Here is a 72,089-nt window from a genome sequence, read left to right as displayed (position 1 = left end):
AGAGGAGAAGTTATAAATGCTGTACATTAATTAACACTTAAAATGTCCTTGTATCTTCTTATAACTATATTATAATGTGTATATAGTGCTTATAAATGATAAATAAGGGGTTAGGTAACAACATGAACATTTTTTTTTAAAGGATCTGCTTAATTAGCAGATTAAAGAGTGACATAGATATGTACAGAGCGGGATGTTTTAAAGTTGAAAAATAAACAACACTGTTCTGTGTAATAGCAATACTGATTTTACATTATATATAACATATTTGTGGCATTTCTGTACTGCGATTTCTTGATAACAGGTAGATACACTGATACCAGTATATCTATGACAAGCTAAAGTTGGCCAATAATATTAGCCCAGACGATGTTCGCGACGCAATTCATATTTTCTTCCTCTTTTTTTCTTTGCCTTCATCTTTGTCTCCTGCTTCATGTGCTTCTAGGTTTTCTTCTTCGTCCTCTTCTTTGTATTCTTATTCTTATATCACGTGAGTAGTGTAGCAAGCGTTGCTCTTTTAATACACAGTTCAACAATTCTCCTCCAATTTTTTGAGCAGTTCATCAGGACAATAACAGGGCTACAATAACTACACTGTTCACCCAATATGGATGTGAGCACCTTCAATGTGCTGAAAGTTGCAATTTCACCCTCATTTTTATTGTTTCACTTAAAATCCCTTGTGCCAGAGTCCAGAGCCAACACAACAAAAAATGCGTGGATGTGAACACCTACCGACTGCGTTGTAAGTACCACTGACAGCTAATTATTTGGCCATGACTGAAGCACAGTAGTGGTTCTCCACAGTCATTTTGTGGGTTTAGATAAAAGTGAGTACCTGAGGTTTCCATCATACAGACTTACACACACATGAGTCACACACACACACATACACATCCTGACTTTGCCAGCGGCTGCAGGTGAGACTGACTGAGGCAAGTCATCGCCCTTGTCTCATCTCATCACTTGGCCAGACACTGTCTCTTTGACAGCCTCATCAACCACACAATGAAGACACAGAGACAGTCTGGGGGTGAAGGAAGAGGTGAGATCTTCATCAAACTGCTGAGGGGAGAAACAGCGCAGAAATGGAACATAATAACACAACCCTGGATGATGGGAAAATGTACGTCTTGCAGATCATTAAACACCACAGGCGGTGAAATTACATAAATTGACACTTTCTATGAAATGTAAAAATACATACTAATGTGTTGATTGAATCCCAGCTGTGTTAACCCACAAAGAGCCTCAGTTTTTAACACAAAGACGACTGTTGGAGGTCAGCTGCTTGGTGCAGGGAGACAGGGCTCACTTCACGGCTGATGATGATTGCCTTCATAAATAATGTCAGTGTTTGGAGTTGAACTAAATGCAATATTCATGTCCTGAGGCGTCTGGCAGACAACGCAGATTCCTTTAGCATGGCAGAGCAAAAAAAAAAAAGTTGCACAAACTCTCTTTGAGCAAATGTCTCGTGTGACACAGCTGTATCGGTCAGTGGTCAATAGTCTTAACATAAATGACGAGCTCTGACGTAAAGGAATTTAGCTGCAGTTTACCCTCACAATAAACCCTCTGTCTTTGTCCTCAACCCCACATTCATACTCTTGTTTTTCTTTTTAGTCATTCTCATCAAAACAAACTATCTATTTGCCTGCAGCTCTATTCAAATGGTGCTTAGCGATGACAAAGCAGATTCACAAAGACATCAACTCCATTCCCTGCTCAAATCTGCTCTGTCTTTGAGGGATCTGGCAGTTTTGTGTCTGTTTACCCAGTACAGTCTTTATTCGAAACAAACAGCCACTCAGGCTGAATACAGCAGCATAAAATCAATATGCTGCATATTGCAATGGCATTTCATTTCACTAACTCAATTAAATGTGCCGTATTATTTAGATTGCAAGACAGAGATATACAAGTCATTGATCTCACTGCCTTCATTATACTCTCTGTCTCTCTCTCTCTCTCTCCCACGTACATACATACACACTCATATACACACACGTGTCTTTCTCGAATCCATTCTCATCTTTCTTCCCACGGTACCTTTTTTTTGTGAAGAGCTATTCACATTTTATAGTGTGCTGAAGATGAGACTCGAGGGTTGTTCCTGAAAGTTTCTTGAAGTAAAACGAAGCCACCGCACGCTCTCCTCAGCGGTCGTCCTGGCTTTGTTCAATAAAAAATACCCTCTCCACTTTAATGGCCGCCATATTCCACAGCTGGCTGCTTCTACATTTATGTGAAGTGTTTTATGTATCCTTTTTTCATTAGCACACCAAGTGCATCTGAAAGTGCCACTACCTCGTTTTATACACTGTAGATGTTATTTAATTTTTTTACTTCTGTCAGCAGGTCTCTTCAGAGGATTGTGGCCCTTTGTGAAGTAAATAAATCCACAGCCAACTATTATCAACATCTACACAACTTGAGTACTGTGGACCAGAGCTGCTTGTAAGGCTTTTTGGGGAAAGTCCAAGTTGAATCTCAAGTCATGGGAGACAAGTCCAAGTCAAATCTTGAAACACAGCCAAGCCAATCAAATGTTAAATTGTTTGCGACAAGTCCAGTCTAGTCTCATGTTATTCAAGAAAAGTCCAAGTCAAGTCCCATGTCATTTGAGACAAGTTGTCGAGTCATTGCAGACTTACAACACCAGGTCAAGTCATTCAAGACAAGTTCAAGTCAAATCTCAAGTCATTTGAGACAGGCAAGTCTCAAGCCAAATCTCATCTCAAATCAAGTCTCAAGTGTCCCTATTTTTTACATATTTTGGAGTTTAAATGACTAATTGGTACAAACTGTTTTAGAATAGATCCAGTAGCTCTACTCAACTGGCAGCCGTGAAACGGTCCGCAGCGGCTGCAATGTAATCCTTGGGGGCAACTGCGCCCATCAAAGTACGTCTACTAAAAGTGTTTGTTTTTGCCACTGACAAGCAGCAAGACTTCTCATTGAGTCCTCCTTCTGTTTCTGTTTCCTTAAACAAAAACAACTTTAACAAAAGTGTTTATCTCTGTAGGGATCATTTCCATAATGTTGTCAGACACTTCTGAGCCTGTCTGAGTGGACCTACTTTGACAGGCGCAGTTGCCCCAAAGGATTATGTTGCAGCCATTTCAGCCCGTTTCTCAGCTTCCTGCTGAGGCGATCGACTGGACTAATTCCAAAACTTTTTGTACCTATTAGCCATTTAGACCCCAAAATATGTAAAATAAATAAATAAATAAATAAAAATAAAAATATGGCCCAGGATTAAAAATACCAGAATTACCCTTTAAGTCAAGTACTATAGGCCAAGTCCAAGTAAATTCACAAGTCAAGATTGAACATTCAGGTTGATCAGTTAAGTCAGGTCTTAAGTTCTCATTTTTGTGAAGTCTGTCTCGAATCCAAGACTGAAGTCTACAACCCTGCTGAGGCAAAAGAAATTAGCAAAGAAATCACTTCAAAGTAAAAAACAATATTGGCAATCACTGTGGGATGTTTGCAGATGTCCCCAGTGGATTACAGCAGGACGTCAGGTTGGAACAGCCCGAGAGGTGCTGAGAGAAATCATCATTGTGAAAGGTGAGATTTAAAAAGGGCAAAGAGTCTGAAGGGGGGAAAGAGAGAAAGAGGAAAAATGGGGGAGGCAGAGAGGGATTACAGAAAAAGAGACCATAACAAAAGAAAGGCATAATTGTGACAAGCTTTGGCAGTCTTATGGAACCAGCAGCGGCATGGCTCCTGCTCTCAGCACACAGTAGTGGCATTGTCCATCTTTCACATCCTCACAAAGAGCTGGGGTCCTACACGGCCCACCCCCCTTACCAGGGATGGATGTTGCACTAATGCTGCCCACACAAGCTTGGCAGCTTTCTTTTCTCTCTCCCTCCAAGGACGTTGACAAGTTCTTTGTACTTTTGGAAATTGTGTTTCGTCTATTCCCATGTTCTTTTGGGTTAAAAAAGAGTGAGATAAGTATCAGTCCAACAGGACCTATTCACTTCTTCACAGCTTGCAAAAACAACAAAACGGCAACATTTGCTATGAATGATACAACTCTCAATATTTACAAGGGCAGAATCAAAGATGTTCTTCGCCCTTCCTCACAACAAGAAGTCTAGTCCATTTCTACAGCTCATCATGGTAAACAATCATGTTCAGTCAGCCGCTGACCCCATCCTTTCTCTTTCACTCAGACTCTCTCTCTCACTGACACAACAGCACCAAAAATAATTATGTAGAGATGAGGTAGAGAGCCTCTGTAAATGCAGCCAATTTACGTTCTTTCACCAGAAACACAGTGAAAACATGTTTTGGAAAGCCATGCTTCTGTGATGGTGTGTCTTCCTCCTCTTTCCCTGCCTTTACCACTCTCGTTTCTGTATTAAATCGATACAAAGGAGGAGAAAAACGGGATTGGTGGAGAGTCTGTGTCTGAAGAAATGTAGCTTAAATTCCAGAGATTACATTTTACTGGGAAAATGTCAAGGTGGATAACATTACCTGTTATCTATCTGGGGGTTCAGGCCCAGACTTGGCAACCAATGAATCCACTATTAATGGATGGACAAGAAGAGAGGCGGAAAAAAAAGGTTTTCTACTGTAGGGCCATTTTGGTCCTGTGTTTTTTTCCCCAGCTCTTGGAATGTGTTCAGATTCAGGGTACCAACTTGAAAGTGAGCTTTGTGAGACAATAGTAAGTTTGTTCTTAAATACACACTGTTGGGTTTCTTGTACATTTACCAGAAATTTACCGGCTGGAAAATGTATTTTGGTTTCTCTAGAATGAATTATTATATATAGTAATTCACTTTTGTTGTTGTTGTTTGAGTGAATCTGCAAGTTTATAAGGACAGGCTTTCACGGCTGTGAAGGTAAAATATGCCTTTACAAACAGATTTTGTGGGAATTAGTCCCCAAATCCTAATTAGCATTGTTTCAGCATGGGGTTGGAAAAGAAACACAGAACTTATTGATTCATGAAAGTATTATGTGTATTGCGAAATGTATTTTCCTGAGGTAACATTTAAAAAAGAAAGTGCATTGCTCCTAAAACTATTTTATAACATGTTGTATTTTCTTCTTAACTTCAACCTCAATCCATTTTGGCACATCAACAAGATTTTTTGTGGAAGGTGTTATGGCCATTGGTCTTCCTTTGGTTTTACTTTCTTTTCTGTCTCAGAAAATGACTTTTCCTGAAAATCACTGGTGTCAGGCTGGAAAAGGCGTGTAACTGTTGTTGCTGCAATTATGTGCCTTTTCATTGTCAACAGAACTGCTTCAGTAAAAACCATTACAGTAAAAGTTGTGGTCTGTATTACAATATTCACAGAATGACATTTAAAAACAAAAATTTGAAGACAAGATTATTATAATTATCTTGCCTCATTTTTACCATTTGGACTTTATTATTAGCTACTACTGACTCCTCCAAACAAAGCATTAATGGACAGATAAAACAGCTATTTAGTATAGTGGAAGTTTGAGTTTTGTTAGCAATAATTCATGACAAGATATGAAAATAACAAATGAGGAAGAGGCAAAGAACATCGCACAGGGAGTCTGTTACTTTCTGTATCAGGACAGTGTATTATCTGGCTTATGTCAACCAAACCCAAGCTAAAAGGTCACTTGTGTTTAAATTGTCATTCATTTTTCAAAGTTTGTTTATAGTCGGATTAACTGGGGTCTATTGTACCAGTGAGAGTTGACTGGTAATTTAGCATGAAGCAGAAGCTGTCACTATGGTTAGCTGCAGTTTCATGTACTTTTGCGAATTTACTTAGAATGGTGGTTAAACTATTGCCTCAATCTTTGTTTGACGAGTCCTGTTATACAACACTATCGAACACCTGCCAGTATTTTCCATGGCTGTGGTACAGTGTGCAATTTGAAGAAGTGTGCTACTATTGGATAAAGTCCATTTCTAAAAGATCTACTAGTGTCAAGCCTATGCCCACTGGGTGAGAGCCCGAGCTGCCTCTGTGATTGGCTGATCTCTGTTGGAAACCAGGTGTGGAGATAAGCTAATGATTCACTCCGAAAAAAAGGTACAAACAGAGATGGGTGGGAGATACAAAGCCATGTCAGCAGTTGGCAGTCGTCACTATCACTAATTGCAGCATCTGTCATGGTGGAGGGGAGAGAAAGCTGTTCCAGGTACAGCAATCCAAATGCCAAACCTGATTTTATCACAGTCTGTCAGGTTACAGTAGGCTCCACACCAGCAGCCCACCTGCTTTTCCAAACTCACTGTCGGGGACTAGATTTAGAATCCTAACTCACATTTCTATTTTTAGTCTCTGTCAATCTTTTATAGTCAACTTGTGGTCCAATTTTGTGTTTCAGCTTCCCACAAATCAGATCACATTTGCATCTGTAAACCAGCTGTCTGAGCGAGTATTCCCCGGCTTAGACTGATGTACGCTTTGACCATCAGTTATCTCAAAAAAGTAAAAGCTACAAAGCCAATCTAAGTTTGCCGGGGAGCGCCAGCACATTTCATTCCACCCTCTGTCACATAAAATTCTCCATCTGACACCATGCATTGAAAGGAGGAGAGAGAGAGAGCTCCAGCTTCTGTCACCAAGCCACACCAGGGGCATACTAATATCAGCTCAGTCCAGCTGCTCTCCACGCTCGGATGGATAAGCTTGATTATGAAACATTACAGAGCCTCCCTGTCTGCCAAGACAAACCACTGAAGTGTGTGTCAGAAAGGTGACAATGCGGGGAGGTGATTGGTCAATACGCAATAGTGTAGGATTCTGTTTCTTAGGTGTTTGATTGCTTATTACTCTGCCGAGGTCTGAAAGTTGGCTTAAGGTGGTTTGGAGTGATATTTCACCTTGGTTTATTTGGGCAACTTTGACTGCCAGACTGTTCACCACAAACAGCCAATGAACCATATCTAGTGTGTGTAGAGTGAGTATATATGTGTTAGTGTGACAGCTCAGGCTCTGATTGATCTCAAAATGTACTAAGAACTCCAGTTCTTTTTCTTATTTCCCTCCAGACCCCTCTCCCTTTACCTCTTGTCTCTCGTCAAACAGCCTCAGGAAAATGACAGGAAAATCTTTGAACCAAAATTGAAACATTTTCAGCTTGCACGGCTGCATTTTTGCACCAGTTCGTGCCGCCTAGAGCGTCTGTTTCCGTCCACTTGCATCTCTCTATTGACTTTGCAAGCAAACCTCTCAAATTCACTACACATTCAGTCTGAACACACCTTCACACCGAACAAGTCCTATGTCCAATACCTACTACTGTAAACAAAATGGGTAATTTGTCAGTGCTCTCCAAAAACACCCATTTGACATGTGCTACCAAAAATGAATTATATGAACTTCTCTGATCTTGACACTTCTATGGTTAAGTTTAGGCTCAGGGAATTCAAACTATTTGGGTAAAGTAAGGAAAAGATCAATGTCTTAAAAGAAACTAGTATAGTACTTTGTTGACCCAACCAGCTAAAAGAGGCTAAAAAGCTCTCCTTAGTGGGACTGCAGAGTGCTTTAACATTACATGTAGACATTCAGTCAATTGTTTCAATTCAACAATTCATGGAGTTTTAAGTGTTTGAGCAAACAACCAGTGCTGTCACTCTTCTGGGGAGGGCTGTCTCCTACCACCATCACTGCTGGCTATGTCTGCCTCAGCATTACTACTAAAACACGCAGGCACAGATCTGTCATTGTACTGTCAAGGTTTCATGTTTTTGGAGTGACATTTTCATTGAGACTTACATAAGGCCCACGCACATGGAAAGAACCAATCCGAGCGAATACCTCGGTGTGACATCACCCTTTGAATAACTAGAACCCACTGTATGTTTTCCTTTGGTCAGCAGGTCAATGTGTTGCCAGGCAAAGCTTTCACGGCTCTCATTATGTGCACCAGGCGGCCCGATCATAAACACGCAGAATTTATGGATTTCATGAGGTAGTGCGCGAAAATGTCAAGGGTGTGCTTGTTTGGTGCTTCACTGGTAAGCAAACAGGCATTGTGAGGAGCCTGCTGAAAGGCAGGGTTATTGCAGTGTCAACACTTTTAGGAAGATGGATGTATACTTTGAAAATAGAGCGAAGTAGACCTAATCACCCCATTAAATTGCAGTTAACAAAAAGGTCAGTGATTTCAAGCTAGACGTGTTCTAACCAGGAGAAGCATTAAGGGATTCTGACATAGAAAGCCTGGTGGTGGTTTATGTTTAGCACCCCAGTAAGCACTGATTTGGCCAAGACTTTTAAAAAGATTTCGCTTTACAGTCAAATTTGTTGTACTCCCAGTTGTCTTTTGACCAAGTAAATCCTTACTAGAACAATGCAAAAGTCCACCTTAGAGGGTAATTTCTAATGAAAACTGGAGGATTTTTATGAACCCTGAAGAGTCAACATTCTGCATAGTGGGTAATCCGTCCCCAGGCTGCTGCAAAGACAGGCGGATATTGTGTTGTCGTCCTGTAGCATCACCGGGTCTAGTGCTGGGCTGTCAGAGCTGGTGTGCTGATAGCCTCCGGGCCTGGAGCTGTGGTACGGAGAAGTACGAGGCAGAGGAGGCTGCTTTAAATTTTCCCAGTGGAGGGCTTGTGTGCCGCTAACATAACGTGAGGTCTAGTTGTGCAGCATCAGCAGGATTTTGGAGGACACTTAAGGATCAAAGCTCAGCAGAACATCTTTTGAATTCTGGAGCCAGAATGTAAAAGTTAAAAGTCAGAGGAAGCTGTGATGACATGAATTTTTACAAGTGACTGTGTGATTGTATTCATCAGTGTCTCCCTGTGAGGGATTCGATTTTAATACAGGAGGGGAAGAGAGAATAAAAATATGATGTGAATGTGCTCTGGTCTAACAATAACTGGCAACGTCCTCTGTGGTGACAGTCTTCAATTGCAGTCCCACACATTCACTCACATGTATAAGGAATGTCACACACTTTGTCGTGTTTTGACCAACTGGGGAGGAGACTCGGTTGTCATTTCCATGTCAGCTGCTCTTGTAATCATTTTTCAGTGTGTGTGTTCATTCCTACCTACCGTGCATTCAAGAGGGATTGCTTTTGAGAAAATGGCATATAGCTTTTAATTAAAGCATCACTCTCTGGTTGTGCTTGTGTCTGCTGCAGGATGTCACTGCTCATTTTACATCCTACACAGCTAGAAAATAAATAGACTGTACTGGTACCAACATTACAACAGTATTACACCTACTCTGATGGATAAATAGTATAATCAATAATACCATATTAAACTGGTGCAGAAACACATGCAGAAAATTGTCCACTCCTGAAAGAAAGTGATTCTATTATGAGTACAACTCATAATCTACAGTACACTGAAGCAAAATAGAAAACCATATGCTATAAACTCAGCTGCCAGTTTATTACTTAGAACTAATGCAGTCTAATAAATCCTACCTTCACGAAGGTTATAATTTTCAAATTTGGATGAAATTGTTTAATTTCACAGGCTGCAGGTTGTGGTGCAGTTGAATTGTGTTACACTGCGAGGTGCTTCTAATATTCAGTCTCAAGTTTATAAACCTATAATTTGTGATTGTTGTGTCAGAGAGATTTTGATTTCAGGTGTTTCTGATATTTTGCTCCTCCTTTATAGGAAAAGCCTTGCAGTATAATGGAGCCCAGCAGAACAGTCACACAAACAGCTTGTCTCAACAAGAGCTGAGCATTTTAAGTAGCGCAGTGTTCACTGCATAGCTATATAATGACGTTGTAGAGGTTTCACCCCAGTGACCCCACATGGCTGAAATTCATAGAAAGGCCTGTGGTTATGGAAATGATTGTGCAACTGGCCTCAGCTTATTTTCTGTCTCTGACCAAAACACCAGACAGGCCACAGTCATTAATGCCACTCCACTAACAGTAGATGACTGGGTTTAAAAAAAAATTAAATATGACATCTCTCATTAGTAATTAATTAGCTCAGACAGCAAACAGGAACAACATTGGTGATTCATTTCACCTCAGCCTGATGATGAGACGAGAGCCCTTTTCGCCCTTGGGCCAAGGGCAGCCTTTTTTACACAGTGTTGCACCATGCTAGCATTAAACACACTGGCACTGCGCAGTATTGGACCGCTTTAATGCACTCTTGGCTTCCATCGTGAAAGACGTTGACAGAAGCTGTTGAAGTTAAAAAGTGACATTTCATGTTTGCCGAGCGCCGCTGTTCGCAGAGAAGTAGTGCTGCATCAGAACGAGGGCGCCACAGTGATGCTTAGTGTCATGATTTATCCTTTATGACACTGAGAGCTTCTGTGGCAGCTTGCCCAACCCAAGCTTGTAGTCTCCTTGTCACCGCAAGTCTCAGTGTGGTACTTTAGGTTGCCAGTCTTCCTGGGAAGAGTCCTCCTGCCTCTGCTTCCTTACACACAAACACATTTTTCTTTTGATTCACCAGCCCAGTACATCCCATCCCATTGTTGAAGGAACAAGCACCATTATGTACAGGGGCAATTTATCCTTCTCATCTCCCTTTTCTTCCTCTCCTTCCTCCTTTGCTACGTAAACTGCGTCTGAATCCTCTCCCAGGATGTGCAGAGTGACTGCTCCATGTTTTTAGGCCTAAGACTTGAATTCCTGTGGGCACAATTATGGTCCCATTTCCCCTGGTCATTTTTTTCCCTCCAGCAGTGGAAGCTGAGATCCACATCTCTCCCCCTCTTGCCCTCCTCCTCCTTCCTGCTGCCTCCTCCTCTTCCCTAGCCTCAGCCATGAACTCTGTAAACACTGAGGCTTTGTCTGCAGCTGTTGTGGTCAGTCTGTAGCGTAAAGCCAAGCCCTCACGGGGCATCAGTTTGTTTACGGCCTTGACCAAGTTAGTGGACTGCCACTTCGGTTGACCTGAAGAGACAAGAGGGGCGGCAAAAAGGCAAAGCCACGGTGACTGGTGTTGTCTGCGGCTTATGTATCCTCCAAATACCCGTAGGTGTAGTTCACGGCCACAAGTGGTGGTGTATCCTCATTTTACTGCGGTCAGTGTCACGGTTGCCACATGTCTGCCTTGTACCTCGTACTGGAATAGTGGCAGCACTTGTAACTGACTGAAATCAATGGAAATTGAATCCCCAATCACATTAGGGATGGGTTGCACCAACTGGGACTGATATAAACAAATATTGGGATGAATCATAGTTAACCTAAAATACATTTTAAATAATTACATCAAATTTAAATTTGCGATTATGGATTTTTTTTTGGGCCACTGGGGACAGAAGGACTCCTTCACAAACTGACAGACACAGTAACTGACAAAAGCCCAGAGATAGCACTATCACCCCAACAGTTACCTTTTGATTAAAGGAAAACAAAACAAGATTTTGATTAAATGTTTTTTGCACTTGACAAAACTTGGTGGTGCTTTTAGCTAAATGGTAGCGTCAGCATGCTAACATGCTCTCGAGGACAATGCTATTATGTTTAACAGGTATAATGTTTACCATGTTCACCATCTTGGATTAGCATATTAGCATGCTAATATATGCTAATTAGCTAAAAGTTATTTCAACTCATCTTGAGGGCGACATGAATGTTTCTACCCAATATTGTGCCAATTCATCCAGTAGATGTTGCGATATTTCACTGGAGACATGAAAACTTTGACCTGCTGGTGGCGCTAGATGCAAAGTCAGACTGTCAGTCAGTCACTAGGCTTCATCCTCTAGAGAACAGAGGTCTGTGCAAAATGTCAAGGCAATCCATCCAATACTTATTAAGTCGATATTTCAGTCTGGACCAAAGTAGCGGACTGACCAACCATCCCAGAGTGACACCACTAGCATGGCTAAAAATCCTGGTTTAATCCATGTTTAGAGTTAATGATGGCCACTGCAACCCACCCCGAATATGATCACACTCACAGCACCACTGATGGTTTTAAAACGCTGACATTCACTAATTGCAAGTATCTCTCTCGGCATCTCAGCTATATATGCACATCTTTCATTTTCTTTTGGGCATTTTGGAAATGTTGCTGGACCTGGCCCACATGAATTTGAAAATCAGTTGAATGAATCACATTCTGGCAACAGACTCACCGCCCAGGGTCTTGGTTTTAGTCGTCTCTTACCTCTGCTGTGAATCTTTCTTCATTCATTATAGTGAAGCGAAGCTCAACCAGTGGTAGTCCATTGACTCTAATTATGTCGCTCCAATCAAAAACCCAGACAGCAATGTTCCCTGCTGTGGATAATAAAATTAAATGAATTTGTAATCGAGTTTATTTTCTAATGGAAAGTGAAGAGAGGATGCCCAGAGACATGAACAACAGGTAGATGAGTCATCCTCCCCCTGCATATAGTAGAGTAACTGCCAGGCATTTTGCATTCAGGACCACAGGGGCCAGAGATGCACACAGAAATATAATGCATCACATACTCTTCACTGTGATTTATGCAGCTTTCTGCATGATCACTGCTGCGTGATGACACTCAGCTTCATATTGGCCTCTATAATGAAATGTGGATTAGAATTTGTATGGGAACATGTAAATCATCTATAAAAGTACTTATAATTTTATGTAGCTTCACTTGCTGCAATAAATGTATTAAGCAAAAACACTGAAAAAAATCTAAAACCTCACCTGTGTGTTTATTTGTCGTATCCCTGTGGCGCAAAGTACGGTTTGATATATTAAAATGACTATTTGATTGCAGTGAATGCATCTTGTCTGTACCATATGTCAAGTGTTTTTATTCTCTGATTCATATATCTTTGTACTTACTTATTTTTGTTATTCTTTTCTTTCTGTTTGTATTGTATAAATGATTGATTTGCTCTAATATGTGGATTGTTTATATCAATGCTGAATGCAATATCAGCATTTTACACAAATAGATATTAGGGAGGATTTTTTTTGATGGATTTATTATGCATAAATTGTTGGTCATGTGGCCCATTTCTTTGTACGTGGAGATAAGAAATAAATTCTAGAGATTTGGTGTCTTGTGAGACTTGAACTTCTGCAACTGTGACCATGTCGTGTTTGCCTTCTTAAAAGATTCATAAGTTCTGCAGACGTGTCTACAACCCAGACATAAATCAGGTGAGGGTGTGACAACTAAAACGATTGGTCTGAGAGTCACACCAGCAAAGTGTGTCTCAGATCTGCAGGGAGGGACGCGTCCTTCTGAGGACCTTGCTGCGCTTGATCAATATATATATATCCCCTCTGGTGTGAACTGAAAGAGGCACGTGGGGGAAGAGAAAAATGGTCAGTGCACATTACTCTTTAAGGATTATGTGTCATTTGCCCTTTAAGATGCACATGTATTTTATCAGTGCACTCAGATATCATAAACTTAATGCAAAAGGCCCATTAATATGAGCACTGGCAGGCGAGCCCAACGTTTTTCTCTGATTTATCTGTGGTGGTACAGGAAAAAACGAACAGCTTATCCTATTCCAGCACTGCATCAGTCATAATTCTCAAGCTGGCACCTTATTCTCCGCACATTTAATGGATACAGAGCTTTATAATTTATCCTCTTCTTAACTGCAACTTTACCTGAATTAAATTTCAGGCACAGTACTTTGATTACATCCTTGCTAAGTACCACAATCTGATTTCTCCATTATCGAAGGAATGAATACAAATGGGCTGGCTGAGAAAGAGGCAGAGGGGCAGGAAGAAAGAGGGGACACAGGGCGAGATAACAAATTTAAAAGAAAGTCAGTCGGAGAGACAGAAAAAAAAGAGGAAAGACAAAGGGGAGGAGAGGAACAAAGAGCTGAAGGAGTGGAACGAGAGCAGCCATCCAGTCTGGATGAGCCCCTCTTGACCTTCTTGGTCTGAGGAACGGTGGTGGAACACACACCAGTCTTTGAAGCCAGCCTTGCACCACATGCCTGAATGGACCAGGCTGATTGTTGGCACTGAGTGTGTGGCGAGGAAAATCAAGTAGCTTTACAGGGGCATCTTCAGGTTTGGCTGAGGCTGTGAAAGACCCGCCGAAGCCCGGACCTCGGTGTTCACAGAGCCTGTGGTCTGTCACTCGCCTGCCAAAACTGGAGCTCATTTGTGGAATACGGTACACCTTCCTATCGTGGCTGAGTGGGATGCAGGTCTCCGCAGAGTGTAGGATCAAAGCATGCACAGGACGCAAGCACATTGCTGGGTGTCACCCGGCGATAACCCTCATTTCTCCTGCCAGGCTGGATTCCACTCATATTTCACAAGCAAACTCTGGGCATTGCTCATCTCTCTGCTGCGGTTCATATGAAATAATAACCTGTCCTAGATCGTAGGCTGTGTGCACTTTTGCCCTGAAAGGCCTGCTTTGACAGCGTGACTGATAAAACAAAAATCTGATCATTAGGCAGTGGCCTGAAGGTTAGAGCTTATAACAAGTTGTGGAAATTATATTTATTTATTTACATGTTATGTTACTTTAAATTTCTACTTTAGTACAGTTCAGAAGGGGGAAAAAAAACATCTGTATTTGAATGCAATAAAATGAATTCATTGAAAAGAATTCCGCTTTTTCAGGTGCTTTCAATTGTATCTCTCAATGGTGAACTGAAATTCAGTCACATGATAATAGATAAACTCCATCCACTGACCATGAGACGTGGTTGAAAGCTTCAGAAAAAGCTAAGTAACTCATTCAAGCCTTCCCTTGATAAATAAGTCCCCAAAAATGCACTCAATATAAAGCCTATAAAGAGGAGTTGGCCAGGAGCACGCCATTAAGTGCAAAGCATTAAACTAATTAGAGTGGATTTTATTGATCCTTATCAGCATGCAATATGTTTTCTTGTACATCTGTTTCAAAGTGAAATACTGTCTGTCTGTCTCATACTGTACATTTTCTAAACAACTTTCCTGGTTTTAAATGGACGTGGTTGTATTTCTAAATACAAAATTAGTTTATTCTTCAGCTAATGCCATGTGTCAGACCTGTAGTAGTCTCTGCAGTATTAATTCCACTACTGCTGCTGTTTATGTTGTTGCTGTGTAGAGAAATTATAAGTGGATGCAGTCTGTGCAGCAGGATTTGTGCTGCCTGAAGGTCAGCACTCAGGGGAAAGAAAGCCTTCGACTGTCTCAGTCAACTAGCCTGAGGTTGTTGCCACAACATCCAGTTAAAAACAGCTCGTGACCGGTGTCAAATATGTCAAATCTCTGGAGGATTGTCCTGGAGGAACTGTCCTAGAGGAGGACAGGCTGAAAGATGGATCATCCAGATTGTGGCTTATAGGTTTTACAGTTTTATGCTGGGACTATATACCTAGATCTGTTAGTAAGTCTTGAATTGTGTCTGCAGTGAAGCTTTAGTATCTTATCTCCGCATTTCTTCCTCTTAGGTTAAGCTTTTCGTTCAACACCTTCCCAATAAGTGTTTGTATAGCCACCAATCCTTAGTTTCATTTCAGTGAGGGCACAGCACCATCTAGTGTTAGATCTATAACCATTGCCAAATAATGGATTAAATGCACAACTTCAGTATATGCAACATTTGACTGTGACACAGGACATTATCATTATGCTTTGCCCTAAGGGGAAAATAGTGACGTCAAAGCAGACCACAGGTGTGTTTAAACATCCTGTTTTTTTAAAAGGTTGCGGGACCTGCTGCTCGACTTATTTTTGTTTTTTTAGGAGGTAAAATGAATTGCCTGAAAGCTTTCACTGAGTCAAAGCTGAAACCCCTTCAAATATGGACCTGTTGTGGATATTATTTGGGTACCTTTGCATAGTAAAACCCAGATGGATCTTTTTACATCAAAGCTCTGGATTTGAGGGAGTTCCAGGTTTTACTTAACAAAGCTAACTGGATTACTCTGTGAACCCGCTCCCAAAAACAGGCCTCTGGTCGATCAAAGAACTCAATTTCAGGTATTAAAATTCATTGTTCCACACAAACAGCATGACAAGAGATAACACTGCAATAATTTATTTGAAGAACAATGGATTTTGTAACAACTTAAAAGGTAATATTGCCTTTGAAAAGACAATGTTTACATTGTTCTATAACAGATAAAACATTCATCAGAAAGCTCAATGAAACAATGTACAGATACTGTAAATACGTAGAACCACACCAGCCTTAGCTAGTCCTCCCAATTCTCATTCATCCTTACATAGCATATTGCTTGTAGAAATAAAATATACCTAATTATATAGCATAAAGGGCCAGATAGTATTTCTTCCACAGCAACACATATCATAACTTATGTTAAATTAAAATGAAACAGCTACATGTAATATGAGGCCACATTTGTATTGGAAATTTAAAAAAACCTGAATCTTTCTAGACCCGGAATCTGAAAACTTCATATACATTTCAAGGCTTTTTATAGATGTATAAAAACCCTCCTCTTGAGATTAAAATTGCCCAGACTAGCTGGCTTTCTATGTAACAAGACTCTTTTCACATGGTTTGTGTTCACATTAGTTGTAGTCTATTAGAAATGTAAACTACATTTGTTGGTCTTTGTAACTAGATGCTTCACTGGTAAAACCACTTTCCCTTTTTGAAAATTAAAAAAGTTTCATTGAAGACAGCACATCGATTATTTACATCACCTCATAGATGAAATGGATATAAATTTTACTTTCACCTGTGTTGCAGTCTTTCCTGGGGCAACCTAATGGAACCTTTTCCTTTACAGCAGTTTTTCTGTACAAAAGTATCAGTGTAGACTCAGAAGCACACTCCACACTGTCTCTGTATACTGCATCTCTACAGTAATACCCTTCAAAAGAACCCCTATCTTTGAAATACACATAAACATAAAAGCGACGTATCATTGTTTAGAGCAGATTTTTGACTAGCCACACAGAAGCCTTGGCTAATACGAATTATCACTTTGCAGGTTGTCTGTGTGATGTTTAATAGTTGAAAGGTTTGTAGTTTAGAAGGACATGATGGTCCTCTGGATGATATCGACACATTCGTGCAGCTCGTCCTTTTTGATGATGAGGGGAGGGGCCAGACGGATGATGTCACCGTGGGTGGGCTTAGCCAGCAGTCCGTTGTCACGAAGGCGCAAGCACACCTTCCAGGCGTCATAGTCTGTGGGGATTGTTTGAATATAGGTCAGATTAAGTGATTGCACTCTACAATACAATTAATTACATTTGACATCTTAATTTGTTCATTTGAACCAGTGTGTCCTTAAGATGAAAAGCACAAAAAGTTGTGCTTGTTCCAGTCACTAATTCAATGTAAATGAACTAATTCTGCCTCCAAAAATGACCAACTGATATCATAAATTTCAGTCTTGATGCTCTGATTGCCAGTACATAGAGACAGTAATTTATAGATACTGAATTAACTGTGTGAAACATTCAAAGTGGGCAAACTGTTTATTTAAGGGTGGATGTGCTTTTTTAAAATGTGAGCTTGGATGAAGGAATGCAGTTGAGAAGATTGACCAGGTCATACTTCATCCACAAAACGATGATGATTAGAAATAGTTCAGTACTGTACCTTTGGTCTCTTTGATGACGACTGCATTAAGGAGGCCTTTCCCTCTGACTGTTGTCACAATGTCTTTGGGCAGTTTTCTCAGCTCAGTCCGCAGCAGCTCTCCCATCTTTTGGGCATTCTCTGCCAGCTTCTCCTCCTCCATCACCTGCAAATAAGAACAGTAAGATTTATAAAAAAAAATTAAAAAAAGAGAGAAAAGTTATTAAATTGTTGATCAAAAGTTTTCTTTTGATGCTAAATTTGTCTTTGAAGGTAATTGTAGAACGTTTAAAACTATTTTAACTTTATGGTATGTTGCATATCACAGTGGGAAGTTCTCTCCCTTAAATCAATTTAAAAAAAAAGGCAATAACAAGATAAAGTAATGAATTGTTAAAGGGTAGACAGACAAGGAAAAGATAAGTAAAGTGCACTTTCACACTGACCTGAAGTGCAGCAATAGCGACCTGACAGGCCACAGGGTTTCCTCCATATGTGGACCCGTGTTCCCCAGGCTTGATGGTCAGCATTACCTCATCATCACACAGCACAGCAGATACCTGCGACACATGAACAGATCAGTTCAACTGGACTCCAAAAGTCCATAAAGTTTCAGTCTTTGACTCTTGCAAAACAAATCTATAATGTGAAGTGTGACTGCACAACAAAAGAAAATGCTTACAGGGTAAACTCCACCAGAGAGAGCTTTGCCCAGAATCAGCATATCTGGACGGACTTCCTCGTGGTCCACGGCCAGCCGCCGGCCAGTCCTTGCCAAGCCTGTCTGCACCTCATCAGCAATCCACAACACCTGGACAAAACACAGAGGACTTTTGTAGTAATCTCAAAGACCCTGAAACATATTGGTTGTGCGAGAGTAATTACCACAGCCCTAGGTTTTTTGTGGTCTGTAGATTCATACATTTAAAAATAGATAACTGATGTAGCCACATTATTTCCTGTCTTCTATAGCACAATTTAACATTGCTGCTCTTCGCTTTACTTAATTAACTTAAACCCTTTCTCGTGAAGTACAAGTCATCTACAATGCTTTTCTACTCTTTGTACCAGATAAGAAAACTTATAAATGGCTAAAAATGAGCCCAGACTGCAGTTTGCCTTCAATTAATTTGGCGATCAGAAGGAGACAATCTGTTTGAACTAGCCCGCTGTGTGTTTGTGTAATGTTTTTATTAGGCCAAACAGAGCCCTAATAGCCATGCATATGGGAAATACAACGTGCACTTGTATTGCAGGCAGCATGATTAAAAACTACAAAATGTCTAAATTGGTGTGCTGTACATCCACATAGCAGGAAGTAGCTAGATGATTTTAAAACTGTAGAAGTGTCACCACAACACACTTTGGTGTTAAGAGATGGCAGTTTTAAATGCAGTGTAGTCCTGAATGCCTGCTGGCTATTTGATGTCAACATGCATGACCTTACCACCCATAAAACTGCATGGAACAAGCTTTGGACATAATCATTGAAGTGGTCGATTAGAGGAAATGATGCTGAATATACTGTGATACTGTGTTTTTATTACAAACACACCAGACAGTAGTTCAGGTTGAAGATGGCTAATACCAGTCAAAACATTCACACCTAAGCTGAGGAATCACTAATGACATTTCTTTCGTGCTTGTCTGTGTGTGTGTTTTTTTAAACTCACATTGTATTTAGTGCAAAGTTCTCTGACTTTGGTCAAGTAGCCCTGGTCGGGCACCACCACCCCAGCTTCCCCCTGAATGGGCTCCACCATGAAGGCTGCAACATCTGGGTCCTGCAGGGCTTTCTGGAGAATGGAAAAAAAAAAAGACTAGTCAGACATTTTATCTGTGTCCAAGATAACCCTGTGAATAAATACATGCTACTTCAGTCAAACATTGCCAAGATAACCTTATGAGCAGACACATGCAACTTCATTCGGTCCTTATGTTTACATAGATAACGAGGATGTCAAGTCAGCTAGTTTTGGGGGATCTTACGAAATAAACCCATTTTTTGAACTCAACAACGTGACAATGGCTGGGTAAAGCTCAAATCTTTGCCTTAATTAAAGAAAAAAAACATTTCCAAAGCAGTATCCTTCATAACAGTTCATGTGTTTTTTGTTTGTCCTCCAGGTTAGTCTGCCAGGAAAAACCATTGCGAGTGCAATGCAACTTGGCAGCCAATGTGAGGTCCTGCATGTTGGATCCTTCCACCAGCACATTAACACTGAATGTAAGCATGATGAGACTTTTGCTGCCTCTGACGTCAGTTTTTCCTCTACAACCCCTCTAACAAAGTGAATCATGTATCTTGCAAATTAGATAAAAATGTGTGCCTTTACTGCAAGTAGTATAAAAGAGCACAAAGTCTGGTGTGCAGTGACTGAAACATAAACTTTCCCCTATAATTTTGGCATTTTACAAAGCACTTAGCTGTGTTGGACCAAAGGTGAAGAAACGTTTCCATACGTTAACTGCTTGTGACAGTATGTAACTCAAACATGTCACTCCAGGTGTCTCAATGACTGAAACTAAGTAAAACAATCATGGTAGATTTCACTGTATGTCTTGAGGATAGTCAAAACCAGTACCTCCAGTGCAGGAATGTCATTGTATGGGACAAGTCCAAAGCCTGGCATGTAGGGACCGAAACCTTCATAACTACTGGGGTCAGTGGAGCTGGAGATGGCTGCCATGGTGCGGCCCCAGAAGTTTCCATCTAATCAACAAGAGGCAAAGAGATGACATATTTAGCATATCTCAGTTTACATCTTTACATAATATAGGACAATTCTAACCTGTGATCACCTTATCCTATATCTGTCAAGAGGATTGTTATGCATGTTAATGCTAAGTTTCGTAATCTTAGCCAATTGAAGTATTATCCACACTGTAAAGAATCATTGTAGTAATCAAGAGTTGTAGTTGTTTTTGTTTTTTAGTTATTTTCTAACATCTGAACACAAAATCTAAATGTTAATCATGGGTTAAGTACATTACACAAGTACACTAACTTCCTAGTTTCCTGTGTAAACAAAACAAGTTATTGAAATGTATTTAGGAAGAACTACATTCCGACAGCTGGAGCTGGAAGATCCAATAAAGATACACACTACACATGTAAGGTGACAAATGGGACATACTCCAAAACTGTGACGTAGTCTTTTATGACATAAGATGGTTACTTACCTGCAAAAATGATTTTGGCCTTGTTTTTGGGAACCCCCTTTACATTGTAAGCCCACTTGCGGGCAAGCTTGCAGGCAGTCTCACCACCTTCAACACCTAATTTGTAACAAAAGAAATAAATGTCAACAAATAGACTCATGATAACCTCTGAAGATGTTTCATACAATTAGCGTTGGGTGTTTCTCTACATTACCTGTATTCATGGGCAAGACTTTGTCATAGCCAAACATGTTGGTGATGTACTCCTCATAGGTTCCCAGCACATCATTGTAGAATGCTCTGGAAGTCAAGGTGAGTTTGGAGGCCTGTGCGTTGAGTGCAGCTATGATCTTAGGGTGGCAGTGGCCCTGGTTTACTGCACTATAAGCACTCAGGAAGTCAAAATACCGGCTGCCCTCCACATCCCACACATAGATGCCTGGAGTAAAGAAGAAAACCAAGTTCTTGCAAAGTGTCGGCAATGATTCATTAGTGATTTATAATGTTTTGAGGAAAACTGACTCACCCTCCCCCCTCTCTAGGGCCACAGGCAGGGGATGGTAGTTGTGCGCTCCATACTTGTCCTCACGGGCGTAGATTTCCTCTGGGGTGAGCGGACGTTCAACACTCACACACAGTTTGGCGGCGGCGGTGGAGGCCGGACGCGTACCAGAGTGGATGCTGCGACAGAGAACAGGGGCAGCGCGGCTCAGGCTGCGGCTGACCTGGAGAATCATTCCCTTCATGGTGCTATGTCTATATGGTAAATAAAATGTAATTCAGTTGGTATCAGTACCAAATTTATTCCTTGGCCTTTGTAGTTTTTACTGGATGCAGCTGTGAAAGAGTAAAAACAGTACTGGATAAAACACAATAAATTCAATGACAGTGGACTCAAAAGATACGATACAACAAACAAAAGTGTATAGTATCGTATCTAAAACAAAGAAATGCTCCTAAAAAACTCACTGTAGTTACAAAGGTCAAGCCTAATAAGCTAATCACTGCTATGTGAGATTCCATAGAGCACATAGGCTTTACAGGTCTGCTGAACAACACTTCTCTTTCACATTCAACACAATAGAGGAAAAGACCTTCACTGGGTTAACAAAAGCTAATCCCACAGCAGCATGGCAACTCAACTGTGATGATCCAGACTTTTCTATTTGGTCGAAGTAGACTTTTGTAACATTTACTTATTTTCTTACTGCTGACCATTTCCAGAATTCACTGCTACTTTCTAAATGTTTAAATATTAATGACTGAGAAGGTGGCCATCACGTCGTGGCACTGAAACGTGAGATCTTTCACTAGCTTTTGGCATTTAGGTTAGGCACGTTGTCTGGAGATGATTAAGCCACACCCACTGTTACAACTGTTGCAAGAATTTGAATATTACCTAAAGCATTTAAGTTTACAAAACTCCCATGAAATCATTTGCAAAATGTAAACAGAAGAACAACAGTTTTTAATAACGAAAAGATTTACTGAATGGGCAAAAAAAAAATGCGACCATCCAATACTTGGCTGGGGATAATCTGTAACCTTGTAGTGAATGAATAGACAAACAGCAAACAGACAGCACCTGACTGGGCTACATACTTTGACAATGGACCCCTGCCAATGATTCGTGGCACTCAGTTACCATGAAACCTGCTCTTGAGAGATGATAGGTTGTTGCGGAGCTGCCTCCACGACACACCCCCAAACATTACAACCAGGAGCTAAATAAAGACCAAAAGTATGAGTTCCTATCAGATGATAGCCTCTGCGAACTAAGAAGCTCTCCCAAACCATTTTGTATTACATAGCTAACGTTACATCATGGGACAAAGCTTTAAGCTCGTTCAAGTTTAAAACCTTAAAGTTTCAGCAGTGTCAGCGGTTATATATTACACTTGCCGACCAGTCAACATATATAAATGCATGTTTCTTCTTGCCCATAAAGTGCTAATGCGTTTAAGATCAATGCTAACCAGACAGGTGTGTCGCTTCCTTTAGATAGTGCCGACTAGCTAGCTAACATTAGCACATTCCTGCTGTCAGTGTTTAGTTCTTTTTGGCCATCACTAAATTATCAAGCAAGCGTTTTCGAACAGGAGAGAAGACATTAAGGGAAGCCAAACTGTACCAGAGAGAAGTGAAGTTTAAAAGCCCTCTTGAACCGCGAAAGATGCCAGTCCTGTCCGACGGTTGAAGCGGAAGGCTTATAAGACTGTCTAGCTCGTGCTCGTGCAGGCGCGTGCGTTTGTGTCTACGTCAGCGGCATGGTCAGAGTTTAGACACAGAGGACACGCCCCCATGCTGCAACTTTTTCCTAGGATTGCAGCGATCAGCCTCAAAGTCTTCCTAAAAAAACATCATCAGCTATAAATAATCACAATCACCACGAAATAAACGGCCATTAGTTGTCAGTCACACTTTTTATTGTTCTGTCATTTGAAATAATTGAATATGAGTGTTTGAGTATTATAGTAATGAGTATTTGTGGCATTTAAAAAAAAAAGCTATCTTAAAATATAAATGCAGAATTTCAGTGACTCACTGACTGTAAGCATCATAACTACATGCGCATGACGGGCTGCCTCTCATTACGCGCATGCGCTGTGTGGCTTCCATTTCGTCATGGCTGACACGGGCTGGCCAGGCTGCACGAAGAGTTTGAAAGGTGTCATACTGGACATGTGTGGCGTTTTATATGAAAGCGGGGAGGGCGACGGGGTTGCCATTCCAGGTTCGATTGAAGCTGTGAAAAAGTGAGTGAAGAATTAGCGAGTCGATTCAGACATTGTTAGATAGTTGCATGTGCAGCGGCTGACTGTGAAGCATATGGAGCAAAGTGCATGCACTCGGTCATTCACTGCGCTGGTAACTTATGGAAACTAGCAGTTCCTTGCAAGACGCCCTACAGGTCTGTGTGCATGTATGATTGAAGAAGTTACTGTGTATTTGAACAATGTAGGAGCCGTCTGCGTCCCGGTGTCACTGTGTTGCCACAAGCTTGTGTGCTCTATCCTCATTCTGACCTTCTGACCCTCTTACAGGCTCAAGGCATCTGACCTGCAGCTGAGATTCTGCACCAATGAGACCCAGGCCACTAGAGAGACGTTTGTAGCCAAGCTCCAAAGACTGGGCTTTGACATCTCTGTGTCTGAGGTCTTCTCTCCTGCTCCTGCAGCCATGGCTGTCCTTAAAGAGAGGGGCTTACGGCCCCACCTGCTGGTGTATGATGGTAATGCTTTAGATTGTCAAGACTTTTTGACAGTAACCCTATATACATAGTGCATCTGAAAATATTCAGCTGGATGACATTTTTGTTCACTTAAATCAGCGGTTTCAGGGCACTATCACAGTAAAGTCTACAAACCCTTTGTCCAAAATGTGTGATCTCAAATTTCTGACTATCCCATTTCACTCAACCCAAAGCCCATTGCTTCCAGCTAAACGTCTTGGAAAATGGCTTACAGATATGTAGTTTCACTTAAAAAAAGGTCAATGGCACAGAGAAATTAACTATATCAGATTTTGGTGAAACAGACAATACTTTTTTTGTCCTCATGGGGTTTGTTGACAGAGTGAAAAATAAAGAATATCAGCTGACTTACCCTTTAAACTTACTTATTTACTTACAGGACTTCTCCCTGAGTTTGACAGCGTTGACAAGACCAACCCAAACTGCGTGGTGATGGGAGACGCAGCTGAAAATTTTTCCTACCAGAACCTTAACGAGGCGTTCAGGGTCCTTATAGGCCTGGAGAAGCCAGTCCTGTTCTCTATGGGCCAAGGGTAAGATGGTATTACATCACCATATTGCTTATTCCAAGTAATAAGCACAATATGAAATATGAAATGTCTTCACAGCACTAAACAAAACATTTCTGATGTTTTGCTCTTTTCATAGGAGGTACTACAAGGAGACAGATGGTTTGAAACTAGATGTTGGGGTTTACATGAAGGCTCTGGAGGTACATAATTTGCATTGATATATTTATTAAGAATTCTGTACATGTAAACAATGACTACTTATTGTTAACTTTTTGTTCCCTCCAGTATGCCTGTGATTTAAAGGCAGAAGTCATTGGAAAGCCATCCCAAACATTCTTCCAGAGTGTTCTCAATGACATGGGGCTTCAACCACATGAGGTACGTAACAAAGGCTACTGCATGTATCCAGAATACAAGGTAGTCCAGGTACTTGTAATGTTTGTTATGCAATGATAAAGACTTCAGACTTCAGTTCTTTCATCTAGGCTGTGTGGGGATTCTTCTGTGCTTTGACTCTATTTTGACCTTTGACTGGACTGAAAAGTAAGTCAGGGAACTCAGTGATCAGTTTTCACTTTATGTCACCATACTTGGGAGTCGCAGTGGTCACTCCCCTCTGAGTGGCAAACATGCAGCAGTCAGCACCTGCATTTTCATGGAAAAAGCACTAAAATGGTTAAGAACGGTTGTGCAATGGACTGCACAAATAGTTCAATGTATAGGAATTTACAGGCAGCTGAATGCTAAAAAGAAGCAAGATGACGTGACGCCTCCAAGGGAGATGTGAAGTGTTAACTAACCAAGCCCACAGTTTTCACAATTCTCCCCACATACAAACCAGAACGTTTGAAAGGCCGACAAATCCTGCTAGACCAGGTGTCTTTCCTTCAGACTTTGTTCAGTGTCCTGTTACTTTCCTTGTGTAGAGGTTCAAATATACAGTATATACATGTATGCATCAGGAAACTCAATTTCTGGCCATATTTCAACATCCACAGTCTGACTGTCCAGCATGTTGTGCAGATTATATTCAATTCTAATTTGCTGTTTCTGAGTGGAGACATAATAGAGTCTACATGCTGAAACCCATCACAGAGCAAAGCCAAGACGCTTCCTGTTCAGTTGTACACTCTTGCGTTTTCTCTTTACTTCGCAGCAGGTGTCTGAACATTTGTTTAATGTCTATCCCTGGTATCTGCTCATCTCAGTGTATCCCAAGTCTAAAGACTGTGCTCTTTCACCGCAGTCTTTTAAGCTAATCTATTTTTGGACCTGGCAGTTGGCACTCTTAGAAAGCTGGGTTCATCTCAGACTAAGCCTCACTCTTTTCTCTGGATTTCTTTTCTTTTACTGAGACATGGATATATCCACAGCTACATCTGCTGCCCTTTCCAAAGCCTTCGGTTACTCACCCAGACTTTCATGCAGAGTGCAGTGGTGCAAAAGTTTTTTTTTCCCAAAGTAGAAATTCCTTGTTTATTGAGTCACTCACTTAACAATCAAAATGAAACTGCTCCCTTCCTGCAGACCAGTATCATTCCTTTCATTCCTTCACCAAACTCTTGAGAATACTTTCTCTAATCAGAGGTCGTATTCCTCTCTCAGAACAACCTGAAGGATTCAATCTGGCACACTCAACTGATACTGGTTATCTCCAGGTGTGATCAACTCTCTCCTCTCAGCTTATCCAGAATAATGCAGCCTGTTGTGTTCTTAAGCGCCGAGTTTATTTGTAGCATCCCAGTTTGATATAACTCTGATACTGCTTTGTTCTTTTCGTGTACATTATTTGGAATTACAGACCGATGTGTAAAATTATCAGTCAGTATGGATTGTTCTTTTTCCTCTCTTCTCTCTGTCTGTTAACCTTTTTACAGTTTATTTCAGAAATCACATTTTTCACACTAACTGGCGATGGTGCATACTCACGCCTGTGTAACAACAAGCACCTGGTCAGTGGAGAGGATAGCTGAGCAGTTTTAAAAAGAAACTTGAGGAGAAGGGAGGGCAGGCTGAAATGGATCCACCAAGTGCTTATGATGCTTAGGGAGGAAGCAGGAACAACAGGAGGAGATAACGACTGGTACTAGAAACAATGCAACCACATCATATACTGGCGTCACCAGCTGATAGTTGGTAAACTAGTGCTACCAGTGGAAAGGTAGATTGATCAATACAGCCTGACCCTTATGCACATTTACAAGTGATGTTAGCATGTTTTTAGACTGCAGATAAGTCAACATTTTTTAACTCCATCTGCACTGCAATGGAGCATGTAAAAAATGCCTAAACTAAATGATAATGTTCTCTCTTTCTCTTTCTCCTCCCTCCTCACTTGCAGGCACTGATGATCGGGGACGATCTGGTGAATGATGTAGGTGGGGCCCAACACTGTGGAATGAAAGGCGTACAAGTCAGGACTGGCAAATACAGGTCAGTGATGTCCTGAATGCGCAGAGGCTTTCAGAGTCAACTATGGTTTCCTTGACACAATCTACCAAACCTGAACATGACTCCTTACTTAAACCATGTTGGTGTGTGTCCTGCTGAAGTATCCTTGGGTAAGATACAAGCTCTCTGGATTCATTCTTTTAATGCCTGGAGGTAAAAATGATAACATAAAGTATCACATAATGTATATCCATCTAACAGAAGAAAATGTTTCAATGCCTTTTTAAAATGTTCCTACATTTTCTGCACATTTTGAAGCTAGTCTGGCTGTACTGTAAAATAAGAAAATAAAAATCAATCCCACTATTTACCAGGAGGGGGCGCCCTCACACCAGGATTTTGAATCAAAGTTTCCTGCAGAGCACACGGGCTTCCTGTGAGCCCACCATCTCATTCTTCAGCCTTCCAGATTTGTTTATTTGATTGAGAATCCTCCGAAAATAGCTTTATTCTCTCCACATGATGAATGCTAGTCGCCCACAAGGTCATAGTCACCCAGGATTTATGATCCCAAATCTGGAGATTACTGGGGCGCCTCTCATATGCTGTAATTACAGAAACATATGGCTGATTATTTTAGACGATATATGTGGTACTTATGGCTTGAAGAAAAGAGGGGACACTGCTATGGAACTACACATTATATCACATGCATGCTTTACATTATATAGTATGTTCAAAGTCATGCCATTACTGGTGTTTTTAATGCCCTATGTTTTTATATGTGTACTTAAGAAATATTTATGGAAATGGAAGGAGAACATTTACTATTTTACGCTTGTAATGCTGGTCCTGAAAACCTGTTTTTATATATCGCTTTTCTCATTTCAAACACGGCACCAGTCACTGTGAAACAGTAGAGGAACAAGTGTTCAGATCCTTTACTTAAACTTGACTTAGTAAAAGTATCAATACAACAATATGACAATACTCCATTACAACTAAAAGTCTGGCATTGAAAATTCACATTTAAGTAAAAGTCCAAAGTATTAGCAGCAAAATGTACTCGCCTAGAATTTCCTTTTCACAATGAATTATTTATAAATACTGGTGTTACATTAAACGTCTCTTCTGCTACTCTGTACTGATTTGTCATTTTAGGTACAATCATTTATTGCATTGCAATTGTACAAAAACTCAATTGCTAGTAACTTGGTGCAATATTTCCATCTAACATTTTGTGGAGTAGTATAAAGTTGCATAAAATGGAAATACTCATACAAGTACCTCAAAATTGTACTTAACAGAACAGAACAAAATGAATGCACTTTCCACTCCTGCTGTGGAGGACATCAAACCTCTTCCCTGATATTGTTACCATTTTGTTTGGCTATAAAACACAGATTAGTCTGAAGAGCACCATGCTTGACCTGCTCCACTGCTGCGGACTGGCATGCAGGTCTCGGGTCATGTGACCAGAGAACGCTGAGTAATCTGCTTGAGCATCAGTCAGCTCTAATCCTGTACTAACCCTAAGAGCACAGTCACTCACTGTAAAACCTGTCCTGCTGTCTGTGCAGAGTAACACTTGTGTGTATGATGGAAGTATGTGGGTGTGTGTTTCCACTGCCGTGTGCTCTTGTGTACGTTGCCGGCGTGTATGTGCACGCATGTGTAACCTGTACATATCTGTACCGGTATGTGAGTTCAGAAACCAGCAGTATGCAGTGTTTCATTCAGCACAAGTGGAGGAGACTTTTCTAATGCATTTCTCAGCAGACGAATCCATCCGGTTTATGTGACTTGACAATCTTCTCTCAGCAGCTCAGTTCAGCTCCAGTGTGCTGACACTCTGAACACTGTCTGATATACTCAATTAAACACCGGATAAACCAGATTAAATTATATCACTCCAGGGTTTCTTTTTCCTTTTTTGGAGGAGAGCAACCAGTTAAAATAAATGGGATGTTTCCCGCTGAAGAACATATGTGGAATCAGTATTGTGTTACATGATGTGTTGCCTTTCAGCTGTGGTCTAGATTTATGGACTGATTGGAGAATGGAGTTTATATGGTGAAACACATGCATACAATACAGTAAAATGACACTGGAGTTTGACGTTATATTGTCAACTGTCACTTTTTGTCATTTTTGTAGTCTCTTACTTTTAGTAACATTGCAGCACAAGATCCCAAATTTGTACTAATACTAAATAGCCTTTTGGTATTAGATGCTGGTTGAAGAAGTTGTTATGTTTTGAATTTATTGCCGCATTACCTGCTTTGAATAACTGATGCACCGTGTGTGTACAGCCAGTAACAGGAAGTAACATCACATTAGAATTTATAGCTCTAAAGTGAGCTACCATTTACTCATTTAACATAGACACCTCATAATATCCCAGATCCTTGACCAGACTTTACATTATGTACATATACATATGCTATGTACTATATACTTTCCCTGAGAACAAGAAGAGAAACAGTGACTGTAACAGGGGACTGTGAGAGAGAGAGGAGAAGACGTGAGATTTAACATTTTTGAGCCAAACCGGCACAGTGAACCCAGGCTTGCTGGGAGCAGCTATAAACCCTCAGTCAGATCTGTGAAAACACAGCTGTTTCCAAGTCAACCAGATGCTGCGCAGGCCCCAGGCTTGGAGAGAAAGACCGCTTCAAATACCCCAGGCCCAGTGACAAGACAGGAAGGGAAAAAGATACAAATCACAGACAAATCTAATCACATCAGTTTATTTTACAAAGCCCTTGACGTACTGTTACTCAGCAAGGACTGCATAAGACCTGAACTTCTTTAAGCCTAATTTAGATCTGACAGATGCAGGAACTGTATGTATTCACTGTCTGCTTTCTTACTGTCTTCATAGTTAACTTTTATTACAACAATGATTCGAGGTAGATGCTTTACATGCTTTGAAGTGAATTCATCAACCTGTTGGCTGCCTGTCTATGGGTTGCTCTGGGAAAGTCAAAAAATGTGCCTCCTCTGGTGGGACATAGGGTCTTAATTCAGTTAGAAAATGTAAGAATGTACAATATTTAGAATACCAGGTTCAAGTAAATGAATGCATGTTATCCTAATCATGTACAGTCAGAGGGTCTCGCATGCAACTGCTCACTGCGCTTTGTCGTATGATGCACGGCACATGAATGTGCTTGTTATGTTTTTGCGATGGATCCTTCAGATTAAATTCAAGAGCAGGGGCCAAGCTAAGTGATATTACAGTGCCTACCAGTAATGGCTGTTGAGACTATAGGCGTAATATAGGGGTAATTATGATAGAGAAGTGTTCTGCAAGCAGTCAACTTTCCCTAGTTCTTAAATAATGAAAGTTTGCACACTTCCCTCAGGGGAGCCAGAGAACCCTTTGCTCTTTAATGTAGACCAGGTTTGAAAAGAGGGGCCTACACCAAAAAGTGGTTGGAAATTAGACTGGGATTATGGAGATCTAACTGCTGATGTTAATCAGCTGCATGGGAACAATCTGCCGACACAGTCTGCCCACTGCTCAGCCTTCCAGCTCTATAGTTATGTGTTGAATGGTAGTCACAACATTGAAGCTGCAAATCAAATCTGAATACTTTAATAACAAAGTCTGTCCATACCACAGAGAATCGAAAAGCAAACAAATATGTCTTGATTTATAGTGTTGATCATTTTGTTAAAGCTCTACTGTCTTTTGGAAAAGCTCTTGGACTATTCTTACATGGAATTTAACGCTGATGGATGTTAGAATTTTGGATATGTTTATTAAAAATTAAGGGTTTTGTTGGAAAATGTGTCTATAATAAGCAAGAAATGTTGGTTGAAATGTTGATTTGTTGGTTGATGTGTTGAACGTGTTAGCACACTGTTGCCTATTTACACATTTAGCAGTCACGGAGCAACATTAGCATTCATTTTGAGTCGTGTTTCTAGTATCAGACGATGTAGAATGATACCCAGCCCTACACAGAACTCTACTTCTCCATTTTAATGGTCAAACTGTTATGATACTGTTCGATTATGAGTATGCTCATGCTGTCCTGTGGCTCACTCTCGAATGTTGTCTTTTTAAATAGTCATCTCCACCAGTCTGTGGCCTCGACTGGTCCTGTGTTCTTGTTTCTGTTCTCTTATCTTCAAGGAACTGCATCGGCACAGAACTGGGAAGCTTTGAGGCTTCATGAAAGTGGGTTCCCATCACGTTGTTCCTTCATGCACTATTTGTAAACCAGTTTAATTGCTACGGCAAGCCGACACATTAGTTTCTGAACCTTTTGGTCTTGGCATGCTGTCTGTCTCGCTGTGTATCTGTGGTAATCAAAGAAGTTGGATTTCAGGCTTTCAATTTAAACATACGTGCTCAGTATTGGCGTTTGTAATTCTGCAGAGGAGAAAATAGTGATGTGATGTGTCAGATACCAACACAGTATTGATAGGTATTTTGAATGAGGGCCAGTGAGTTCGAGGAAGCCCTTACTAGATTCCCGTTGGAATCTGCACAGCAAACATTTTCACACAGCAGCAACTGTCTTCAAAATGGTTTACATTGTAAACCTCTCCCTGTGGCCAACGCTTGACTGCTAATGGGAGTGTTGGGAAACTGTTTTCCAGGCAGGCCGAGCCAGATTAAACGTCTCCAGAGACACTCAGTCCCTGATGATAGAAACTATGAACTAGTTTGCCGAAACCACACCCTGGTTCGTGTCCTTTCTGTCTGCAGCCGTCACTGAGGGACGCGACAGGAAGCGAGCATTGTGGGGGGGGTTAGTAGCCATGTGATTACCATGCAAATTAGTTTTCCTTCAGTATTTTTTTCTATGCTGTTAGTGGGTTGCACTTGCACTTGCTACTCCATGATCAGACAATTTGGAAAAAATGCTAACGTTAGCATGTTTGTTGGAGAACATTTCAACATGCTATGGTTTGTATGCTGCATTCGTGGTATGTTGGCAGATTGGAAAGAACCGGGAAACCACACATTATGTCAGCTTGGGAGCTTTAACGCATCATTGCAAAATACCTCCATTGCTAGCATTGTAGTTGCACCAGATAAATTTAGGCTAAACCTAAATTAGCTACGTTATATCGTATTAGCTGGTATTCGTTAACAAGTAAACCAAAGACAAACAATAGCTCCTTTTTTAATTACTGAATTGATTGTATTAGTGTTAATATTGGATTGTCTTCAGATGTAACTGCCAGCAATGGTGTATTTACAGCCATTTTGCTACTGGTTTGTTGACATTAAGTTAACTGGGAGATATTGTAGCCGATATTCCTGATATCTCTTGAAATTACAAATCAGCCAGACTGGAAGGTTTTCCCGCTCTGGTTGTTGTAATCATGGTCTGAATGTGGCTGTAGGTAGATGTTAGCCTTCAAATGTTAGCATGATCGTGTTAGCATTCAGCTCAAAGCACAGCTGAGTCTGACAACAAACAGCTTAGACTGATGAAAGCTGAGTCAGCATTGCTGGCGCCATCCTCAGGCCAAACTGTAAACAAACTATGTTTTTTTTTGCCCCACTAGTGCTAAAGACCTAAGAATAGCTAGAAGAAATGTTTTCTCTACATTTGTCATCTAACCAACAATTTCATTTTCTGGGATATAATGAGCATTACAGCCTCATGCTGCCACAAGCTTGTCTATAGATTTTTAGTGTTTTTTTTCCGTTTTGTTACTGCTGTGAACTGTGCAACATGCAGTATAAACTACAGCGGGTAGCACACACCTTATCAAAGAAGCTGTTGTACTCATGCAAAAACACACGCATAACACATAACACATAACACTGAATAACATCAGTTGGAACACACAGTTCTCACCAGATGGTCGGTATGCAAATATTCAGAGCTGTCACTGTAACTGCTACTACTGTAATCAGACTCATTAGATCCAGCCAGTCTAAGACGGATGTGGAATGAGTCAAAAGGATGTGGTTTGATGCCGTAGTGAAGTCCTCTAATGTGACCTGTTAAGTCTTCTTTATAGACATCATATGGTACAGCTCATATCTGTGAGAGGAGGCACTGAGAGCTTTTTAACAGCTTAACTCAGACTTCCCTCTTAACATCTCCGGGCACCAATAAACTGTAAAATTGTTCCCATCGATCCAGTTAGGTCTGGTCCAGAGAAGTCAGTCGCCAGTGTCCAGCATGGGGCCGAGTCCCTCCCAGCAGCCCAGACTGAGCTGACTGGGTGAGTGGCACATAACATGTGATTAGTGGGGCTATCCAGAGCAGATTTCCACTGGTCCCCGTAATGAAGTCATGCAAATAAAGCCATTATCAGTGCAGCGAATAGAAGGAAGGACTGCTCATTAGGAAAGCAAATGGCCCATCAGCCTGAGCAAACAGATTGCAAGAGGGGAGGTACAGCTCTCACAGTGGAAAGATCTTTGATATCAGCTTAATATAATGTAATGGTCAGGATTTGTGTAATACATCTTTAATTGCTAGCACAATATTGCGTTTAAAAAGGATATTTTCACAAGTTTCATTGTATTCTCTCTTCTCATGTGGCCACAAGCTGTAACTTATGCTTCTTGTTTGAAGTTTGAATGCCATTCTAGCAAGATGTTGCTTTAACATGACTTCCACAGTACAGGAAATCAAACTACTACACAAGATCTGAACTTAAGCTTGTTGTGGAGGAGGACATTTTTCATTACTGGTTCCATGTCCGTTTTTATCTTCTATTCCAGTTTCTGCTTTGTATGTTTTAGTGTTCGGTTTCTTATCTTGTTTGCACTGACATTATGTGCAACATCTAATACGTCTGTTTTTATTGTTCTGTGTACACAGGGCGCTTATGCAAAAGAGAGTTAACAACTCTCCACCCTGAATAAATATATATAGGTTGAATGATTGATGGAGTGAAAGGCTTCATGGAAAAGTGTGAACATTTCACTGCGTTATGTGTGTCCACAGAAAGGTGATGCCCCCCCCACCCCACCCCCACCAGCTCTGACATAAACAGCCTATCAGACATTAGATCGAATACGGCACAGCAGTGTTAGGTTCATGGATGGGCATTGTCCTTTGCAGATCTGTGACACTGAACCTTGACAGGGCGACCGTGCATGGCTGTGGTTGCAGCTTAATCTTCTTTTATAAACTGAGCGCTGCCCTTGGGATGGCTCTCAGGTACATACTGTATTTCAGCCAAGCTTATCTTTCAGTCCTCCACCGGTGTCCTATAGCCTCAATGGCTACAATAATGTACATGGTTTCAAGTGTGTGCCCGTCAGACAGGGAGTGATCGTCTGTAACGTATGTGACTTACCATATTTCAAGGCCTTGTTTGTATGTATCACACAGGTGATTGTGAACTGGATTTAATGTGCGGTCGTGTCTGAGCAGGTTATGCTTGAGTTGCACTTTCATCACTCGACCTTTGTGAACAATTTTTCCCTATAGAGGAGAGCGCAGGCATTTTATAGTGTCTAGTACAACAGCACAGTCCCACGCCCTGTCCCGTTAACCTCTGTTAGCACTGTCTGTGTGTGGGGAGGAAGTGAAGTTATCTCATTTCACTCTTCTCTGCTGAGGCTGTCAACTCAACCGCTACAGTATTTCTGAATGTGGCACTGAGGTCCGTTTGCCTCTGCGCCACCGCAGAGACCCTTTACTCCAATCCAGTGAATCATACTATATGTACAATATGGCCTTTGAACTGAAGCAGAATCCGCAGGGGCCCTCTTTTGTGTCCAGGTCCCCCCGGATCATCAGAGGAACTGAAATCAAGAGCATTGTGACCCGTTGGGTTTTGTTTGTTCTGTGGCAAACAGGCAGACTGAGTCAACAGTGTTTGGTTTGTTGCTGTCTCGAAGTTAAAATGCTGTAGGCCCAGAGCAACAGAGACAATATATCACCCATCATCCATGTACATAAATCCATGTATTATGTTTTACAAAACTATATTTGACAATATACTCTAAGTGTATATATAGTGTCAAAACAGTGTATAATGGCAAATTCAAAAATTCTGATACCATTATATACATATAATATATAAGTAGCATATAATAAATTGCAGCCTAAAGTGCACTCATCTTGGTTTCCATCCACTGGTTCACCCTCATTTCAGTCCTGTCCACTGATCTCTGACCAGTCTCTTCTCTGCATCTCCTTTGTCAGTCAGCAGCAGGGACTTTGGCAGGATATTTGTATGATAGAATAGGAAAATACGTGTTGCATAAGGTTTCTATTTCCACTGCTGAATTTCCCTCCTTTTTAACAGATAACACATGAAAGCTGGGTTTTGTTGGCTGGGTCTCTTTCCTGGATGCTCCCACCTTATCCTTTCTTGTCCAGAGGTGGGTGGGTTGTTCTTTTCAACACCTTCTGCAGTGCCTCAGGATTGCAGTTATTACCATTTTCACAAATTAATAAAGTTTTTAAATGCATATGAGTGTTAAAAGGAAGAAATTATGTTTTCTTAAATTCTCTCTTCCATAATCATGCAGGCTTGATTACATCCGTTTTGTGTTTAAGGGCAGCGTTTACCACAATTCCATATAGTCCTGCTAAGTAACTTAGAGTCTAAACTCTGTTTTCATCCCATTCCCATGGATTGGAATTGGCAACTTTGTGGGGAATGTAAACACAATCAATTCTGGGAATGATTTCCTTATCCAAGCCAGCACTCTTATGTTGGCTCTAGACCCAGCACAGCTTTTTCCCCTCGTCTCTCTGTTCCTAACGTTTACATTCATATTTTCTATTTCAATAGAATATTCGGCTGAAAAGGTTTGAGTATCTAACTTTTACTGCCTGTAGGCTTGCTTGCTTGCTCTGGCTCACAGAGGACGGCAGCTGTAATCAACTTGGATTGAAACAGTTGCAATGGATTCCAACGGTGACCAAGACTCATGGCAAAAGAGTCGCAAATGTCCATAGAAACTCCTCAAATCACTGCTGCTGCATAATCCACTTCTCCACTGTCCATCTATATGCTCAGTATATTCCAAACACTCGTATGGCTAAACACAGCCATATGGCTAAACACAGCCATGTTTAGCCACTTTTAGCCAAATATGGCTAAATACAGCTGCCAAAGTACTCACAGCCATATTTAGCCGTTCGATTTGTCATCTGCATGGTTAGCCGTTAACTTACATTGCAAGCAATAAACATTAGCAAACATACGTGCAAAGATAAACAGTGATAGACAATTGTGATATCAACGGAGACTTTGTACAATATTTTGGCAAAAGTAATGGAAAATACCTAGTATACAAATGGACATGGAGAAGCTGTAGTAAGATGCAGTAGTAGATTGAGAAATTTAACTTTTCAAAACATGATTTCATAACTGGGTCACTGTTGAAATCCATTGCAACTAATGTGAACCCAGGTTGATCAAGACCGCTGTCATTTGCAATGGAGCAAGCTACAAGACCTTTCAAGCCCATAGGAGGTTAGTATTTAATACTCAAAACAAAAGTTTTCAGTGGAGTACTCCTTTAACTCGTGTCTTGTCCATTGTAACAGATAAGAGGTCATTTTATGATCACACGTTACCTCGAGATAAATCTGAGCAAAGTACAACAATGAGAGTATAAAGGGTAAAGTTAGACTCATCATCACTTAAATCAACAACATCTTGTACTATATGTTTTGAACCTTCTGTTTCCATCAGATAGACCTGAGAACATAACAGGGCACCACAGATTGAGTACAGATTCTAGATGGATGTGGCAGTCGCTGCACAAAGAGGTTAAAGAGCTTGATGACACTCCACTGGGTGCCTGAGCCTGGCCTACCATCCCTCACCACCCCGGAGTGACAGCTTCCTCTGCCTGCAGGCTCCTCTAAAGCCTGCCGTGCGTTATAAGTCAATGAGATATTAATAATTAACCGGAGCTTTTTTTCGCAGTGAGACTAGACTCCCACGGCGAGACAAAGGAGCTGGCCGGGCCTTGGCCACTGAGCCCCTCGATGGTACTTTTCCACCCCTGAGAAAGACAGAGAGAGAGAGAGAGAGCGAGAGAGAGAAAGAAAGAAAAGGAGTGAGAGTGGGAGAGAATCGGAGAGCTAAAGCCCACAGATGGCAGGCTGAAACATAGCACTGCCTCTTAAATACATGAACACAGGCCCTTAGTCGTTTCAATGGGGATCCAATCCCTCTTGCAATTACCAATAGACAGGCTGCTTGGCTGGGGGGACTTGGGTCCTTGCCTGGTTTCGACTGGAGCCATTTTTTCTCCTAATGGTTTGTGTGTATGTGTTTTGTGTGGTTTCACATGTGTGTTTTGCATTTTCTGTACCAGAAGCAGGTGACTCAGCAGTCCCTTACCGCTAACAAAACACTCCTACACATGAGATATAGCCATATACACACACACACAAACGAAGGCTCAGCAAGCCATCAGCGGCACTGCTAATAATAACATGCTGATGAAAAGAGTGTGGTTAGATCTGGGTCACACGGAGCTTTGCATATTGAGCACAACACTGACAAGACAGCTGTGAAATGATGAAGGGAGTTTACTTTTGTGAGAATTTGGCCGAATAAACAAGAAGTATTATTATCAGGTGAAACTGTTTAAAGCTCTGTGTTGACTTTTTAATAGTGAAATATTAACTTTAGATTATTTACCGTTGGTGTGTGTGATCAAAATCAATGCAGCAGAACCAGAAATATTGTCTTTTTTTATTCCACGTATTCTTCTACCTTGTCAAAATCTGGTGCCTGCATTACCCACAATGCAACTTGATCACTGACAGTTCAGTCGGAGATTCAGGCGTGCTATGCTAGTAGTGGCTAATTTAGACTTTGAAGTGTACAGAAGAAGCATAGTGAGACATTACAGTGAACATTAAAAAATCTTGCTTGTGTTACCAGCTAGTGGTAACTAGCTGTGAAGTAACATCCAGTCTATAAGATACCCATTCATAGGAACATATTTGGAATATGACGAGTGTTACAGGTGAAAGGGTACTTCTACTGCTCATCTGATAAGGCTGTGGGGGTCCCTCTGACAAAAAAGGTTGGGAACCTCCTGATCCAGAGGATGTCTCAAGAGCCTGGTACTTAATTTTCATATGTGGAAATAAATGGAAATCAATGGCTGCTTGAAAAGCAAAACAAAAAAATCGAATACTATACAGCAGGCATGTGAAATTGTGATCTGTAATATATACAAGGTTTGTAGTGAATGAGATAAAACCTGCAAAAACACTAGCATAGTCCTTTTAGTGTCTCTGAAGGACAGAAAGTGAAGGTTTATGGTTCCGTCCTGTTTGTTTAGCCTCAAATGCGTTTGTGGTTGGGAAAGACAGAAAGTTTCCAGTGGGTGGTTTTGACAGTTCAGGATACTCTGTCTCTCTCTCTCTCTCACTCAAACACACATCACTTGTACTCACAGGAGGGCTTTCAGAGAGCTACAGGATGGAAAAATCAAGTGGCTCTTCATGCTGCAACCAGGGAATCCCCTTTGTGTCCTGCTCGATTGGAAAGAACCGTTGATCTGTGTAAAGTGTGAAAACCATACCGCAGCTGTTTGCTGATCATGACTCAACATTATACAGCCTTTTGCACAGTGAAGTGATAACGGCTGCCGCATGGCCACAAACTCACCAGAGGATGTGCAGGCTCCAGCTTTGCATCTGTCATTTCTGTTGCCATAACATGCACGTAACATGGTGGTTTCCCCAGTTCAGTTGGGCTGTTTTTCGAAAGAGGTTGCAGCTGTATTAGTTCAGGGGAGTTATCAGCGTCTTGTTGTGGTTCTGTAAATATCATGTAAAAGTGGAAAGAGAGGGGAAAAGTGAAGCTCAAGAGGATAATGATAAATCCAGGCTAGCAGCAGTCGTCTTCGTTTTCTCCTCCACTCTTTTTGAGGATCCTGATACGCCATCAATCTCTCCCATGACCTTTTATTTATAAGAGAGGCAGTCAAACTGTGATCACATTCACACCCCCGAGGCCAAGACCACTGCAACATCACAGAGCAGCAGAAAACACACATGCAGTTACAAACCTTCTCCGCCCCTCAGGGTGAGGGGAGAAAGCTTTGTCTTGTGTTAGTATCTTATGTCACCCACAAGGCTTGGCTGAACATAAAGACTATAGTCATCGTCACGCCGTGTTCTCCTTCGGGTTATGGTTATATAGTTTGCTTTAGTGTGAGAAAAGGCAGTGTTTTGGCTGATGGTGCCTTCACTAGTCTATGGAAAACGCACTTCTACACAATGAACTGGTCTGAGTGTTTTTCCATCTCTCGCTGGCAGGCTGACTCTTATCCTCTCAGCGTTGTCGTAGCTCTCATAAATGTGATTCCTTGCCGCAAAGCCAGGTGACAGCACACATTACAAAATACTTAGGGTGTTACCATTTTTATATATTTGGGATTTTACACAGAGGAAATATCATGAAAACCTGAAACCTAAAAAAAAATCATAGATTAATAGAATTTCAACTTTAAAATAAATGTTAGGTTGTATTAAGTTGCATGTTATGTTAGCTTCCACTATCACTGTTCCTCTTTTTTGATGCAGTTTGTCAGTGTCACAGTATACTTTTGCTTTCATTTTTTTACCAATGCACCTGCTATTTGGGGTGATTTGGCCTTGTTTGAGCTTTGCTACTTGTCACTTTTTACTTTAAAACCTCACACCACTAATTGCCAGACCTCTTTTAACAAATGCTAATTTTAGTCTAATAGGGACCATCTTTGTAGCAGTCTTTGTGATTTTTAGTTACTTTAGACTTCAAATAATTCTCCATGAGTTTACAGTGTTTTTTACAATTTATTTACAATGTCAACAACATTGTTTGTTTGATGATCTGAAACATTTAAACGTGACAAATACGCAAAAAAATAAGAAATCAGGAAGGGGGCAAATACTTTTTCACAGCACTGTATGTGAGTGAGTGTCATTTACTGTCATCTCTGCCCTCATGTGTGCCCTATCTGCTTCATCTGCACTGTGTCAAGCGAAAGGCATACTCAGCAAAGGCGAAGAGGTTAAGAGAGGAGTGTAAATCGAAATCGGGCATATGCGACAGTTTTGCTTCCTTCTATGCACACGTGTGTGTGCCTTTGTGTATGTGCTAGTGTGTTAAGCATTAACTGATGGGAAGGTTGTCGTGCCTTTCACCCCACGGTCAGCTACCTTGACAGCCCCCCTTTTTCTTTATTTCTGTATCATACCTCATCTCTCTCTCTCTCTCTTTGACGCACAGCTGATTTTCACACACACACTGTATGAGTCACTCGTATCCACTTTCATTTCATGGAGGAACGGCCTGTCCTTATAAAATTGTATCTCCGTGTTTTATAGAGCCAAGTATCATGTTATATTTCTATCCATGACACTCTAAGCCACTATAATCTTATATTGCTTGAGCAGCATATACACGATACCCATGTTCTCGTGTCCAGCTTGCACAACTGTTTAATCCACTGTCATGTTGTACTGTTGTAGGGGATTAGAGATGTACAGTATGTATATGTTTTTAATGTACATGCAATAATGATTTAGCTTACATGTTGACTGATATGATAGGTGATTTGTTGCGAGAAGGTTTTAGTTTTAGAGTCCCATGAAAACCTACAAGAAACAACCAGTCATTTAAAATACACATTCAACATTCATAACTAACCAAGTTTAGGGCTCAAACCTCATTTTCATTTGCATTTTTTCAACTAATCGATTTAATTTAGTGTATAAAATGTGAAAGATGCCCATTGCCAGTTCCCAGATCCCAAGGTGATGTCCAACCAGCAGTCTAAAACCCGAAGATATCACATTTTCAATGTTTTCAAACAGAAAAAAACAGTAAATCCTCACATTTGAGAAGCTAGAACCAGCAGATGTTTTGGTATTTTGTTTGATAAATTACTTGAATGATTAACCGATTATCAAAAGCATTGTAGATTAATTTCTGTAAAGCAAATCCATGATTCACTACGACCCAAATCCATCCAAGATTCAGCTTCTCTAGTTCTTTGCCCATACGCCCTAAACCTTGTGATCATGCAGTAAATTTCTGGTGAAGTTTTTTGGTCTTTCAGCTTGGTGGCAGCTGTGTTGAACTAAATCCTTGGCCACTTCCCACCTCCTACCTCATAGCTGACCTCATCCCTACGTGAAGGCTGTGCAGTATTTGTCAGGCTCGGGGACCAAACCTATCTCTTCACGTGTATTGATATTGCACTGACCTGAAGGACACACAGTGAGCCGCACATTACCTCATCGGTAACACTAGCTGCGTTGTGCTGAATTTTGCATGGTCACATTGACCTGGTTACTCCTTCATTATTCATGGCAATGGGAGAAAAGCAGCAAAATGAATACACGCACACACACGTGCATGCATGCATATCTAAAAGGTTGAGGCCATGGGAGATTTGGAGGAGCATCAGGTTGGAGAGACGGTGTGGTCGATGCTGTTGGCTTCACTGCTTGAAACATAAGAGCCATGTGACTAACTTGGTTGTGTGTTCATTCCTGTATGTGCGTGTGTGAACTCAATCAGTCCTCGGGCAGAAAAGGGTGTGGGAGTAATCCAGCACAGGAGACATAACACCCGGACCATTAGCGAACCAGCTCGCATAACCCAAGTACTGGTGGCTGACAGACATGCGTAAACACATGGCACCGCTTCTACGTATTCACCGCAGCTTCAGTATTCAACACCTCTCTTCAAACCCCCCCACCAGCTTCTTCTTTCTGCCGCTACACTTGGGCGGCTCACAAATATTTGCCATGGTCCTCTGCAAGCTCTCAGAGGGCAGGATTAATGGTGGTGTGTATCGCACACCCAGGGCCAAACAAAGCCTCCCCATCTGGAGCTCCAACCCGTGACTGGGGAACAGAGGCAGCACACAGAGCCTGGTCAAGGCAGCCCGTGGAGGGGGGGGATCTATAGGCACCACTTCATAAATGAGCAGGAGTCCAGGGCAGTCCTACAGATGAACAGATGAATAAAGGGGGGCGTCTCTGTCTTTTGATGTGATGGGGAGGAAAAGGGTCCTGCATGCCGGCCTGGGCCTGGTGCCACGCCAAATGGATCACATTTCCCCTACCAGCTGATTAAACAGCCATATCTGCACCCTTGACTGGGCCCTGAGCCAAACAATGGCAGCAGCCAGGGGGAGATAGGCAAGGCTGGCCCATGCCTCCTACAGATATTACACTATTTAGGAAACCAGGTTGAGACAAAATTAGGATGACAGTCTTGGTCAGTGGTTTCTGACTTTTTTTGGACTGTGACCTTTTGTCTTTTTTTTTTTTTCCATGAATACAGTGTTCACGTGTAGAAGCACAAAAGTTCACTTGATATTATGTACTGTATACATTATCTGTATACATCATAAACATAAATCAATTACGTAACCTGTTCTCAATAAATAGATATAATAATAGTACAGATGATGGCTTGTGACCCTTTTAAAAAGAAGCAATGTCTTACCTTAAAAAGAGGTAAAGCTATACATATTTGACAATGAACAAAACGAAGAGCGTACAGCCAAGCTCGCGGCTCTGTGAGGATAGAATAATGTAACATGCGCACAATGGCAAGGCTAACATGCTGATGTTTAGCCAGTATAATGTTTACCGTCTTCACCATCTTAGTTTAGCATGCTAGCATTTCTTAAATAGAGGTTGATGGTATTTGGCCATAAACCAAAATATAAGACAAATTAAAATTTTGACCTGATCACCAAAGTTACTACAATTCATCTCGAGGGGGACATGAATGTCTGCACCAAATGTCATTGCAATATATCCAAAAGTTTACGAGACATTTCACTCAAAAAGTAATTAGGATCATCATCTGAGGCCCATGAATGTCAATCCATCCAGGAGTTATTTGAGTCTGGGCCAAAGTGGTGGACCGACATTGCCATCCCTCAAGCCATGCAGCAAGTTTTGAGAAACGGCATTAAAAATAAACGTATTTTTGTGTAGAAGAAATATGTTTTTCTTTTCTTACTGTTACAACCTTTTAGATCAACAGTATCTTGCAACTGCATTCTTTCTGGGTCCCACACCCAGCTGTGAAACCGCTGGCTTAAGTCACCAAATGATTTTCTTGGTTTTATTTTAAGACATTGGGTATTTCAGGAATCAGCAGTTCTCATTAAAGACCCCAGTTGGTCTGTTTTAGTTGCCTTCAGATATATTAGAGAGGTCTGGAACACTGTGTGACAGCTGGTGATAGAGACAGAAAACATGCCCTCCCCTGCAGGGGCTTTTGGCAAGCAGCTGCACAGACACCTTAAGTGTGAAGATATCAACACAGCAAAAATTCACTGGAAAACCTTAATTTTTAGTACATTGCTGTTGACCATAAGCGAGCTCTTATGACCATTCTGACAAGACACAGACCCCATTTATTACCAAAACCTTCCCCTCAAGCTTAAACAAGACAGCCGGTAGAGTAATTCTGCTTGTTCAAGCTTTGCCTTTCCTGGATCCTCTTAGACAATCATGTCCTGCACTGTTCCAGTTTATACATGCAGTATTGTTAACGTGGCTGATAGCATCAAACTGCTAGTCCTACTTGTTTACCGACCCTTGTGTGGTGGCCGTTTGTTCCTGTTTCTTCCTGGGCTGCGTGTCCTTAAGCGTGTGTTTTTGCTTCCCCTCCCTCAGGCCCAGTGATGAGAGGCACCCAATGGTGACGGCCAACGGCACGGTGGACAACCTGGCCCAGGCTGTGGACATGATCCTCGATCAGAGGCAGTGAGAACAAGGCGGTGGGCCCTGGAAACTCCCCACTTACTGTGACCCTAGGTGATACAGGCTGGTAACCAGTAGTATTTTCATATAGCTAACAACAAGTGTTGTTTCCAGTGGGAAGGGTGTGCTGCAATGAGCTAATTAAAGTAACACGTCAACGCAGTGCAAAACTAAAATACCCTCCAAATACTGTGTATCCTGTAACTGTCAAATATGGGAAACCCACCCCACCCATCTGGTGCTCCACATAGTGTAAAACAAACTAGAATGAAATTTGCAGAGCTATTACCCAGGTCTACAAGAGAGAGTCTTGAGAACTTTAGAGTTGCACTGTGCATGTGTCAGTACATGATTGGCATAGATAAGATACCTCAAGTTGACATGAATGTGCCTGTAACCAGCTGCTGACTGACAGTTAGAAGGGAAAAGTAGTGTTGTGTGTTCAGACTCCCTGCTAGTGTTGCACTGTCAAATTCTTTGCCGAGATACTGCACATGAAGACAGTTTGTAGTCAAAGTGGAAATGCACAATTGGAGTGTAGCTGGAGTGCTTTTTAACATACATTCACTCATGTGAGTAGCCTATTATATGTACACTAGGTAATATTGTTGTCGCTCACTCCCTGTACACAAAACATGCACAATCTTATTAAAACAGCGTGGAGTTGTTAGTAATGCAAGTATGATATAAATAAAGCTATTTTACTGTTCTGTGAGCTGTTGAAAAGATTTGTCTCCCTGAATTTTCCCATTTTCTCTCAGCCATTGTCATAAAAAAAAATATTTCTTTAAAAACAAAAAAGAGCTCAAGGTCTCAAAGCACTGGGGAAAATGTTGCCTTGGCTCTGGTTTAAACTGGAATTTATATCGGAGCAGCTTTTGTTTTACAAAAACAAATCGCTGGAAATGGGAAGTGAGCTGGTATCGGAGATGATAAATGCAGAACCCAGCCGAGTGTGATGAATTACGCTGGTGCTTGAGCTCATGTTTCCCCCCTCTGTAAACAAAAATGAAATGAGCCCTCCATCATCAGAGTGAAGAATCACAAATCCACAGCTCCTTATCTTTATTTACTCGGCTGTGAGCCGCTTCTGCTGGGGATTGCCCCAGCATTGTTGCATTGTTAATTGCCACTCATTAGACGCAGTGCATTCACTTCAGTATCTACAGTGAGGTTAAATAAAATGATGAGGAGGGGGAAAAATTGGTTATTGGGCTTCAGTGTGCCAGCTGGATCGTTGAGGCCTCTGGAAGTGGGGCGTAAAAACAAACGATCTTCCATCGCTGCCCTCGAGGTTTCAGTGCACCAAATAGATTCAACAAGAACAAAAGCCCGTTGCCAAGTGATTCATTGAGGTCTTTCTGGTTCACTTCACCATTAGCTGACACAAGCTCGAATGTTATTGGGCAATTAAAGATAATGAAATGCTACGAAGTATTATGAAACTGTGTCTGAGCTGGTTGTACCACTCCTATTTCTGATTGGGAAATAAATATTAATGTACACGGCAAAGTACTAGCAGCTGGTACCCAGTTTCCCAACAGCTTACACATTGTTTCACTCAGTGTTTTGTCCATTATGTTACTGCCTTGTATGGAGCTATTAAACATGTATTTGACTACTCTCGAATGAATTCACTTGGCTTTCTAGGTTAGTCTTTCTCCAGTTCATGGAAATGCAGTAATTCTGAGGGATGTGGGCCACAGTTTTCAGCAAATACCTCTTGGTGGATTCATCATCATCACAAGGTGTTAAACAGAAACGCACACATGCCCCATAAGTGACAACCACACCTCTCCAGCTGGCCTGAAGTCATCCACCCGTTTCACACAAGTTACAAATTAGCAGTAGTTTACCTCCGCAGGCTGCCATGATAGGTAAACAGTGATATTCCTGCTGGAGTGCAGCACATTGATTCCCTCACTGTGACCACAGACTGAAGCAAGATTACCTTTCAAATAATAGAGATGACCTCATTTCAGGAGACATGTCTGGGCATGTATGGCCTCACTGACCCAGGACAGTATCGACAGACTTAATGCACTGTCAAATCCTTGACTGACTGAAGCTGCTGTTGTGGTGATTTTCCAGTTGGAGTTCGTCACAAAAGTTTGTCATCTTTGGACTTTCTTACATCTGAATTGTGTTGTTTACTCTCTGTATTAAATGACCGCAGTTAACCCCACTGTTGACATGCATTAAGAGTACTTACTCTCAAGTAAACACATTTAGTGCTGAAGCGATTAGGATTAAGTGCTTATTTGCTTCAATCAATAAACAGAAAATTATTCTTTTAATTATATTAAACAATTTGAATTACTGATTAATTGTTTGAAGTAGTTTTTCTAATGTGAAAAGTTGCAGCCTTTACATTTAAGCGAAACACTAAAAAGTCTCAATCTTCCGGCCCTGCCCCAGAGCCATGCTAGAGGTCGGTCCACCACTTTGGTCCAGATTGAAATATCTCAACAACAATTAGATGGATTACAGTGAATTTTATACAGACATTCAGACCTAGAGACTTTGGTGATCCTCTGACTTTTCTTCTAGCGCCAACTAGACATATGTGTTTTTGAGTGAAATGTCTCAACAACTATGAGATGGATTGCCATGTTCCCCTCAGGATGAATTGTAATAACTTTGAGAATCCTTTGAAAAAATTCAGTTTGTTAAATACTTTGGTTTATGACCATATAGATGCAAAACTAATGACATTCCCATTAGCCTCAACTGTACTTTGTGTTTTGTATTAATTTGCAAATGTTAGCATGCTAATATGCTAAACTAAGATGGTGGACAAGGTAAACATTGTACCTGCTAAACAGCAACATGTTAGCATTGTTAATGTGAGCATGTTAGCAATGCTAACTTTTGCATTTAGCTCAAAGCACTACTGTGCCTACGTTCAGCCTCACAACTGTTCTTAGTAACCGTTTTTCAGAGAAAATAAGCAACTGGAAGACAACACTGGGTTTTGGAAACTTGAAACTTTCATTCATCCTTATTTTCTGACATTTTGACAAGTTTAATCAATTAATTACAGTCAACAAATCCAGAAAAATTGTTCAAGTCTACGTAGCATGCTAGATGTTTATCAAATATCTGCTTCTGCCGTCATACCAGAACTTGATTATGACTGTCTGCGAGAGTATCTCCACCCTTACCTCCCTCCTCTCCGTCTAGAACCTCAGGTCATTAAGCTCATGATCTCATTTTCCTCTTATGTTGACTGACACCTCAGGGACACAAAGCCCTGTAGAATGTGTGAGGACATGGACACATGCTACATGAAGAGCAGAAAGTGTCTCTCTGTTAAATCTCTAGCATCCAGTCCCAACTGTCTCCTGGGGACCTCATTTGAACAAAGTCTGCATTTGTAACCAAATCAAATCATAAAGTTGAGATTTTAAATGTTTCTTTTAAATGTGTCATTGACATTAGATCCATTGACTCTTTTTTCTAATATATGAAAATTGAAACAAATTCATTTTTTAGTCTTACTTGTTGGAATGATTATGAAATTAAATCTAAAACAAAGAAATGAGGCCCCTTGAGATCGTTCTACATCTTTGCAGAGTACACACACTGTTGCAGTGTGTCTCTGAGCCAACATTCACATACGTTTTTATGTCATCTGTTTGGGTTAGGCTCCTCTTACACTGCAGGCACACTGCTGCTCTTGTAGCACACCTGCATTTAGCCACCTTAACAACTGCCAGCTGTGTGTTACCTTGAACTTTCATCTCCATTTGGCTCTTCCTGTTTGACAGGAAACGGCGGGTCAGCTGACCAGACAACGCCGCACACCTGCAGCCCCAAAAACACCGTTATCCTTGGAAACATGCACTTGTTTTGACAGCAGTCAGTTATGTGTCCCCTCCCTGTGTGTGGAGCACTGATCCATGTAGAGGCCTCTTGCTCTTACTAGCCAAGCCACATGGTTTCCCCACATTTCATCACTCTCCTTCCCTTGTGGGCAGCCGTGCCAACAGCACTCGATGGCGTGGGAGGGCTCTGAAACTTCAGATGTCGTCTGGTTTGGAGCGGAGGCCTGAATTTCCTCCCTCTCCTGGCTGCCCCCGACCCCACCCCATTCCTCCCTCAGTCTTTGCAAGCAATCTGAGAAGTGTCTCAGTTCATACACAGAGCAGTCTGTACTCTGCTGACATGGTCGCAGCCGTCACAGGCCTCTCCAGGGACACAGCCCCTGCTCAACTGCCCACAAAAGCCTCAGAGGCCTGGCTCCCCAGACACTAAGCATGACCCTGTGATGTCACACCCAAGTGTGTGCGTATGTATAATCCAGGCGAAAGGGTGGTCGTATGTCACCATGCAGTGTAAACTAACTGTCCCGGTCTGCGAAAGGTCTGAAGGCTTACAGCTGAATTTTAAAGCGGTCTGTCTGCCGGGCCTCTCTCCTGTGAAGGTGTCCAGTTACCTTTTGTAAAAGCCAAAGCTTTCAGTTTGAGTGCTCACACCTTAGATCCTACAACCCTCTTGCTGAAGCTCTTGGTTTAAACTCAACAACTATTTTTACTTGAGAAGACTTCTATGACCTTGATACATTTCTTGTATGTGGGTGCAGACTATTGCTGCTGGTTTTAGGTTTGGTCTTGCATGAATCCAACCAAGTGTGTGGGAGAGTCATCACAACAACTACCTCCAAGTGTAATAATGTAATGATTGAGTGTTTATGTACAAAAAAAAGTTTTCAGGATGTCATTTAGAGCTCAAGGTAAAGTTTGTGCTCCTGGTATTCAGCTCCTGTTTTTTTAGAAAAGCTTCACAACACTTGCTCAACTGGAAATGTTTTATGGCTGGGTGCTACTGCTAAATTGTTTTTCACCCTGACCACATTTGAGCTGCCAAGCGGGGGTGGGTGCCACCAAACCCAAGCACTAGCGCCAACATTCAGTTTCATGTCACATAGTTTTGAAAAGAAAAGTTTCACTACTGAAAAAAAAAGTACTCAATTTGCAGTTTTTTGTGAAATGGAAAATCTCTCACAAACGTTTTGCAGGAATTTTAAAATAAAATGATGGTGCTTTGTAAAGACCAATAACTTTTTAATTGTGAAGGTAAAGAAAACATTATAGGAACCTTGTCTTTACAGGAAAGCAGACAAATGTACCTTTTTAATTTACCTGAAACATCTGACACAAAACTCCCATAAGTACTGTGGGACATCTGCCTAAAAACTGAATGAGGTGTGATGTGAGTCATCATTAGCGCAGATAAGACTGTGCATAACCCCACTGCCCTGTTGTGTCAGTGCTGGTGGGGGTTGTGGACGAGTGTAGTGCAGAACATCGGCACGGCACACCCCTCCAGTTGTACTCCTATCTTCTCTCAGAACACAGCCTCCTTTCACTTCTGTCACTGCACTGATTAAAGGCCGGGGGCCCTCAGTGTGTCAGTCTGCCACACAGCACGTTTACAAGGGCTCTGTTTACCCATTTCCTTCTCGACTCATTACCCGAAAAGGGCTTAACCAGGGAAAAGCAGCGGCTTGCATGTACCACAGTGTAAATATGACCTCACTATGCAAGCATACAGATTCTCATGCAACAGCATAATAATCAAGTCCATTACAAGAGTATGCATTGGCCCTGTAGGCAAGTTTAATCCCACAGTTATGCTTTATGTGGTATATGAGTTTGGAGTATAGCATGTCAAGCAATCTTCAAATTACTCAGCCGGTCTGTAATGAGGTGACTTTCTTCCCTCAGTGGCACCTTACACTTTCAAAGAATGACAAACATGCAGAAGTGATATGCGTGCTGGAGCAGTGAATCAAAAAGTTAATGACAGTATAATTCTGGGGGTTTGCACAGGCACCAGAGTTGGGGAGGGGAAGCAGACAAATGGAGCAGCAGCAGCCCTGACACATGGCCCACATTCACAGCCGCCTCCCACGTCACCGTGCTCCTCGGAGAAAAAGCCCCTTTTGTTTCCAAGTGCAGGGAGGGAGGGAGGTCTCTGGGGTGAACCGCCGCTCAGCTCCACCACTCCACCCGCCTTCAAAAAAAAGAAAAAAGAAACAAGGACCGGACTTCCCACCCCTGCCCGGCATCCTCCCTACTCACTCCCCGCTTCAGCACACAAACACAGGCTCATCAGTAGTACCACTACTACGATTGTGATTGTCTTTTCCTGCTACTTAATTGGGTCAGTCTGCATTGTTGCATTAAAGACGTCTCCAACAATGACCTTGCTGTGCATGTGCTCTGCTAATAGCAGCAGTGGAAGAATTCTCTCTTTCTGATTCTTTACTTAAAATAAAAGTAGCAATATCACAGTGTAACCCTACCATAGTGAAGTCCTGCATTAAAAATGTACTCAAGTAAAAGCACACAAGATGTACTTAAAAGTATCAAAAAGTACTTGTGCAGAATTTCCCCTGTCAGTGTTATATTATCAGTTATTAGATTATATTAGATTTTTAGATTATTGTTACAGATGTGTTAACATGTAAGCATATGTTTGGTAGTTTAATCTACTAAAGTACACACCATCAGCTAATTTTAGATTTGGGAGTAAAACAATATTTGCATCTGAAATCTAGTTCAAGTAGCATAAAACTGAAGTTCTCAAGTAAAGTAGAAATACCTAAAAAGTTAACAAAAATGTAAGTACAGTTCTTGATTAACTACATATAATCAGTACATTAAATCATATTCAACCACTAGCTAATACAGGCAAATCCCTACCCTGTGCATCTGAAGAAGTGTGTTCAGACAGAATTCATCTGCGTTTGACTTTATCCAACATACGTTTCATGTTCTGTCTGAACACGTTAAGACATAGTCCGGAGTTAAGACGCAGAAATAATGTAATTACAAATGACACATTTAAAACTGTGTTTATTTGTATAGAAATATGCTCAAGTTTTTACATAACTTTGTAGTTACAAATCGTAAAAAGAAAGAATATTAACGCTATTAGCATCACAAAGTTTCTCTCAAACACACGGGAGCAGAGATCTCAGAGAGAAGCCTGATGTTACTGTGTGAAATGTTAAGCTCTTCAATATACTTTACAGGTTGTGTGTGTGCGTGCAGCCTGTTGCTCAGTAAGAGTGAAAGGGGCTTTACTAACAGTAGCTCTCGAAGTAGTCTCCATTTCTGTCCATCATGTACCCATGTACAATTGAAGAAGGTCAGAGGAACGGACACTTGTTCTAGTGCAGAGAATTTATACAAACCTGCTGTGAATTCTCTCCAAATATAGTACAATTAAGGTAATCAGGGTTACAGAGAAATGTTAAAGACCCCAGTCTCTGAGCCACCATTAATATATCATTTTTATATTTATCAGTTCTATTATCTCCACCCGAATCCGCCCTCCCCGACTTCCTTGTTCTCCTGAGACACAGTTGAGATACCGCACAGTGGGGGAGTAGCTACTGACTACAAAAAGTCCCCAAAAATGGGCGTTTAACCCAGAAAGCTCCTGCTCAATCTCTCCTTGAGAAAAAAAAAAAAAAACAAGTGCTGGAACGCTCACTGCATTCGCTTTCCACTTGATTTGTCTTTAAGACTATCAGTACTGTTTACTGTACCACCTGGTGATAAGTTCTCAGTCCCCTAAATTAGCTTCCCCCCAGCGGAAGACAGAAGTGCAGCTCAGTTCCTCTCAATTTGCTCAATGTCGAGCTCGCCTCCAAGCTGATACACGTCCTTCCTCATGCTACATAGCCCCGCCCACAGAGGCTCATTGTCCTTCCCATTGGTTGTCCCTGGCGTCAGGTCTCCGCAGTCTGTGGAGTTCCAGTCCGCCTCCTCGATGGTCTGGTCCGACGACTCCTTCCTGGTGATCTCGCCCTCTTTGGTCTGAGGCTGAACGTCCTCCAAGCCGTGTTTGTTTGCAGATGAGTTGACAGTATCGCACCGAGCGGTGCTCCTGAGAGTAGGGAGGGCCTGGCTCGACTCGCAGCTGTCCTCGCCTGCGATTCCAGGGCAGCTGATGCTGTGGAAATTTCGAAGTTTCTGTGGAAGGACAGCATAAAATTGATGTTTTCAAGGAAACAAGCATACACTTGAACAAACATGTCCATAGTCTCCATGGTGATGGCACATTTGGTGAGAAAAAAACAAAAACATTCCCTGCATCTTGGACTATGACCCATGTCCTAACTAGGGCGCAAACAAAACTAAAGGCATACAGCCATCTTATGAAAACAATCCCTCTACTGTATTTATACAGTATGTGGGTGAGTCAGTGAGGTCAGAGCTAGACACTGGGCAACAAACACTAAAATATAAAAAAAGTAACAAGATTTGAAGGGTATAAATTTAGCCTGTATTACATACTGGAGCAACTGGTAGTTGGATGAGTGAGGCTATGCAATCTGAGGTCCAACGGGAACCCATGCAGCAAGTGGCCAGATACCCAGAGGGCAGACATCACTCATGTCTGCCTTTTGACTCTGCTAGCCTTTCACTGGCACTGTACAATGAACACATACATCTGGGAAACCTTCCTTCCTTAGGCAACTCCACATGTGCCAGCGCTGCTGCAGGCAAGTCCTGTGACAGCTGTGCGCGCTGGAGTGGGATGTTTTATGACAGAGGCTTATCCAATCTGTATAGCTAATGTGGAGAAGGCAGGACAGCTGCCTCATGCCTGAACACTGCGGCGTTAGGCCAGAAGGACACAGGAGAATAGGGCCTCTGTGAAACCTCCTGTCACTTGTGTGCTTATGTAATACCTAACAAGTATGGGACTGTTGGGGATGCAGCTCACAGCCAAGTGTACAAACTACAGCTGCAACTAATAGATTAAAGATTAATCTATACTTTTTATGATTCAATAAGTTGTTCCATTTATAAAATGTCAGAAAATAAGGACAAATGACCATCTCAAGTTCCAAGAGCACAAAGTGTCCTCTTCAACCTGCTTATTTTGTCTAACGAGTTAAAAAGCCCAAAAAGATTCAGTTTATAATGATATGAGATTTAAAAAAAAGGCTTTTCACATTAGAGAAGCTGGAACCTACAAACAACCCAAATAACACAACACAAAAATGTTCTACAAATGTACTGATAGTGATAACCTTTTCCTTTTCGTTTCAACGGCTTGGATTGCATCAACAAAAGTTTTAGTTTAGTGTGTTTGTAAAGTATAGCTGGAGCTCATGAGAACGTTATTACTTTTGCATGTATATTGTCATAAACTAAAGTATTGTTAAAATTTTAATTTTGAGATGATGATGGCCCAAGAGGAAAAGTCAGGGGATCAAGTGATTAGGGTCTATCATCTGGGAAAATGTAGTGCCAATCTATCCTCTAGTTGTTGAGATATTTCAGTCTGGACCAACAGTGGTATTTCAGTGATGGACTAACTAACCATAATTGCCATTCATAGAACTTCTATTACTTAAAATGCTAAACAGTTTATCTGTCGTCAAAATAATATTCACATATTTCGGATTCCTCACCCATCAAAGGCTCAGATCTGCGAATATGGATCTGCCCCGGGCAGCAATAGATCAAACGGGGCCCTGCTGTTTTTCTTGCCACTGGTCAAACGGGTGCATTTGTCAGCACCAGGCCAGTGTCACATTGCTGCCTTCTACATTAGCACTTCAGTCTCAACCATCAAGACTTCAGGCCCAGACCACGAGACTAAACTGATAAGGCTATGAGCAGTCTGGACTATAGCAAAACAGTGCCACTGACATTAACTTAAGTATAGCTCTAAGTTCAAACAGAGGAGGTGGGGCAGGGGAAGAGTTTCTTAAACAGTGCCCCCCCCCCCACCACCACACTAAATGAAATGGAGAAGAGAGTAGAAAGTCTCCTCATCCATACTGACCTTGACTCTCCGTCAATAAAAGCTGATCAATAGCTCATGAGGCCCAGTTGTGGCAGCGACCCACCCACTGAGCTGAATTTACAGAAATCAATATCTCTTTACCCAACACGCATCTCCCCTGTGCAACGATCTATAATCTCTGCCACAGCTGCTCTACTTCCTGACATTCATGGAGCCGCAGTGAGCCACGCAGAGGGTAGCAGTTTCTCCCTGGGTAAACTACACCGCTGTGGCGTGTGGATGAGAGGACACTTTAGAGACACACTCAGCACTGTGACCAATCTTTGAATAGTAAGGTGACTTTGAATACTGATAGGGTGATGCATGTGAAGCACGAGAAAGCCCCTGAGTGCCAAGCAAGTTTAGTCATCAAGTGAACATCCTTTCCACTGTGATTTCCTGAATCTTCACAGCTACACATTTCAGACTTCTAGGTTTAAACAATTTGTCCATTTTGAAATTAATCAAATTATCGTTTAATCTATAAAATGTCAGAGTGAAAACAGTGAAAATTGCCTGTCACAAGTTCCCTGAGCCCAAGGTGACATATTCAAACAGCTCGCTTTGACTAATCAACAGTCCCAAACTCACAGATATTCAATTTACAATCATAAAACAAAGAAGCTGGAACTGTGATTTTCAAAATTGTTGTCATTGTTATGTCGTTTGACTTGACAACATAGTTTAGTTGCATAACTGGGCCAAAATGCCTAGAGGTCATTTTTCTCCACGCCTTCACTCTAAACCAGAGTCCCTTGAGTGAAATTTAAAAAGTTTCTTGTGGTTTCAAAGGCTTCGTTCCTTCCACCTGAGCTGAAGACCAAAGTCCCTTTTAATAGAGGAGCAGAGAACACAAGGCACGGAACAGCGGGACAGACCCAATGCTAACAATCTCAGCACCCTGACGTTTCTCTGTGAAAATATTGTTAGTTGCCTCGCCTAAGGCTCTTTTCTCCATGCTGACCTCGTCCCTGTTTGGAGCGTGTGTGGCGTCTGCTTGTCGAGTCACAGCAGCGCTGTTGTTAAGACACTGCTGAACTCTGTGTGACTTTCTCAGAGAGGCCAAGTCCAGCTCTGTGTTTATGATCCAGTCGGTGTACGTGTGAAACTTCACTATGTGTGTCTGTGTGCTTGTGGGGCCCAAAGATAAACAGATGAAACAGATGGCCAGTGGTCTGCTTTGATCAAATCATCTTTATCCAGTAACGCGTTAAAAAAGGGCATTCTTTGCTTCGTGCTCTCCATTTCTGCAAGTGCAAGTACACACCCACATAATGGAATGTGACCCAGAACAGGCCCGATTGCCTTCATTTAATGACAATGCCTGCAGAAACACTTTGAGGTGTGCTGAGGGAGAACAGACACAATGGCGTGACCTTCGTTGGAAGTGTTTGTTTATCCAACATGGAAGGAGCAAATTGCCACAACAGCGGAGTATAACTACCTAATGTTAGTGAGACTGATGGACCAAGCAGAGATTCCAGCTGGCATGACTATTTCCTGTGGGTCTTGTCTCATGCTCTGGACAGTGATGATTTGGAGCAGGGCTCATAACAGGGCTGTGGCGAGTTCAACCAATAAATAAATGCCACATAAAATGCGGCTGGAAATTGCTTCGCATAAATTATATGACATGCTCTGGTGCAACATTAAATATGCTGTTTAACAGTTTGTATACTAGGCCTCAAGTGATGTTAAACAGGACACGTACTCCGTTGATTAAATATTGTAATCTCTGCCAGTTTGTTTTCACATCTGAGTATGTTGTCCTGATTAATTATGACACAAAGCAGTTTCTTTCTGTGTGATCCGTTTTAAAAACATTTTAAAATACCAACCTGGGTCATCTTGGCCAGGTCCAAAGAAGGCCTCTGTTTGTGTGTGTCAGCTGGTCTTCTGCGCTTCACACCAATCTTCTTGTCATTGAGAACACATGGCTGTGAGCGACTACGGGCGAGACCCCCCTGTCCACCACGGCGCTCCAGCTCTGGAGTGGAGTCGGGGGAGCTGGGTGTCGAGGGTCCACGAGGCTCAGGGAGGCAGATCTGTTCATGAGAGAGGTAGAGGGGATGCGCTGAGGGCTCGGAGGACAGGGGCATGGAGGAGGAGGGCGTCAGGCCGGTGAAGGCAGAGGGGCAGGGGAGACGCTGGGTGAAGCAGGGCAGCTCCAGGGTGTTGGAGCGAGCGGGAAGGCTGAAGCTGGAGCTGCGCTGCATGGCTGGGAAGCCGAGCTGCGAGTTCCCAACACCTCCGCGCTGGACGCTGCCCCCACTGTGGCACCTCCTCTTCTCCACCGTTGTCCACACACGAGAGCCCTGGGGGCGCCAGGTAGAGCGGCATCCACCGAGCTCGTCTGAGCACGACAGGGACCGGCACTGCCGCTTGCTGGGGGGCGCAGTGGAGTGTGAGGACGCAGCCTCAGTCAAGCTGAGGTCTTGCAACAAGCTGGTGATTGTGCTTGAAGTGGAGCCAACATCCCAATCCCAGTGGGAAGAACTTTTATGCACCTCAGGCAGGACGTCCCAAAGGCTCTCCAGGCTGGTCCCAACTGGCCTCTGCTGTATGGCACAGCTGTGACCGAGCTCACGCCACCGGCTTGTCTCTGCAACAAAAGACCAGATTCATTTAACCTTTAAAAACTGAGATGCCAGACAAGATGGTCACCTAAAATATAGGACATTTATGGGTGTATTTGCAACCCAAGACCCTTAATGTTGTCTGAAAACGTTTAGAAAAAAAAATACAACCTCATTTAGTCTATTATGTTTACATGTCAATTCTATTGATGAATGAACTTTACTTTTATTGTATGGGAAAGAACTTTTTTGTAAGATGTTTCCCTGAGGCAACGTGCAGTGTAGTCGCGTGTGTGTCACATATCATACTGCCAGCTTGTGTTCAGGATGAACTCAATCATAATTGGCCAAAAACATTTTGTTTAAGTGCCACAATTCTCTGATCATGAGAGGTTAAATTTAGCAACTTCAGCATGGATAACATCTATGACACTGCTCCAGTCAGGGTCAGCACGTTGGTCCCAGCATGTGTACTTTGTATTGACACTACTCCCTGCTTTGTGTAATTGGCACTAAAAATAAACCCTGTCCTCAAGGCACTGCTTTAGTGCCACAGTCTGTAAGCACAGCTAATTGGGACAGAGAACGGAGCTTAAAGCCTAACTGACTCGATATCAAACCCTCGTCTCTGGTGGAGCATGGCTTGATAAAATGTCAATAACCCATCATAAACATTCTGACTTATCCCTTTTTGTTGAGTTGTATCTCCCTATCTGCCACTGCTGATCGACTCTGCCCCAGCACCATAGCTACCATGCCAAAGCACCTGTTATTGCCACAACAGAAACTCTCTTGAATCGCTGAATGGGTCAGCCAACTGAACTGGTCAGTCAACTCTGAGTCAGATACTAAACGTCGAAGCCACTGCCCACTCCTGGTATGCAAAAGGTCTATTCTTCTCCAGAGATAAAATCCCCAAAATACCATCTACAGTACACGGGCAGGACGAAGAACAAAGGACAGTGTTAACAACACCTACTGGTACCGCTGTGTTCTCTGACAGGACTCTGCCAGTCTTACACACTCAATGCCAAGTTACTGCAAGGACAGAATAGCATTTAATCTTACAACACAAAGACTGTAAAGGCTGTTACTCATACTGCTGGGTGAACTAAGGACATGGGCCTTTGTTGTCATAACCAAACTTTCAACTTGGGCACAACATGTCCACAGCTTTAAAGCATGCAGGAGTGCCATGAGATCCCTACTAATGATAAGCCGCTAGCACGCAGCCATTAACGCACAGTCATCTCAGCAGAAACACCTGTCAGACGTATTTCACGTAATGCCGTGTGACAATGGACCAGATGCAGGAGACGCTGGCCCTTCCAAACCACTGCTGTCATTAAACACCTGACATTTTTTGCCCTTACAAGCTGCTGCGGACCGTAGTATGTACATAATTACTTGTCCTGTTCAGTTTGTGATGGGAAGTGACTGACAGGAGTGGCCCAAAAAAAGAAATAAGGTGTTGGATAGAAATGTTTTAACCCTCAGAGATGTTGCTATGCTGTATGATTCATACCAAAGTAGCAATAGCTCTGGTCCTGTTAGGCATTAATGGACAATGTTATGGCAATATTGAATTCACAGGAATTTGCATCAAAGAGGTAAAGTACCTTGTTTTGTTAGGTATCTAAAACAAACATTCCCCTGTTTTATCTAATAACAGTTTCTCAACTTCACTTTCCAGATTCCCTATCAGCCTTACAGATGTGACTGTGTATACTGATGAGAAAGATGTCAGATTCTTACCCATGAGTCCGCAAGAGAAAAGCGCAGTCCCCTGGCTCATGGTCTGTGCCTGGAACTACAGAAACACGAGAGAGATTCACTGTCAGCTCGCCAGAAAAACCAGATAGGTTTGCATAAAATGTACAGGAGGTTCTAGCAATAACAAGTCAATAAATCAACAAATAAAAAGTAAAACCCAAGACCTACTGGAAGGTCAAATTTTGTGGATGTATAATTAGCCCAGATAGTGTACGTTGTAACACATTTTTATGCTGCTGAGAGATGAAGACTAAGTGTGACCCATCAATGGAGAGAGAGTTCCACCATAAATGCCTCTGATTGACGCTCAGCCTCAGAGCATGATGACTTCATTTCACGTGGCTGAGAGGGCAAACTCAGGCCACATTAGTGGGGGAAGTTTCTCGCTCCGTGCTGGCAGATAGGTCTCGACTGCATAGATGCTGATTAGAAAATTAGCCAGAGCTGCTCAGCCTAGTGGAACTAAAATACTCCATTGTCATTTTGAGTGAAATAAATGGAACACAGAGAATTCAAAACCAGATGACAAACACCCTGGTGATAGCAGTTGGCAGCTATTATGATGCGATTATCAGTAATTGGAACATAAACATCCCTTATTCGCAATCTTCCACATCCAAATACTTCTTTTGACAGCACTTCCTGACATTCAATGAGGCAACATTTATGAATTTTCCAACAAATTTGACAAAAGTCAAATTTTAAGCTCCGATTAAAGTTGACAAAATAGGAAAATATAATGTAGCGCCATAAAACTGGCTGTGGAGTGACGAGTGGCCGGCAACAATTTCCTGATTCAGAGCAGCACCTTGTCGTCTTCCCCTTGACATGTGCAGTTGAGGCCTGTTGGCAAGGCTACATATAAACATAAAATGACACATTTCACACAGGAAAAATGCTTACACAAGTAGAAAATAACCTCTCACCGGGCCCAAATCTGTACTTTTGGATGTTACATCGTCGGCACCCTTCTTTTCCAGTGTTTTCTTGTATATGATCACCATGGCAACATACATCTTTGTCCCAAGCCGTTCCAGTGAGGGCAAGAAAAGCTGGTGGCCATCTTGACGGGCATGGTGTGAGCGGGCTGGTTTCTCATAAGCTTAAGACAGCAGCCCTCGACTCCTTCAGGAATGTGTTTCACTACTCGGCCCGATCCTGAGTGGACACACAAAGATGAGCACAGGATTAGAATTCAGTACATTTCTGACATTCTGTCGACCATATAAGCAGAGAACAATCCAGCTGGATTGGGGGGAACAGATCCCCTGGGTCGAGGCTCTGAAGCCCACTGACAATGGCGAGCAAACCCAACACTCTCTTCATGGAATACTCAACTGAAAATGTATTTTTTGACTATCAAATAATCATGTTCTGAAAAGCGAGTAGCTTCCTTCTTCATGAAGGACGTCGGCTGGATTCACAGAACTTATAATGGATTCCAATTGTGACACAGCGTCACAGAAAAAAACCAAGTATCAAGCCATCCATGAAAATTTTTCAAACCACTTCTGAAGCGTAATCCATCTCTCTGCTTCAGTATGCTTCAAACTATTATTTGCTTTGCTAAATATGCTAATTCTGACAAGACTTTTGAAGCTTTGAGGAGGCGATAGCGCAACCATGTACATGTAAGTAGTGTGTTTAGCTATGCTGTGGAGAAACTGTTTAGACTGTGGAGAAGTGGATTATGCTGCAGTTTAATCCACTAACTGTTTGGAATCTGTAAATGACTGTAATTCACCACATCGGCACTCCTACAAACCTGTTCAACATATATAAAAGACAAAGATGGAAAGTGGAAATTCAAGAGAGGTCGGTGGTTTGACAAGCTCCTTTAACTCTCAAGTGAGCAAGCAGAGATTACCAGCAAACACTCGCCTGACACCCATGTCGCCATATGGTCTGTAAATTGAAATTACACTTCACTTTCACTTTCACATGGTCTTTCCACCGTGTCACCAAAACTGGACCTCTATATCTTGTTTTGTTCTTGCCTGTCCATGTGGAGGATTATCAGTCATCTGAGAGAGCGAGTTTCCTCAAAGTGTTCCACAATGGAGCACACAGAGAGGAATAGAGCAAAGTCAAAGTTGTGTAATTGAATACTCAGGGGCTGGCTGGGAATAGCTGACCTTGCGGTTATCAAAACAACGCTCTTCGCATTAGTGCTGCACCACGGTAACAGTGAAACAGCTGATTAGCCACAGATGTAAACCTTTATAATCATCGCAGAGGGTTTTTTACTACCACCAGATCAGTTCCACGTGAGGCTACGTCAGGTAAGGAATCTAAACAAAGTCCAGTGGACACAAGACGGTCCTAGGATGCCTGCAAGGTCAGAAAGTGTCTGTTTGAATGACAGAACAACTGCAAGCACAAAGAAAGGGGGGAAACAGAAAGAGACGGTGTACGTTAAACAAAAGAGAGCTCTGTGCAGAAGATGAGACACCGTGGGAAACAAAAGGGGCGACATCAGAGGTTGTGGGTGGTGGTGGGGAGGAGTGTGTGCGTGTGTGTGTGTGTGTGTGTGTGTGTGTATGCAAGGGGGGTTAGCATCACAAGACCCTGAGGGAGCTGACATGCTGGAGGTGGTGCTTGCATTCAGCATATGATTTCCATTACTAACACTTATCACATCAGGAAAACAACTTAAACACAAGGATGTTTTAAGCAGAGTACTACAAGGACATCAATGCGGTTCAGGGACATCTGGCAGCTTTACCTTGTGGCCTGTGAATAGAAAAGAACTGATCACAGCTTTGAGCTGGACCAGGTCAGGCCAGTTTATACTGTGCGTGACCATTAACCACACAGATCTGTGTTTCACAGCAGAGATAACTAGGGACGTGCTGGGGTGGAGGAAACAGTTGTTTATATATTACCCTTAATGGCTCGGTGATGGATGCAGATGGCATTGACACAGAAAGAAAAAAACCTCGCCCAAAGAAATGAAATTGGCAAAGACTAGAAAAGCTCTTTAACGTGATGTTTACCCAAACAAAAATGGCACTAAATTATGTTTTCCTTCCCTAGAAAAATGGAAAAACTCTAACTGTAGCCCGACACTCTGGACTCTAAAGTGTAAACAACAGCCATTACTTTAGTTACAGAGAATCGCAACAATTTATCATCTTTCGCATGCATTACGTTTTTATCCCATAAATCTGAGCTGAGTGCTTTAAATGGGCGAGGTTTATAACATAATTATAAACATTCCTCAGCTCCATGACATACGTTGAACACACAATTATAAAAGCCTAACCATGCCCCACAGCCTATGAAAACCATTCAAACTTGTGACAGTTTGTGTGAATAGAAAACATGTTGAGAAGCGCTGGCAAAGGGCAGTCTGCTTTTTCTTGTACAGACAAAGATGTAAAGCCAATGTAGGTGCCATACCAAGGCATGACTTCCAATACTTAATGGATAAACCCAATGCACTCATCTCATACTGAATGCACTGTTGTGTTCAAAGATGCACATGAAGCTATAATCTGTCAAATTGGGTATCTAGAATTTCTGCCCAAGGAGTGCCACTCCCCTTCTGACGGCAAAGCCCGAATCACCTCCATAACGATGCTGCCATTATCTGGAATCAGTGGGAGCCTCTATGCTTCTGCAGCCCGATAGCTCTTTATCTGGGCTGGGGCAGCAAGCACCGTGACAACTAGGAAGTCTAATCTCTGAGAAGGGGAAGAACGTTGCAGGACGTCTCTCTCAGACGTGGCTTTCCATCACATGCAAACAGGCTGCTGACTGACTGCAACAAAGTCTGCTGTGACAGCGGTCTTCCTAAAAGACAACAATAATGCTGCCTTGGACGAACTGATGGGACTCCACACTTCCTTTGTGGTCACCAAAAGCCTTTCAACCATCGCTGCTTTGGGGTGTCAGAAACAGCAAGCTATCACTCGGCCTAAATGAGCGCTAGATAGGACGAGAGAGGAAACCACAGCGTCGATTGGTTTAAGTATAAAGCGAAGGCCCGCTTTAGAGTCATCTCAACTTTCAAAAGCCAGAACAGAGATCAGACACAAGAGTACTATATTGCAAATGGCACTTTTCTAAGATTCACAAATTGCAATCAAGTCCAGAAAGACTACAGACTGTCAGCTTAGCCGTTACAATAAGCATCGAAACCGTGGTCACCCATGGAAGCTCTGTTTCTCCAATTAGAGCAGCTTCTCCATACATTGCTCAGACTGTAATCCCACTGGTTAGGACAACATTACATAAGGATTTGGCAGCTTTGTGTCTGACTGACAATTAGAGCTAATACTAATCCATTTTATAGCACTTGGGCAGCTGGCAGAAAACAACACTGTTTGATATCATTGTTGCACCTTGTACAGGCTACTACACATTTGTGAACTACTTATAAAACTTTATTTTGTATACATGTTTAGAGTTACCACACAGGCTTAAATTTTGTATTAAAGCTTTCATCTGTGTAAACTGATACAAAACTTAACATAAAAGCTTAAATGGTAAGTTGAACATCCTCCTCTGACATTCCTGCATGCATGGCAGTCGGATCTGTGTCCTGCTTTCAACAATCCTAAGATTGTGGCCGTCTCAGTAATCCAAGCATCTGCTGAGCACCTGAGACAGCCCGACAACATAACTGAGAGATTTGTGCTGCTCTTCATCACCATACCACTTGTGACAGGAATGCTGGGTAAAACTTCGTCTGTCCCTTTCTACAGAAAGATTCCCTTGGAGAAAATATACATGTTCCTAAAACCTTGTTTTCCTGAGCTATTGGCTCTGGTGGCCTACTTCTTTGAGTTGCATGGCTTGTACAAGATCCATATTTGGACTTTGGCAGTTTCTCATGTCATAATGGTGGGTGTGTTGACAGAGCACGTCATAAAAGGCAGACAGACATTCAGCGCTCATGAAGACTGGATAATTGAACAACAAATTGGCAAACCAGTTTTGCTTTTTTTTTTTCTGCAGCACTGTGCATCATTTTCACTGTGAAAATTGAAGGTTTTTGAAACCCGAAACTGTCTTTATTGGTGCTGTCATTAATTAGATGCCACAAAGGGCAGGTGCCACCAAGTTTTGCCATGGCTGACAGACTGAAAAGAAATTTATGAAACTCATTGTAGGCTGCAGGCTAGCCCACAGCTGTCCGCATGTTCACAGAAATTAGGCTATGTCAAACGGTAGGCAGAATCTACATTTAAAGCAGTGAGTGAATAGTCAGAAATGAGCATGGCTGGGAGGCTTCAATAGTAGTTATCAGGCTCAGTTGAGGGCCTGGGGTACAGCCAAGGTCTCACAAGCATGCAGCTGCCCACTTACCATAAACACAAAGGCTCAGCATGGCTATGCATGGCAGCCAAGGAGGCCTACGTTTTAAAGCAGGCCTGCTGTTTAATTATCTCATACATAATCACTTGCACTGTATACATTTGTCCAGGACAAGAGCTTTGTTGAGCTCTGTAATCGAGGCTTTCAACACACCTGTCCAAGCTGGAGAGAAATGTTGTCCACTTGAATGCTAAATCTAACAAAGTCTCTTAATTACAAAGGCTTGGAGACACAACATCCTTCTACCTCCACAGCAGAATAACAGTGCATGTTAATAGACCCAAATGAGAGTAAGTCAGATCCAGTGGATACAGCCCCATTAACTTTTAATCAAAATTAAGAAGAGGGGAAAGAGCACTCTTGAGTTTTACATGCAGGAATTTTATCCATCCCCCACGCTGCATTTCCACTAGCCATATATACATGAAACAACGTGAGAAAGCCAGGGAATCACATCTTTTCCAGATAGGGTTTGAACAATGTCATAACAGTGGCACTATCATACACAGGCTCTTAGAGAGCCTTACATTTTTGTCTAAATATATTCAGTGATATGGAAAGGAAAGAGGAATCATCTGCAAGCTCTGATAGGCAGCCTCTTTTGTACTCATCAGTTTTTCAGATGAGCTTGCCAGCCCTCCAGGTGGATGCCTCTCAGTTTCAGAGGAAAGGGCCCTGAAAACTGAGCCTGTCCAAGTAACCAGCACAAACAGTCCCTTAAACCCCTTTTCCAAAATCCCTCATGAAAGGGAAATGAGTTTGGCAAAGAAACTGGTGTGACGGGAGCTCACAGAATGTTACACGCAGGCTACAGAGCAAACAGGATTTTGAACTCAACAGAAAGGCCACAAGCAACCGATAAAATATGAAATGTACATGCTCAAAAAGTAAATTCAAAAATCTGTACTTTAACAGTAAGTCTCCTATTTTCTCTTTTTAACTGTTAACTGATGCACATTCAAGCCACTTGTTAACTTCAGCACTCAAAAATCATGGCCATGGGACACTGAGGAGTTCAGGTTTAACAAGCTCTTGTGTTTATGATCCCACTGAGCACTTAAATTGCAGAATCTGTTGGATTGTATGTCAGCCAGCCCCGTCTTCATACCTGAGGGGAAGGTTGGCTAGATAAAGATAAGACAACAATATTCCACTGCAACGGCACAAACTCTAACAAACAAGAAAGAGGGTCTGAGAAAGACCCAAATGACATGGCCACCAAGTAATGTGTTGTCATTTATAAAAAGGCATGCACCCAGTGTCTGTTAAAATGTATTAACAAGTTCTTACATGTTTGCCACCAAACAACACTGACCTATCTTGCCATGTGTGCCTTGCATGAATGAAAACCCAGTTTGAGATCAGAGTGTACTTGCACTTCAAAGCTAGCCAAATCACATAAAATGCTTTTGATCCAAAGAAGGTAGTAATCTCTTTGCAAACTTCATGGAAAACTTGGGTCATTTTGTCAACTAATCTGATTGAGTTTACACTTATTGTCAGACGTCAAACAAGCCAAGCATACTTTCTGGGCTCACATTGAGAAGATTGAATGGATGATACTGACATGAGAACTGGTGGTTCCCAGGGATTACTTTAAGAGTCTGCATATGCATGATACATAGTACATATGTTAAAGCTTTACAGAACTTACACAACATTTATTGGTACTTGTTTTATTAACCTTCCCTACAACAATGTCATCACATTATGGCTTTATTAATCTATTGAATGGCAATAGAGACATAATAAAAAAGTAGAAATCAGTTCAAGCAGCATTTATGTATGCAATACCCCAGACAAGACAGAAGGGACAAGGCAGTTCACATGAGGAAAAGTTGCTAAGCTAACTAATTGGAGCTATGTTTAGTTTCCACAAAGAAGCCTACTTTACTTTTCACCTCTAATTAAACTTGTCAGCTTTAAAATCACCATTCATGCGAATCACACACTTTCAAAACACAAGGGAGTAACGTTACCACACTTCGTGAACTAGCTACAGTTCCTCACTTAGCTAGCACAGCAACTTATTACTTGACCAAAAACTACCACTCACGAGCATCACGGTGAGCGCCTCGGATCTCCAACAACACCGGGCACCGGGTTAGTTAGTTTAGCTGGACCATGTTGACTTTTGTTTCAGCAGAAAGACAGAACAAGGCGTCAGACAGGAAGCACAGCGAGCAGGTCACCTCACGTCCTGCTCCAGGCAGCTTCTGCAAACTACAACATTGCCCCAGTGCACTACTGTCCAAGATTGCACGCTAATGAGCCTGTGACAACATTCACGAGCAATACCACTTTTGATAGGGGATAGGGGTGTCCGAAAAGTTATTCGTACCACTAAATCTTTCAGTTTACGCTAGTTATTTGGGTTATGTGGCTTATTTAGCCCATGTATGCAATTCAGCTGAAGCTTGTGGTTGTAGGAGGTAAAATACTCATCTCTGTTAGACTTTTTGTAACACAACCACCCCCGCTCTTGTAACTTGTGGTCTGATCCACCCTGCAGTAATGAAAAGTAATCACAGTTTTTGAGCTGTGCATATAGACAGGCACTTTCACAATATACAGTGGTGTAACATGATAACTTGCCAACTGAGTTTCTCTTAAAGAGCCAGATAGAGGGAGAAAGAAAGAGATGTGATATATATACATATTGATAGTTCCCCTTCACAAGGTTAGCTCCAGTATGATGAGGGTAAATAAATACATTTATTGTAAACAGATGTTCTCCTTCCAGGAAGTAAATTCTGGCTTTATCACAATGTACATCGGCATGCTATTATTTAACCTCGGGTTTATTGGTCTTTATATACACACACATATTGTGCAATGAATATACATATGATCACCTGCACATAATATTAATATCACTTAGGCCAGTGGTTCCAATCCTTTTTTCCTTGTGATGACATAAAATATATCCACCAAAGAGAGATTTGTCCTTTTAATCTTCTGATTTGTTTTTTATTTTAATACTTTTAGCCTGAAGAGGTACTTCACATGAAAAAAAGCATCAACATTATAGACATGTTTTTGTCTTATTTTCTATCCTGTGAATCATCTTGCAACCTCTCTACTTTCTAAGGTCAGGAACCACTTCCAGTACAGCTTGTTCACATATAATTGCTGTGTGTTTGTTTACCTTTCTATATGTTTAGACACTGTGTGCACATGGTGAGCCACTGACAGCCAGAGTCGAAATCCTTGAACGTATCATATTCATGATATGTACTGCATAAAAGTAAAGAAACTGGCTATTATTGTAATGTCGCCAAAAGCTGCAGCAGTAAAAAGATAAATGAACATATTTTATCATTCCTATCCTATCACATCATATGCAGCAAGTTCATCTATTTTGTGGGGCTGAAGTTAACACACTGGGCCTCAGCAGGGTGGGGAGCTGAATCTCACCCCTGGCAGACACTATTGTTAATCAAGGAGTAACATCTGTTGTGTGCCACTAATCTCCCCCAGACTGTCAGACTGTCCTCCTCGGTTTTAGACTGTCTGCTTTTTGTGTTAAAGGGCACCCCGGATTTGTCTCCTCCACTATGTAGGCTACAGTGCGGGGGTGACAAGTTGTTTTTTACCAAAAACCTCTTCAGCAGTCTGGAAAGTCAGCGATTTAGCAAACACATGCAGAATATACGACATAGCAAACTTTGCATGTTGTGTTTTGTAGTCCTAAAAGGCACAGATGACTCTTTAGGAAACAGGTGATCAAAAAACAACTCCTAGTACAGAAGTAGTTGCAATTCAACAAGTCTGTGTTGTGTGCAGTGTGTGTTGTGACTGTCAAAACCATAGGGGGCAGTATCCACCAATCATAGTGGAACAGGATTGAACTTGAAGTGTGATAGCTTCTATATGTTTGACAAAAAAAATAAGCCTTGAATTTGGTGTTTTAGTCATTTCTCTTTGACTTTGTTAATGTAACTGTATCTAGCATATGGTTAACAGTAAATAGGAAGTGAGCTTCCAACTCCCAGTACTGAGACCCCATGCAGAATGCTGCATGCCATCTGTGGTTCACACGGGCTGCAGACAGATGGCTAAAGGACTCCTGTTACAGGAGCGATCCCTTCTCAACTTTAATGAACAGTTAATCCTCTCCATCCCTCCCAAAATTCCCTATTTATGATTTAGGATTCATCCATTTGTTTTCATTCATAACTTTAGACAAATGCAGTTAAAACTCTGTTCATACTGTACCAAAAAATAGCTGAATAAAGAGTACACTACTCTATATGCAGTTTTTGAGTTTGTTTGTTATTCTCAGAGTTCATAAGCTTTGAGCACAATACCCAAATACAGTCAACTCTTAAAAAGTTTAGTTTAGGCCAAGAGGGTGACACTTGAGTAAAAGAAAAACACTGACACCATTTGTCAAAATGCAGAAGTACATGTATTTATCATCAACTTTTTGCAGCTTGTTGTTGAGACTATTCTCTGATGTTGCTCAATGGGGATACTGTAACTACAGTCAGAACGCAAAAAGAGCATGTGGCTTTCATGGAACTCCATCTAAATTTCACTGCCTCTCATCTATCCCGCTAATCCTCGCCTGTAATGTTTATAGCCAAGTTAATTGAACTGGCACATCTCTGTGGGTTTGGAGATCCCTTCTAAGAGGCTCTAAAGCAGTATTTCTGCCAAAGCATGCACATTGCTAAAACCTCCGCAGCATCTGAAAGAGGTGCAGCTGTTCCTCCAGTAACGGTTCATGAGTGACTGTGCGAGTGAGGTATTTAGAAAAAGAGCCGCTGAGCTCAGAACAGTTTTATTTTCAGTCAGTATGATGCTTATATGATAAAGTAAATTAACTAATAATCCTAGATCAGTCTACCTTTTCCAAATTAAATACAGTAGTAAATACAGTACAGTATTTAAGGTAAAAGTACTAAATAAGTAGAATTGCCCCTCTCAGGGTATTATATTTTTATATATCATAGTATTGGATTATTACTACAGTAGAAGCAGCCTTTTAATATTGTAGCAGGTCAAGCTGGAGCCAGTTTAACCTACTTCATATACTGTTTAATAGTTAAATCTATAGCAAGGATAAAGGCAGTGATAGAAGAGGTATTCTGATCCTTAACTTAAACTCAATCAAAAGTAGCAATACAACTGTGTAAAAATACTCCAATACAAGTAAAAGTTCTGCATTCAAAATCTTACTTATGTAACTTATTATCCAAAGGGACTTAACATGCCAAAAGTAAGAATAGTGATTATGCAGAAAAAATGCCCCAGTGAGAGGTATATTATTACATATTATATTTATGGATTATTATTACTGATGCATGAATGAGTAAGTAGAGGAGCAAAAAGTACAAAATGGAAATGGGAAATATAGTTGAGTATAAGTGTAAAGTAGCATAAAATGGACATAATAAAGTAAAGTAGAATTATTTTACATTGCTAAATGTACTTTCCATCTCTGGCCACTGGTGACGTCTACCTAAGATGACCTAAGAGATTTCAAGAGCTCTTATTCTGAAGTTTGGCCCACCCACATTCTTAGAAACACAGAACACATTATTTTGGGGACAGTAATTGGTCTTCACGGTCAACTGTGAGTAACAGATTTATTAAGGAACAGTTGCTCTGGAGTCAGTCAGTTGCTTTGCTTTGACACAGCGGAAACAAAGACATTCTTTTACTGCTACAGCAAGTGAATTTTTGTTGTAACATTTCAAATGTAGTATGCAACATCTGTTTTTGTACCACTTTGTTCACAGTGCAGTTTTATGTCTTTTAATCTGTTCAGTCATGTTCAAAGCTAGATATTAATACAACATATAATTTGTACTTTGTTTGCAGTGCAAGTTGTAACTTGAGATTCACCACCAAATCCACTTCTGAAATAGAGAGCACTTGTGGAAAACTCTTCCATAAATATATTACATGTTTTTTTTTTACATTTTACATATTTTCCCTAATAAAAAACAACATGAAATAAAATAACCTCAGTTAAAAATGTTTGGAGTGACTAATACTGAGCAGTGTGCACAGTTTTTTGGGATCCCTCTGCTTGAGAATCCCCCCTCTCATTCTCCATGTGCGCCTGCACCGACCTCCACAGCGCCCTGATGTTCCCCTCACCAAAACCTGTCGCCCCTCTTCGCTCAATCAGCTCGAGGAAGAAGGTGTCCTCTGCAAAGATGGGCTTGGTGAACACCTGGAGAAGGTATCTGGAAACAGACGATAACAGGACACTTGGTTGGTCTCAAGCGACACTGAGAAACATATGATGCGATGCCTAAACTACAAATGATTCGACAGGAGATGTATTACAACTTGTGGTTTAGTTGACATGCAGCCCCACTTTGGGGTTAGCCTTTGTTCTCCTTGTCTTTTCTTTGTCATTTTTTCTGAAAAACTAAAACATGTCCAGGGGTTTTCTGTACATATTCCAGGTTAAATAGGTATCTGCTACTGTACTGGACAGAAACATTTTAACTTAGATAAAAGAATTGTTTTGCTAGTACTTACAGAATAAGTGGTTGTTGAAGTAGGAGAAAGTTGTATCTTTTTAGAGAGACAGACAAAAGAAACCCGCTATAAGAAAATATTTCAGCTCTCACCTTCTGTTTTCACTGGATACCGCCTGGGATGAGGGATCCTGGTGCAGGTCTGTGTCCAGGAGGATGCCATGCTGCGCCAGCATCTGGGGGTTGTGTCCTGCCTCCTCTATCTCCTGCCGTTTTCCCACCTGTCACAGCACACAGGATAGGTAAGGGAGCTGATAACCACGGTAGAAGAGGACACATTTGCAAATATAACCAGTATATGTTATATCCCATTATCTAATGTAATAATCAGCTACAGAAACGGCTTTGTTAAAAGAGTGAGTGTCAAGTGAGAAATTCATACAGAAAATCACACAGAAAGTCATAGAAAAATTATGTTTAATTACTATTATAACAACTTAGAGATTGTAAGGTTTTCTGTTGGACTTTGAGAAAGTGAAGCTGAGAGCTGTTAAAGATCAACAAATCCCCAAACAGCTGATATCTTCTGGTAAAAAGTAAGGTGCTGGACGGGTCCTCTCTTACGGACTGGTCGTTGGTTGCTGGTGATTCAGTATAAATTGGACTGTGTGTGTAAATTTTACATGGTGGAGCTGCAAACAAACCAGTCACAAGCCAGTGCTGTCTGCAATTTCACAATTTAAAAGACAATCCTGATCTGTCTTAGATGTCTGTAATTAGCATTTTATCACACATAGTACAATATCTTTTCCGACTTGTTGAATAAAATGTGGGCCATTTCTTGCATTTATCAAGTCAGTATTAGTTTATTTGTTCATGGCAAATTGGTTGTTGTGCAGTTCTGTAAGAGTCACACCTCAGTGTAGTAAGCAGGAGGAGGGGAGAAAAACTGGACACCAGCTTCAGCCATCGCATGTGCAGTAGAAACAATGTTTTTTGTGTACAGCCCAATGTGCTGGATCCCTGGGGCCCTGTGCTTCTCCAAGAAGGTGTCAACCTGATTCCTGCCTGAAATAAGTGCAAGCACACAGTGACGCAGGAGTTGTAATCTCGTCAATTATGGCAGAAATTAAATACATTAAAACATGGGAGTTACCTTGTTCAGGCAGTGATTCTGCAATGACAAACTTGCAGTCAGGCTCTTTTTTGTCCACAGAGGGGAGAGTGATGCCGGCTTCGCTGCATTTCCAGTACTCCATGGCGGTAAGACGTAGTCCAATGCCCTCCTGGTTTACGACAAAACCTTCATCCACATCTTCATTACTACTCAGAAGAACAAACAGTCGTTTTTAATTCTGACATCAAAATAGAGAATACAACTGTGAATGTCTTCAAATGCCAATACTTCCTCACCTATCAATGAAAAACCTCTTAAAACCAAAGAGCTTCTCATACCACCTCATGACCTGGTGGGTTGTTTTCCTGGGACAGGCATAAGTTATATGATCAAAATGTGTGATTGGACAAGACATGTGCTCTTCTTCCAAGCTGCAGTCTTTTTCAATGACATCAAACCCAGGCAAGAAGCTCCCCTCATATTTTGTCCTGTCAATTAGCGTGTGGCACACGTTTCCCACAATGGACTTAACCACGGAGTAGGTGACAAGACCACTCTCGTCCTGAACTGTCGTGGGAGGCACCAGGAAATTGCAGCCCAGGTGGCGAAGAACCCTGAATGACCTTTCCACATCCTCCACCTCGAAACACACGTTGCTCACAGTATCCACCGAGTAGTGTGGGCTGACATCGTAAAGACATTTCGTGGAATTATCCTGGTTGTATTTCCCCACGTGGACCCGATGTGGACCAGGTGAATATTTCTCTGTGATGCCCTGAAGTTCTTCATTCAATCTCACGCTACCCTGTTCTGGTCTCTCATTCACGACGAAAACCGCCCCTCCTTTCCTGAAAGCCAGCTGTCTGGACCTGTCGGTTAGTCTGGTAGCAAACAAATTAAACTTGAATTTAGAGACAAGGTCGTTTGCTATTTTCTCCGCGTTAGAAACGTGGAGCGAGATGTGGTGTAACCGGCTCAAGTAAGCTGCCATGTTTGGATGTGACGTTTTGACAGGAGGCGTGTCCAAAAATAGTGAACCCTGCCTTCTTTATCATTGTGACATCCGTGTGATATTCATTTAGGATCTATAATTATGTATATATGCATAATTTTTGTGCGTATTAGAATATCGAATCCATATTGCGCCAATATTTTTAGATAACCAATGACCTAGAACCTATAGGCCAATAAAAAGTGATTCATAACCGACCAACAAATATTTTGTAATGTTAGAACAGCATGCATTTGTGTTTTTCTATACATGAAACCCTTTTTCTCTCTCTTATATAATATATAATATAATCATTATCAATTTTAGTGTGTACAAAATACATTCATAAATTACAAATGTCCTTTCTACAAATAAAATGGTGCGTAAGACTAGTTGAGATTAATTGGCTGTCTACAACATCTAGATTATATTCTATTTTTAAAATCAAATGACATAGTTTTATCCCACAACCACCTTGGGTAGCGACACTTCATATGTCTCCAATAAGCTCAGATATTTCTGAATTGTTTTGGTCAAACGTCCCACATCCAAGTATTTAACATGATATAATATAAAAATATTATACCTCAGAGTACCGACTAAACAT

The 72,089-nt window shown here is 41.6% G+C and overlaps 4 protein-coding genes across 4 annotated transcripts; 1 reads left to right on the top strand and 3 right to left on the bottom strand.

The window, feature by feature from the left end:
- Nucleotides 1-15,895: 15,895 nt before the first annotated feature.
- oat (ornithine aminotransferase) lies at nt 15,896-22,814 on the bottom strand. Its single transcript, XM_070926810.1, has 10 exons — nt 22,723-22,814; nt 21,118-21,347; nt 20,806-21,030; nt 20,613-20,708; nt 20,015-20,142; nt 19,103-19,225; nt 18,112-18,240; nt 17,876-17,989; nt 17,451-17,595; nt 15,896-17,033 (listed from the first exon to the last, which is right to left on the bottom strand). The coding sequence occupies exons 2-10, from the start codon at nt 21,335-21,337 to the stop codon at nt 16,873-16,875; spliced, it is 1,341 nt and encodes a 446-aa protein (XP_070782911.1). The 5' UTR covers nt 21,338-21,347; nt 22,723-22,814; the 3' UTR covers nt 15,896-16,872.
- Nucleotides 22,815-23,164: 350 nt separating this feature from the next.
- Nucleotides 23,165-44,173, top strand: lhpp (phospholysine phosphohistidine inorganic pyrophosphate phosphatase). Its single transcript, XM_070927289.1, is given in 8 exon segments — nt 23,165-23,206; nt 23,208-23,347; nt 23,636-23,823; nt 24,224-24,377; nt 24,493-24,556; nt 24,642-24,734; nt 26,698-26,789; nt 43,361-44,173. Coding segments are annotated over 8 exon segments (867 nt in total). The 3' UTR covers nt 43,455-44,173.
- A 6,120-nt stretch (nt 44,174-50,293) lies between these two features.
- Nucleotides 50,294-65,145, bottom strand: fam53b (family with sequence similarity 53 member B). The gene is made up of 5 exons (XM_070926879.1): nt 64,991-65,145; nt 58,539-58,770; nt 57,595-57,649; nt 55,102-55,865; nt 50,294-51,435 (listed from the first exon to the last, which is right to left on the bottom strand). The coding sequence occupies exons 2-5, from the start codon at nt 58,626-58,628 to the stop codon at nt 51,073-51,075; spliced, it is 1,272 nt and encodes a 423-aa protein (XP_070782980.1). The 5' UTR covers nt 58,629-58,770; nt 64,991-65,145; the 3' UTR covers nt 50,294-51,072.
- Nucleotides 65,146-68,932: 3,787 nt separating this feature from the next.
- Nucleotides 68,933-71,482, bottom strand: hpdl (4-hydroxyphenylpyruvate dioxygenase-like). The gene is made up of 5 exons (XM_070927644.1): nt 70,788-71,482; nt 70,531-70,697; nt 70,291-70,442; nt 69,528-69,655; nt 68,933-69,134 (listed from the first exon to the last, which is right to left on the bottom strand). Exons 1-5 carry the CDS (start codon nt 71,480-71,482, stop codon nt 68,933-68,935), a joined length of 1,344 nt encoding a protein of 447 aa, XP_070783745.1.
- Between the last annotated feature and the right edge of the window lie 607 nt (nt 71,483-72,089).

Source organism: Enoplosus armatus, chromosome 20 (assembly GCF_043641665.1).
Source record: "Enoplosus armatus isolate fEnoArm2 chromosome 20, fEnoArm2.hap1, whole genome shotgun sequence".
In the NCBI taxonomy this organism is placed as follows: domain Eukaryota; kingdom Metazoa; phylum Chordata; class Actinopteri; order Centrarchiformes; family Enoplosidae; genus Enoplosus; species Enoplosus armatus.
This window is presented reverse-complemented; position numbering and strand designations above follow the sequence as displayed.

Excerpts from the sequence above, each read along its gene's own strand:
- fam53b (XM_070926879.1), bottom strand. The coding sequence starts at position 58,628 with ATGTATGTTGCCATGGTGATCATATACAAGAAAACACTGGAAAAGAAG. Across the intron at positions 57,650-58,538 it reads AAAGTACAGATTTGGGCCCG|TTCCAGGCACAGACCATGAG; the intron begins GTGAGAGGTTAT and ends GTGTTTCTGTAG. Across the intron at positions 51,436-55,101 it reads ACCTGGCCAAGATGACCCAG|AAACTTCGAAATTTCCACAG; the intron begins GTTGGTATTTTA and ends GTCCTTCCACAG.
- hpdl (XM_070927644.1), bottom strand. The coding sequence starts at position 71,482 with ATGGCAGCTTACTTGAGCCGGTTACACCACATCTCGCTCCACGTTTCT. Across the intron at positions 70,698-70,787 it reads AAGAGGTTTTTCATTGATAG|TAATGAAGATGTGGATGAAG; the intron begins GTGAGGAAGTAT and ends TCTTCTGAGTAG. Across the intron at positions 69,656-70,290 it reads CTCCTGCTTACTACACTGAG|GTGGGAAAACGGCAGGAGAT; the intron begins GTGTGACTCTTA and ends GTGCTGTGACAG.
- oat (XM_070926810.1), bottom strand. The coding sequence starts at position 21,337 with ATGAAGGGAATGATTCTCCAGGTCAGCCGCAGCCTGAGCCGCGCTGCC. Across the intron at positions 18,241-19,102 it reads AACTTTGCACTAAATACAAT|GTGTTGTGGATTGCTGATGA; the intron begins GTGAGTTTAAAA and ends TGTTTTGTCCAG. Across the intron at positions 17,990-18,111 it reads TCTCTGGTGGAGTTTACCCT|GTATCTGCTGTGCTGTGTGA; the intron begins GTAAGCATTTTC and ends CATGTGTCGCAG.